The following is a 72,089-nucleotide window of genomic DNA, read 5'->3' on the forward strand; positions in this document are numbered from 1 at the left end:
ATCTGCTGTATTTAGCAACCATAGGAGCAGGAACCAAATGTAGGATCCCAGACCTGGGATAGATTTCTAGTTGTCCTGTCTTGGTTTTTGGCAAACTAAGAATGTATACTCTGGAGAAAGACAGCTTTGGATTTGAATCTCCAGTACCTTGATTTCCAGTAAGTAGTAACCTTGGGCAAGACTTAGAAAATCAAAGCACCTTAGAGATTTTATAAGTTTTAAAAATCTCTCTTTCTATCTCTCTTTCTTTCTCTTCTTCCTCCTTCCTCTTCCCTCCATCCTTCTACCTACCTGTCTACCTATCATGTATCTAGACACACATTAATTGTCTTTCTCTTCACCTTTACATCCACCTGGCCCACCTAGTGATTGTTTTAATGGGACTGGTGGAACAAAGAAGGATCATAACACTTCCTGTTGTTGCTAATTAAGCCTCCAACTTGCAAGGACTATGATGATATTCTTTACTCTTATTGAAACAATCACTGAATTCAAGAAAGCATTATATATTTGGAAGTCATACTGTTGAACAATCATTGCTTAGCATTCACGTGATTGAATAAAGACAGTGTTACCCTTTAGGAAAATATTTAGGGAGACTTTCTTGGGATATAAAATCATATTTTCCTCTTAGAAAAGAACAAAAAAACCATTCCCTCTATTTTTAGGATATGCTCTTCTGAAATCTAGTGCTGATCATCAGATTGAATGCAAATGTTTGAAATCTAGTTCTCTGCAGTTAAAGAAGACACTGCCAAAACAAAAATTATGCTGCAAAACCAATTTGGAAAGAAAAATCAATATGAAAAAGGTTTATACATAGATTTCATTCTTTCAAACATCCTGGGGGGAAAAAGCCCTAAGATCAGTTGTATCTAGCTATATTTAAATGTAATTTTCATTTTATCAAACAACTATGTAATACACATATTATAAAAAGTCAAGTAATAGTACAAATCTTATAAAAATCACCACAAATCCCATTTTCAAGAAAGCCTTCTTTCAATTTTTTATTTTTCCCTCTCTCTTATTTATACCTGTATTACTAACTAACATAGCAGAAAATTTCTTGGTTTTCAATTTTATTTTTTGGTTTTCTATTATAAAGGATTAACATTTAGATCTTTTATTATGCAAATACATATTTAAACACTTACCCTTGCCCTATTCTATCAAAACCATTTTTGGCTAATCAGTATTCAGTGTTTATCTTATTTTAACTAAGGAAATCTTATACACAGAGGAGCTACATGGCTATTATGATTATATATTTTGAGCATTGTTTTTCCCTGAGGTTAACGATTACACACACATACACACACACACAGTTTTCTATTTTACTGGCTGCTGATACTGCTCTTACCTGTGTTTCAAGGCCCCATGTTAAATAGGTTAGACAGCTCTTTACCAGTACAAGAATTTGCAGATGCAAGTTAAAAAAATGAAGAAGGCTACCTTAAAGACTATCTGGAAATATATTCTTATGTTTAATCTTATATTTCACAGTGGTGGCATCAAATTCAATCTTGAGATAAGGTGAGAGCTATCCCTGATCCTGACCGGCTCCCCCCTGCTGCTTAGTAAGGAAAATCAGTGTTTCTTTTTTTTTTTTTTAGTGTTAATGTAGATGGAAAATAATCTTCAACACTGTCCTCCAGTGATCCACCTCCTCAAACCAGATGACTCGTCTATAGAAACTGTAGAACTCTTACTGATACTTTATAGTTTAAATGTAACCTATCTCCCTTTGTGATTCATTTTGCAATTTAGACTTGAGAATGAGACAATAATTTCCTGTAACAATTTAAAAACAGTCATAAATGGAGAGGGATTCAGTATGTGAGTTAGTGGGAGCACAGGACCTCAGCAGCAGTTGATGCAGAAGGAGTCAAAGATCATAGCAGGGATAGTCAATTTTTATTATGCAAAAATCTGAATCTTTTATCGATAGCCTCTCTATTTACCTGCAACCCATGAGCTAGAAGAATGTGCTGCTAGGTAACCCAGACATACTGAATCAGACCTACTGATGTTTGAGAAGCATGGTCCAGGTCAGTAACTGATGTTGAACTTAGTAGAGAGCTAAAGCTATTCAAGTGTTTCTCTTAATCTAGATTAGTCAGAGAAAGGTTGGGACTTGGCATTAAGAGAGAGAAAAGAAAGTTACTGAAACAAAATGGGAAATCTACATGCGAAAGGGAAATGGAAGTGTATGAAACCAGCACAGTTTTGAAATGGAAAGAAGCTCATTATGACTTAAGAGTAGAGTGCAGGTTTAGGCTAAGACTGAAGGTATAGCAAGGGAGAAGTGATGGAGGTCCTCAAATGTTTTACTATGGACTTTAAACTGTAGCCTGTAGGAAATTTGGAATCCTTTGGAATGTGTTAAGAAGCAGAGCTATGCCATTCATGTTATATCTTAGACACATTAATCTGTCTACACTGTGAAGGATTTTTAAACTTGGGAAAGAGACTGGAGAAATACTGTTTGAGAGAGAGTGCCATTGTCCCAAAAATGTTGATGAAAATTTGAATTAAAACAACAGCTTAAGAAAAAAAAGACCAACTCTAGGAGTTGAGAAGATACATTGAGGACAAATTAAGGATGTAGAATGTTAGACTTGTGTGACTTGATGATAGAAGTGATTGGGCAATACAACTGATTGTAGGAAAGGTAAGTCATATGATTCTAGTTTAGTTCCCTGGTTAGTAGAGTAAGCGAAATTATTTCATAGTATAGTAGACTTAATTGTATCCCCCCAAAATATAAGTTCTGCAAAGATACTACAAAAATTTCTGGAACTACCAGGGACATCACAGGGATAGAGAAATGGCATAAAATAAAATGGTTTTGTAGTGCACTCTGTCAACTGGCTACTCAGCATTCAGTCTCTTCTTCCTCCTTCCTAAAGAAGTTCCCATTCTGTTCACCTATTAATCTTCTCCTATATAGCACTTGTGATTCAAGGGATGTTTACCTCCCTAACAACTCTGGGTATAAATTTTGATTAATCAAATGAATGCATGGCACTCACCTGGTGACTCTTTTATTGATCGTGATGTGGATAGATGGCCTAAATTGGCCCAAGTTAAATGAGAGAATTTACATTTCATGTTTGAGAGAGCCAACTCTTGTGCCTTGCCTCCTCCATTCATTCATCAGCCTGTCCCTCTCCCTCTCTCCCAATATGAAAGCGAGGCAGAGTTTTGCATTCTCTGTTGGCAACCAGCTATGACCAGGAGGAAAACTAGTCTGAAGATGAAACCACATATGAATGATAGATCATGGATATGCACACAACCTAGCTTCTTGTTGATAATACTGAGCTAGTGAGTCAAGGAACTCTGAAGTTGGCCCTACTTATGGACTTAGATAATAAACATCCTGTTTGTTTAAGGCAAAAAAAGAAATATATTCAAGTCCTCAATGCTGATACCTGTGACCTTTTTGGAAATCGGGTCTTTGTAGATGCAATTAGTTGAAATAAGGTCATGCTAGATGAGAGTAGGTCCTGATCCAATGGCTGGTGTGCGTAAGAGAAGAAGAGAGGACAGAGAGACACAAAAACATGTGAAGGCAAAGGCAGAGATTGGGGTTAGGCTGCTGTGGGCCAAAGAGTACCAGGAGCCACCAGATGTTAAGAGAGGCAAATCAGAATCCTTCTTCAGAGGCTTGAGAAGGGATCATGGCCCTGCCAACACTTTGATTTCTGATTTCTGGCCACCAGAACTGTGAGAGTTAATTTCTATTGTCTTAAGCCATCCAGTTTGTGGTAATTTGTTATGGCAGCAATAGGAGCTGCTACTCATAATTTTGGAAGGATCTTTTTATAAATGTGTCTCATTAATGTAACAATAAATTGTCTAGAGCTTGTAATTAATACTGCTTTTCCCCCATCTTAGCTAAAAAGGAGAAAGATGAGGTTTTTCTATTTTAAAATAATCTCTCGTTGTGACTGAGGAGGGATGTGGATAGCCTTAGTTTTCTAGTCTCAAGATAGAAGGTTGCAGTGGCTGGAGCATAAAACAAAACAACATGGTATTTGAGGTACAGGCCTAAACGGATAGAAAATGTTTTCTTTTCTACCAAGTGTAAGTTCTCCTCTAAGGTTAATGAAGAGAAAATAAATTAAGTAAAAATAATCAACCTTCTGCAATGTGATAAGATAATCAAGAGCTTCATCTATAAGCTGAATCAAATAATTTTAGAAATATTAAAAGTTTAAAGATTAGCATTTTATAGTTGGTTTGCTTGATTGATCTGTAAAAGTTATTAAAGAAATGGATTTATTACCTCTTATATTCATATATTCCATACACAGTGTGCATTGTTTGATTCTTTAAGTTAAATTTACCTTGTCAATGAAGAGTGACCTCTAGAATATCTTTAAATTGCTGAAATTTGCATAGGCTTGCACTTTTACTTTCTAATTTAAAGCCCCTATGGGTTCCTTCTTTATCTCATCCTGTTCTTACTCATTACAATCTCCCTTCATTTGCTTGCAATATGCAAATAGCCACTTTCTTGTCATTTTTACAGGGAGAGCTGTGCCTCTTAAACACTGTTATTGATTTCTCTTTAAGTCTGTGCAATTCTGTTTAGATGTAATTGTTTATTATCATATAGGGGTTTAATTTTCTTGCTTTTGGGAAGAGACGCCTAGAAGTATTCCCTGGTTAGTGAAAATATTTATATTGAAGGAATAAGATACTAGCACGTAGGCAATGAATTTAGCGTGCCGTTTATGTAATATATGTATGCATAGGCATACACACATTTGAATTTTGAGGTATGTTTATGTTAAGTATGAACACATGCATATTTTAGGTTTATTTAATTATTTTAAATGTGGCGTGAGAATGCCCAGATTTCGATTTCTGCCAAGAGAGTAAAGTAGCTAGGGTTGCTGACTATCACCACTCCCCCATGGAAATCAACCTGGAAAAAACATAGACGTGTGAGAGTAAAACATGGGTTTCAGGAACCACCTTCAAAGCAGAAAACTGTAGGGGTGACTGAAGACCACCTTGTATGTGCTGGGAAGGGGTAGGTGGCTGTGTCCTGGGAGATAGGCCCCTGGGGCAATAGTGGGAACAGGTTGGAAGAACATGTTTAAAATTCTGTTCTTGCCTTCCCCCCTTATGGAACTGGGAAGAGTGTTGCCTGCCCCATCAGAGCAGAATGCAGCAGTAACATCTGTAGTTGCACTAGTGTGACATCCGTGCACATGTCCTGCTGAACCGAAACTTTGTTGAAAATGGGTGCTACTGATCAGTTGTTCTGGGGCATTCACCCCTCTACTCTTCACCTAGCACCCGCCCCCCCCCCCGCCCCCGCCCCCCAGGGCTTGTGGATTATAACCTAGTCTTTCTGCTCCTAACACTGCTTCTTCCAAACAGTTTTAAAGCAAGTGCTGACTGGGCAAGTTGCCAGGAGCTGTGGAAACAGAACATGTGGTCAGAAGTTGTTCCATGGGACATTGGGTTGGATACTCTACCTTGAGGCTTTTCCCTTCTCCTCTGCTTAGACTCACAGGACTGAAAAAGGCAGGGGGCGTCGTGCTTCCCCAACATCTACTATTGGACAGGGTAGCTAAACTTCACAGAGAATAGGAGTGTATAAGCTGTAATAATTGCACATCCGGAAAGGAACAACATCCTTAAAAGAGAGAACATAATCTGGACAATATGTACCTATTGTGATGGAATTAACAATAATGGACACTAAGGAAGATAAGTATTTTTACAGAAATGGGGAAGATGATAAGATTGTGAAAGAATGAGAAACTATAAAAAAGCACATAGAAATAGTACATAAGAAAATATAATAGTTGAAATAAAGGGCACAACAGAGGAACAAGAAAAGAATGGATGTAGCAAAAGAGTGAATTAGTGAGCTGGAAGATAAGGTTGAAGAATTTGCCCCCAGATATAACAATAAAAGTTAAACTGGATAATATATTACGGAGCTATGCAGTATGAAAGATATATGTAGAAATGCCAAGAATATCTGAAGCAATAAAGATAAGTTTTGCTGCATTACAGATAGAAGACTTCATATTGAAAAGACATACTGAATTTCTTAACAGAATAAGCTGCAACTAGACGCTTTATAGAAAATTCGAGAATATCAAAAATAAACAGGGACTTCCCTGGTGGTGTAGTGGTTAAGAAGCCACCTGCCAATGCAGGGCACATGGGTTTGATCCCTGGCCCAGGAAGATCCTACATGCTGCGGAGCAACTAAGCCTATGTGCCACAACTACTGAGCCTGAGCTCTAGAGTCCTCAAGCCACAACTACTGAGCCCATGTGGCACAACTACTAAAGCCCATGTGCCTAGAGCCCATGCTCCACAACAAGAGAAGCCACCACAATGAGAAGGCTGCACACCACAAGGAGGAGTAGCTCTGGCTCACCACAACTAGAGAAAGCCCATGTGTAGTAATGAAGACCCAACAGGGCCTAAATAAATAAATAATAAATACAATAAAAAAACAGAAAATTCCAAATGTTTTCACAGAGGCAGAGAAAGTTAGTCCTGCCACAGAGATTAAAAAAACCAAAAAAGAAGACAAAAATTATCTGCAAAAAGGAAAACAAAAGATTGGTATCAGATTTCTTAAAACATTACTAGGTACTAAAACAATAGAGTAATTTTTTATTGTAGTAAAATATAGATAACATAAAATTTAATATTTTAACAATTTTTAAGTGTATAGTTCAGTGACATTAATGACATTGACATTGTTGGACAACTGCAGAGTATTTTTGAAACAATAAAGGAAAATGGTTTTAACCTAAAATTTTATATCCTACTAAAATTTTTTTGTAAACCTTGATACAAGAGATGGTAAATAAAGGTGGTCAAGTACGAATACATTGGTAAAGGTTATTGTGGTCTTTATATAAAAGCTATAATTTGTGAAATGAAAACAATGCCAGGATGATATTAAATCAGCTTTTTATTTTCCATGCATCATTCAGTGTCTAAGCTGTGGGTTTCTCTTGCTTAGTTATTACTTTTTTCTTAAAAGGCTAAAATACCTAAAGCTATTTGCTCCTTCTGCCTCCACCAGCCCATAATGCCCTTTTTCTTTTTGTTCCTTTCTCTTCATTAGATGCTGAGAACATGAAAAGAGGGACTGTATTTTGGCAAAGAATATAGGTATGGGAAGGCAAGAAATCAGCCGGCACGTGTCTTTGTTTTAGTTTGCTAAGGCTGCCATAACACAATACCATACTCGATGGCTGAAATAACAAATATTTTCTCACAGTTCTGGAGGCTCGAAGCCCAAGATCATAGTGTTGACAGGTTTGTTTTCTCCCGAGGCCTCTCTCCTTGTCTTGCAGGCAGCCACCTTCTCACTGTGTCCTCACGTGGCCTTTTTTCTGCCTGTCTCTCTTCATATAACACCAGTCATATTGGACTACGGTCCTACCCTTATGACCTCGTTTAACCTTAATAACCTCTGTAAAGACCTTATCTACCTTTCGAGTTACATTCTGAGGCCCTGGGGGTTGAGATTTCCAACATATGAAATTTGAGGGAGCACAATTCAGCCCGTAACAGTCCTGTGTTACAAATCTTTGCATGAAGGACTTAAATGCTAATACCAAGATAACAATCCTGAGAGCCAGTGGTCATCAAGTATCAAGCACACGCGCTTCTGAAAGCTTTGTATAGATCATCTCATTTAATCCTCACAACACGGATGTAAAGTAGGTGCTCTTTTTTAATCCTCATTTTACAGTTGAGAAAACAGTATTTAGGTACCTCCCTAAAATCAAACAGGTAGAAAGGAGGGAACCAGGATTCAAACCCAGGCAGCCTGCCTCAGCACTTCTCGTCTCATTCCCGGATCTTGTGATGCTCTCTTCTCTAAGCAGAGGACACTGGCATATGTTTATTTGACTTCACAAGCAGTTTTGTTATGGATGTTCACCGTTAGAGTCAAGATGCTAGTTCAAAGAGCACTGGCTCCAGATTCTTTGCCCACCTGAGCTGAGGGGTTGTTTTGAGAGACCTTAAAGATAAGCTTAATTGAGGAGCACAGCTCTCTGTGCAAGATATTTTATACAAAGCAAAATAAACTCCCTTTGGAGTGTCAACGTAAGAAGAGTTGAGAGCAAGTTTTTCCTGTTTTTTATGTTTAAGAAAATGAAATATGTGCATCAGAACACAAGCTTAGAAGCAGATCAAGGATGAGTGCTTTGAGAACAGAGGTAAATAGTTACTTCCTTACTCCTGCAGCTCCATCTGGTCTAGGAGTTCAGTGATTTTTTTGTAAAACCACAAAGAGTTCGGTGAGGCGCAATGTTAAGGTATATGTCTTGGGAGAAAAGATCTGAGAGAGTTAATTTGTTGTTTAGAGGTAAAGATCAGTTCCTGTAGGTTAGCTGTTCTATTTTGGGCTTGAGGGGAGAAGTGATTAACATTTCTTTCTGTTCTAGCAGGCTGTGGAATAAGGCTCAGGGTATAAACAGAAGGAATTATCACACTTCTTGCAGGCAGAAATCAAAAGCAAATGGGAGCTAATCAAAGCCCAGTAAAGACAATTCAGGCATTATTCTGACCAGTTCAGGAAAAAAAGATGTTGGGATTTAGTTCAGCTTAAGTAGGAAAAACACATTTTGGGAAAAGCTACTTCAATCTTCAAGTACTTTGCAAAAATTGCCTAAATTGTTTAATGTGTTACATGAGGTATCTGAATTAGAATGCCGATGACTGTTTTCTCCCTGAACTTAATCTCAAACCCCAAAATTAGACCTTTGTGAATGTATGTAGTTTTATATTTTCTAAACTTTTCTACTAGCCTGTGTAAGCAAAAGATAACTTCACTGAATTATCTGGCTCATTTCTTTTTCTTTTATTATTTATTTATTTATTATTTATTTATTTATTGGCTGTGTTGGGTCTTCGTAGCTATGCACAGGCTTTCTGTATCTGTGGAGAGCAAGGGCTACTCTTTGTTGTGGTGTGCGGGCTTCTCATTGCAGTGGCTTCTGTTGTTGTGGAGCACAGGCCCTAGGTGCGTGGGCTTCAGTAGTTGTGGTACATGGGCTCAGTAGTTGTGACTCGCAGGCTCTAGAGTACAGGCTTAGTAGTTGTGGTGCACAGGCTTAGTTGCTCCGTGGCATGTGGGATCTTCCTGGACCAGGGCTTGAACCCATGTCCCCTGCATTGGCAGGTGGATTCTTAACCACTGCATCACCAGGGAAACCCTATCTAGCTCATTTCTAAGGAAAGAACTCCATGAAATGATAAGTAGCATGAATGTCTTTAAATATACTTTTTAAGTATCATAGTTTATTTATGAAAACATTGTAATAGAACTAATACAAAGGAAGCATATAATGAAAAATGTACAACTTTTCCACTCTCTCATGTGATACCTCCAGAGGTATCTACAATTATTAATTTTATGTTTAATTTCCTAATTATTTTCTTATGTTTTGTATATGTACACACCTACCTACTTTTTTCAGCTGTATTGAGGTATAACAGGCATACAAAAACTGCATATAATTAATGCATGCAATGTGATGAGTTTGGACATATACATGCATCGGTGTCCCAGCACCACAATCAAGGTAATAAACATATATCTGTAGCCTCCAAAAGTTTGCCTGTGTTCTTTGGTGTTTTCTTTGTTTTATGGTAAGAACACTTAACATGAGATCTAACCCCTTGACAAATTTTAAATGCACGGTTCCTTATTTTAGCTATTGGCACTTTAGAACTTACTTATCTCGTGTAACTGTAATTTTGAACCGAGGGAACAACAACTCTCCATATCCTCGTCCCCTCACCTCCCCGTTACTTATTTATTTCATACATAGTAGTTTGTCTCTCTTAATCCTATACCCCTATCTTGCCCCTCCCCTCTTCCCTCTCCCATCTGGTAACCAATAGTTTGTTCTCTGTGTCTGTGAGTCTCTTTCTGTTGTGTTATATGTGTGTGTGTGTGTGTGTGTATATATTTATTTGTTTTATTTTTTAGATTCCACATATAAGTGACATCATATTTGTCTCTGTCTGACTTATTTCACTAAGCATAAGACTTTCTAGGTCAGCCAACATTGTTGCAAATGGCAGAGTTTCATTACATATATGTATACCACATCTTCTTTATCCATTGATCTGTTGATGGGCACTTGGGTTACTTTGTAGACTTTTTTTTGTAGTTAGCTGGAACTATTTTATTTTAAATTTCTATTTGATATTGGAGCATAGTTGATTAACAAGGTGGTGTTAGTTTCAGGTTTACAGCAAAGTGATTCAGTTATACATATACATGTATCTCTTCTCTTTCAAATTCTTTTCCCATTTAAGTTGTTACAAATATTGAGCAGCATTCCCTGTTCTATACAGTAGGTTCTTGTTGGTATTCTATTTTAAATATAGGATTGTATACATGTCATTCCCAAAATCCCAATTTGACTTTTGATGAGAGCCATTTTGACAGATGTGAGGTAGTATCTCATGGTGGTTTTGATTTGTATTTCTCTGATGATTACTGATATTGAGCATTTTTTTATGTGCCTCTTGGCCATCTGTACATCTTCTTTGGAAAAATGTCTATTCAGATCTTCTGCCCATTCTTCAGTCATGTTGTTTGTTTGTTTTAATATTGAATTGTATGAGCTGTTTATATATTTTATATATTAATCCCTTATTGGTTATATAATTTGCAAATATTTTATCCCTTTCTGTAGGTTGTCTTTTCATTTTGTTTATGGTTTCCTTTGCTGTGCAAAAAGCTTTGAAGTTTAATTAGGTCACATTTACTTATTTTTGCTTTTGTTTCCTTTGCCTTAGAAGACATATTCAAAAAAATATTGCTATGATTTATGTCAAAGAATGTTCTACCTATGCTATCTTCTAGGAGTTTTATGGTTTCAGATCTTACATTTAGGTCTTTAATCCATTTTAGTATATTTTTGTTTATGATGCCTGTAATGTTGTCCTCTCATTCTTTTACATGTAGCTGTCCAGTTTTCCTGGCACCAGTTATTGAAGAGACTGTTTTTTCTCCATTGTTCTCTATTCCTGACTCCTTTGTCATAGATTAATTGAACATAGTGCATGGGTTTACTTCTGGCCTGTCTATCCTGTTGCATTCATCTATGTGTCTGTTTATGTGCCAGTACCATGCAGTTTTGATTATTGTAGCTTTGTAGTATAGTCTGAAGACTTGGAGGGTGAGACCTCCAGCTTTGTTTTTTTTTTTATTATTATTATTTTTCTCAAGATAGTTTTGGCAATTCAAGGTCTTTTGTGGCTTCATATAAATTTTAGGATTATTCTAGTTCTGTGCAAAATGTCCTAGGTATTTTGATAGGAATTGTATAAAATCTATAGATTGCTTTGGGTAGTATGGACATTATAACAATATTAATTCTTCCAATCCCAGAACATGGGATATCTTTCCTTTTTTTTTGTATCATTTTCAAATTCCTTCATTAATATTTTATGATTTTCAGAGTATAGGTCTTTCACCTCCTTAGTTAAGTTTCTTCCTAGGTATTTTACTCTTTTTGATGTGATTGTAAATGGGATTTTTTTAATTTCTCTTTCTAATGGTTTATTATTACTGTATAGAAAAGCAACATATTTCTATATATTATATATAGAAGTATATATAATATTATATATTAATCATATCCAGAAACTTTGCTGAATTCATTTATTCTAATAGTTTTTTTTTGGTGGAGACCTTAAGGTTTTTGATATGTAGTATCATATCATCTGCAAATAGTGACGGTTTTACTTTTTCACTTCCAATTTGAAGGCCTTTTATATTTCTTTCATGTCTTATTGTTGTGGCTAAGACTTCAAATACTATGTTAAATAAAAGGGGTGAGAGTGAGTATCCGTACCTTGTTCCTAATTTTAGAGGAAAAGATTTCAGGTTTTCAATTTTGAGTATGATGTTAACTGTGGATTTGTCATAAATGACTTTAATTATGTTGAGTTATGTTCCTTCTATGCCAGCTTTTTTTTTTTTTTAATTTTTTATTTTTTATTTTTTGGGGGTACACCAGGTTCAATCATCTGTTTTTATACACATATCCCCGTATTCCCTCCCTTCCTTGACTCCCCCCCTCGAGTCCCCCTCTATGCCAGCTTTAATGAGAGTTTTTATCATGAATAGATGTTGAATTTTGTCAAATATTTTTTCTGAGTTTATTGCGATGATCATGTGGTTTTTATCCTTCCTTTTGTTATTGTGGTGTATCACTTTGATTAACTTGCAGGTTGAACCATTCTTGTGTCCCTAAAATAAATTTCACTTGATCATGGTGCATAATCTTTTTTATATAGTGTGGGATTCAGTTTGCTAATATTTGTTGAGGATTGTTGCCTGTATATTCTTCGGAGATATTGGTCTGTAATTTTCTTCTTTGCACTGTCTTTGTCTGGTTTTGATATCAGGGTAATGATAGCCTCATGGAATGAATTTAGGTGTGTTTCTTTCTCTTCAGTTTTTTGGATTAGTTTAGGAAGGGTAGGTATTAGCTCTTCTTTATATGTTTGGTGGAATTCACCTGTGAAACCATCTGGTTCTGGACATGGTTTGCTGGGAGTTTTATTGGTTACAGATTTTATTTCACTACTAGTGATTGGTTTTTTCAGCTTGTCTATTTCTTCTTGATTCAGTCTTGGAGGGTTGTATGTTTCTCAAAATTTATCCATTTCTTCTAGATTGTTCTATTTGTTGGCTTACAACTGTTCGTAGTATTGTCTTATGATTTTTGGTATCTCTGTGATATTGGTTGTTATTTCTCCTCTTTCATTTCTTATTTTGTTTATTTGAGGCCTCTCTGTCTTCTTCTTGATTAGCCTGGTTTAAGTTTTATCAGTTTTGTTTATCTTTTCAAAGAACAAACTCTTGATTTCATTAATCTTTTCTGTTGCTTTTTTTTTGGTCTCTATTTCATTTCCTCTCTGATCTTTATTATTTTCTTCTTTTTACTGACTGTGGGCTTTGTTCTTCTTTTTCTAATTCTTTAGATAGAAAGTTAGGCTGTTTATTTGAGATTTTTCTTGTTTCTAGACATAGGCCTGTAAAGCTATAAACTTCCCTTGTAGAACTGCTTTTGCTGCATCTTGTAGATTTGGGAAAGTTGTGTTTTGCATTTTCATTTGTGTTGTGGTGTTTTCTGATTTCCTCTTTGATTTCTTCATTGACCTATTTTTTTTAAGTTGTATATTGTTATGTCTCCATGTGTTTGTGCTTTTCCCATTTTTCTTCCTGTAATTGATTTCTAATTTTATACCATTGTAGTCAGAAAGAATGCTTGATAAAATTTCTATCCTCCTAAATTTGTTGAGACTTGTTTTTTTTGCCAAGTATATGTTCTATCCTGGTGAATGCTCCCTGTGCACTTGAAAAGAATGTGAAATCTGCTCTTTTGAGAAGGGATGCCTGTAGATATCCATTAAGTCCAACTGGTCTATTGTGTCATTTAAGGTCACTGTTGCTTATTGATATTCTATCTGGATGATCTGTCCACTGATATAAGTGGGGTTATAACATCCCCTATTATTATTGTATTGTTGCAAATTATCTGCTACATATGTTTAGGTGTGACTATATTGAATGCATATAAGTTAATGACTGTAATATCCTCTTCTTGTTTTGGTTCCTTTATGATTATATAATGCCTTCCTTTGTCTTTTTTTTTAAAGCCTTCATTTTAAAGTCTATTTTGTCTGATATGAGTATTGATACCCCCCCACCTTATCATTTCTATTTGCATGAAGTATTTTTTCCATCCCCACTTTCTGTCTGTGTGTGTCTTTAGTTCTTAAGAGAATCTCTAATAATCAGCATATAAATGGGTCTTGCTTTATTATCCAGTCAGCTACCCTGTGTCTTTCAATTGGAGCATTTAATCTATTGACATTTGAAGTAATTATTGGTTGGTATGTTTCTTTCCTTGTGGTTTGATGATTTTCTTTAGTGGTATGCTTGTGTTCTTTCTTGTTTTTGTGTAGCTATTATAGATTTTTGATTTGTGGTTACCATTGCATTTGTATATGTTGACCTATATCTGTTTGTTTTGTCCAGGTAGTCTATTAGATTCAAACACATTCTAAAAGATCTACATATTTTTTACTCCCCCCATACTTTGTGTTTTTGATGTCATATTTTATATCTTCACATTTATCCCCTTATTGATTATTATAGTTTTACTTGATTTTACAATTTTTTGTCTTTTAATATTTGTACTAGCCCATTTAAGTAGTTGATCCTCAGCCTTTACTATATATTTGCCTTTACTAGTATGATTTTTCCTTTCCTATAGATACTTCTTGTTAGAGTCTTTTCTTTTCCACTTAAAGAAGACCCTTTAACATTTATCTTAGGGTCAGTTTAGTATCAATAATCTCTTTTAGTTCTTGCTTGTCTGAGAAGTTCTTTATCTCTCTAATTCTAAATGATAATTCTACTGGGTAGTATATCCTACAAAGCAGGTTTTTGTTTTTGTTTTGTGCTTGTTTGCTTGCTTGCAGCACTTTAAATATATCATGCCTCTACCCTCTGGCCTGTAAAGTTTCTGCAGAAAAATCAGCTGATAGCCTTATAGGGATTCCCTTGTATATAATCCTTAGTTTTTCTCATGTTGCTGTTGGAATTTTCTCTTTAACTTTTGCCATTTTAATTGTGATATGTCTTAGTGTGTGTATATTTAGGTTCATCTCATTTGAGATCCTCTGTGGTTATTCTTCCTGGATATCTGTTTCCTTCTTCAAGATTGTGAACTTTTAATTTCATTACATACATTTTTAACCCCCTTCTCTGTCTTTTCTACTTCTGTAACATATAATGTGAATGTTGGTAAGTTTGATGTTATCCCAAAGGTCCCTTAAAGTGTTCTTATTTTAAAATTTCTTTTTCTTTTTGCTGTTCTGATTGGGTGATTTCCATCATTTCATCTTCTACATGTGTTCTTATGTGCTCTGTATCACCTAGTCTGCTGTTCATTCCTTCCAGTGTTTTTTTCCATTTTAGTCATTGTATTTTTCAGTTCTGATTCTTTTTTATATTTTCTAGTACCTTGTTAAAATTTTCACTCTGTTCATCTACCCTTTTACCTAATTTCAGTTAGCATTCTTATTACCAATTGTTTGAATTCTTTTTCTGGTAAATTATTTCCATTTTATTTGTTTGTTTTTAGGGCTTTTCTCTTGTGTCTTTGAGACAGATTTCTCTTTTTATTATGTTTAGCTTTCTGTCTCTGTGAAGTTAGGCTAAACAGTTATCTATTGCAGTCTTGAATGGGTGTCCTAATATGGAAGCATCCCTATACAGTCTGCATGTTCCCAATGGTTTTGGTAGGAGAGCTAAATGTGACATGAACACAAGTCATATCTTTCTTCAGGATGTTCTGGCAGCTATCACCTTGGTAGAAAGATGGGCTAGGTCTAGAGCCATGTGTGAGCTGGGCCTTCCCCTCTCCTCAGTAGCCATCACTGCCCTATCAGAGGCAGGGTCAGGTCTCAAGTTGCTGGAGGAGAAGCCCTGAGGGTTGAGTCTTATCAGGCTCAATTCCCTTTAAATGTTGCTCTTATCTCTCCCAGTACCAGCACCCTTGCCCCAGAGGAGAATAGTGCTAGAGCAAGAGGGGCTGGTGTGGGTATTTGGCAAAAGTTGGGGCATAGGCTGTAGTGGTCTGGCAACCCTTCATGGTTGGACTGCCTCTGATATGCCACCTGTGCAATTGCCAGTAATGGCTGCCCGCTCCTTGCTCAGGTGCTGCTTAGGGTTTCCATTGCCTCATCATTTCATGATCAAGGTCTTTCCTCATTTGTGGCAGCTCACACTCCAGTGTGAAGCTGCAATGCAAGGCAAGCAATGCTGGAGCATTCACTTAGCTTAGGCTGAGACGTGCGCCTGGATGGTTGTGGAAAGCCAGTCAGCCACCCATGTAGTTTAAATCCACCCTGTCCACCCTGCTTTAGGAGCAAGCAAGCATTTGTACACTATTCACAAGTGGAGGCCAGGCTTCCCACAGTCCTCCTGTTAGTCCCACTGGCCCTCCAACCAGCCAAGGGGGCTCATCTTCCCTTTGTTGGAACCCAGAGCTAGGGTACCCAATATGTGTCTCCTGTTGCTCACTCCTCAGGGAGAGTCTCCACACATGTAATGTCCCTTTTCCTCTGAGTCCCATCCCATGGGCACAGATTTCAATCTGATTGTGTCCCCTCCCTTCCTACCCAATTCCATGTGGATCTTTCTTACAGCCTTGGTTGTACAGGAGTTTTTCTGCTAGTATCCAGTTAGTTTTCTGTGAGAATTGTTTCACCTGTAGATATATTTTTGACGTCTTCATGAGAGGAAGTGAGTTCAGTGTCCTTTTACTGCACCATCTCGATTTGAGTCCCATCTTTTTTAATATATTCTTTGCCATAAACCTTTGTGTGTGATACGTATTACAACAAATTTCTTCTGTTATATTACTTATCCTTTAATTTTACTTGGAATTTTTGTAGTTGTGTACAAGTCTTCAGTTTTTATTCAAACAAATATGTCATCTTTTATTGCTCTGGAGGGTTTTACTTGCTTTGGAAGGTCTTCCATATACTCATATAAAGATACATTGTATTTTATTCCAATGCATTTTGTTACTTTTATTATTAAAATAATAACTCTTTAATCCATATGGAATTTAGTTTTATGTATGTAATGAGTTTGGGATATAACTTTATTTTTTCTCCCAGTGGTTAGTCAATTGTCAGCAGTCCCTTTATTGTATGCCCAGTTTTCCTTATTGATCTGAACACACACACAACTTCCAGACTTGCTTCTCTTCCATTAAACAATTTGTCTATTCTTATTGAAATACTACACCATGTTAACTTTATTGACTTTTCTTACGTTTTTATAGAGAAAGCCTACCTTCCAATTCTTTTTTTGGTATTTGACATTTTGACACTGGAACCAGGCTAATTTCCTAACTTGAAATCCAAGGATCTTTGTAACAAAGCACCTGGACTCCAGTTTGATAGACTTATGAGGTTGTTATTGTTGTTATTGTTATTACTGAGGATCGCAGAAGATTAGGAGCCAAAATGAAAACATTCATCTTTACTTTTAGATGGAGTCTTTGAAACAACTAGTCAGTTCCTACTTCTGTAGTACCATTGGAGAGAGCCCAGAAAGTGAAGTTTAATTAACTAGCTGGTCTTATGAAACAACAAAACATATTTACTGAACACATTACCAATCAGGCACTCAAAATATGTTATTTCATTTAATCCTCCTGGCAATGCTGTGAAATGAACATTTCCATCCCTGTTTTCTGAAAAAGAAAATGGATTGTTAGAAGTTAAGTGACTTGCCCCAGATCTCACTGCTCACAAGTCCTAGAGCCCAGAATTCATACTCAGAATTGTATGAATCCAGGATTTTTTAATGTGATTATTGTATGCTTTTTAATTATTTTTTCTATTCATATCTGGCCCCATTACCCCACTGATATTTTTTAAGGACATATAAGTTTTATAGTATAAACCAAGCTGAAACTGATGATGCTGAGAAGGTTTATAGGTGGACAATCATGGGTATTCTCTTCATTTCACAGTTAACATATAGGGTAGGAGTTGGCCTTATAAATGACCAAATAGTAAGTATTTTCTTATAAAGGACCAGAGAGTAAAGGACCAAAAATAAATATTGTAGGCTGGGCCACGGGGTAGTGTGAAGGCAGACGTAGTTCATACATAACTGTGCGTGACTATGTTCCCAGGAAACTTTATTTACAAAGAGAAGTGGTAGGCATGATTTGGCCCGTGCTATCTAATTGGTGAGGCACTCATATAAAGGACGAACGGTGCCTTTCAAGGGTTGCCTACTTCTTTTCCTTCTGTGATTTCCAGTTCTGTTCAATGAGCAATTCAGTCCAGTCAACATATATTGAACATATGTTATATGTCTTGCTGAACTTCAAACAGATATGATGAAGAAAATGTATTATCTGCTCTCAAGGAGCTCAAATTCATTTTCTTTTCCTATTCTTTCCACCTTAAACCTGTTGCTCACATTCTTTTCACTTGTGATTTATATGCAGGTCTTTTATGTAGTTGCACCGTGTTGGTCTTTTATGAACAGTCACGTTTATTAAGTAATAGTAATAGCTTTTTTGCCTATAGCACCTTTTATACAACCTTTTAAAATATTGCAATATCATGAGACATAAGTGTGTATTAAAGAAAATAACATTTTAGTGAAGACTAAGTAATTAATTGCTATGATTACTTACCTTTGCTCTAGTTTTAATCTTGCCTTGTGAGTGATGATAAAAAAGATTGAATTCTTTCTACTAACAAATTCATCTACAATTCAACCTGGTGGTTTACTGTTATCAAAGTCTTTTTTAAAGTCTTGGTTAATACATATGTATGATCTCTCCAAGGACAATTTTATTTGATTCATCCCTCAACCAGCTCCTGTTGCATATGTAGCTTCAATAAGCTTCAGAGGATAATGAGATGGTGTGGTCCACTGTGTAGAGCAATTACTGGGCTTCAAGAGCTTCCTAATCCTTTCTGAGGTTCTAGGAACACTCTTACTGGGTCTGTGGGCATGGTGACAGTGTGTGCCGTCCTCAAAGTAATCAGGAGATTGGAATTCCATGATGATTTTCTCCCATGTAGGAAGGGTTTGACTCAAAGCCTTTTTAGACTTCCATAGGTGGTCTACCCACAAAGCCTTCTGTGGATCTTTGCTTTTATGTGTTCCTCAAACTATTTCCAAGACCAAAGACAAATAAAAAGGCATCATTTCCATTTAGTATTTCAGCTCCTTGGCTTTTTTGTTAGTCTTTTGATTAAAATAAATAAATCAAAAGGTACAATTTTTTTCTTTTTCCTGAGAGTTTACCTCTTACAGGATTCATAACAAAATATACCACCCAAATTCCCTTTAGCCGTACAACATAAATGGCAGGGCTTCAGCCAGGCAAGGAGTTTGTACCTCTGACCAATGTGAAGTTGACTAATCTGTTATGACTTCTGTTCATTCACATAAAAGAGGCTTTTTTGGTAGGTGTTGATAGAATTGCTTTGTACTTGATTATTCAAATATGGGATCTTTGGACTGCCTAAGAAAGAAGAGAGTTAACAAAAATGGTGAAGAAGAAAGGCAACTGAAAGGGAGCCAGTATTTATTGGTTACAATGCAGGCATTGTAAAAACGTGGATTCTGTGGACAGATGGACCTGAGTTCAAATCTTGGCTTCACCACTAACTCACATGTATATTATGTAATACCTTTACTTCTCTTTGCCTCAGTGCTATATCACCCATAAAATGGGAATAACAATAATACTCACTGCCTGTTGGAAAGGATGCATGGGATGTCTTTAAAATATACCTGGTTCAGAGAAATTGTTAATTTAATATAATCTATTATCATTAGCTATTGACTTTCAGTTATATTCATCATTAATAAAAGTCATCACAGACATACTTATTTTTATTCAATAGATTTTAATAAATTGTTGCTATTTGCTAAAATCTGTGCTGTAGTCATTTTGCTACAACAATAATATAATTCCTGCCCTGTAGAATTTTAAAGTCTAATGAGAGATATAGATGCACAAACACGATATGGCAAAACTGCAAAAATGTTAATTATATGAGTTTGCACAGGGTTTTAAAGCTAGTACACAGGAAAGATGTTTAAAGATGGATAGGAGTTAGGAGAGGCTTACAGGAAGTGGTGACACATAAATTGAGAGCAGGAATGTGGATGGGAGGTAGGTATGCAATTGAATAAGGAAAGAAATATATTTTAAGCAGAAGGAACTATATATGCTGAGAGAACTTTGCTTATTTTGGAAAAGCAAATATTTTAGCTTGACCAGATGCAGAATGGGAGTAGGGGGCTGACACTAGATACATACAGAGAGGAAAGCAGAGAAAAAAAAAAATCAATGTTCTTGATCAGGACTAAGGAGTTTAACAATTATCTTGAGAGCAGTGGAAGTTTCAACCAAGGGAGCCAACCCCTGTTAGGCAGGTATTATACCTATTTTACAAGTGGCAAAATTGAGGTTTAGAGATGATACATAATATTACAAAATTACAGAAAGTTCTAATCTGCCACTTACATTATGGAAGAAGACAAATGAGTGCCAACAGTGTTTCTGGGTCTGTACTAGGTGTTTTATGTTAAATTATCTAATTTAAACCTACCGTTCTCTTTGAGAAGTGTTCACCAAAAAGTAAATAAGCACATTCTTGTAGGAGTACCTCCCGATGTGACTTAGTGTTGGGGGAGGAATGGTGTCTCAGTCTTCTGATGGAAAAATAGAGAAAGCAAAAATGATAGAAATTTGCTGGCACACAGATAACTACCTATGAGGAAGAGTGTCGCTGACCTTTAAACTTACATCGTAGCATTTAGATGGCTCCAAATGATCTGGCTTCACTGGCACCTATATGAAGGACAATTCAAGTGAGAATGGCTCTGGTGCATAGGCAGGCACCTAGGCTTGAGTTCTCACCCATAAACAGGGTGTATTATCACTTTATCATATGGAAGATTCAAATGAAGAGGGCTAGGGCATAGGACCCTCAGGTACATACTCATGAGGGTCCCAAGGGAGTATATAAAACATAGAAAAATTTAATCTATGATAACTTGAGGAATATTGTTATTTATGTATCAAGAGACTTCTCCTGGGAGATAAACAACTGTGATTTTTCACAAACTCACCTAAAAAAAGCATACTTTGATCTACATTTATATAGATTACAGAAACCCCTTTTTTGTGTGTGTTGAGATATCAATTTACAGGTAGACTTCTCTTTTTGGTGCCTTTTAAATCTCTTTGTTTTTGATGATCTACAGTTTTAATCTGATATGTCTGCATGTATTTGCTCCACTTGGAATTTGCTCTGCTAGCTGAGTCTGGAGATTCATATATTCCATCAGTTATGGAAGGTATCAGCTGGTATCTTTTCTCTCCCTATGCTTTCTATTCTTCTTGAACTCAAATTAGATATATCTACTTTCATGTGTCTTTCCTATTTTACATCTCTTTGTCCCTCTGAGATAGTTTGTGACTCTTTTCTATCTATATTACAATTCAGTATTTATCTCTTTAATTCTATCTAATATGTGCATCCTATTTTAATTGATTTTTTAATATTTTTATCCCTAGAACATCTGGCTAATTTTTCTCATATGAGCCTGTTTGTCATTTTTAATATTTTATTCCTCTTGCAAGCTTTGATAACTTACACTTACCCAAACATTTTAAATATACATAGTTTTTATGCTTTCTCTGGTGATTATTTTATCTGGATTTCTGTGAGATCTAACTGTGCTCTTTATTTTTCTGCTCATCCTTCTTGGGGTGGCTTCTTTCCTCATGTGTGTGTGTGTGTGTGTGTGTGTGTGTGTGTGTGTGTGTGTGTGTGTGTTGGTTTGTGATACTGTGAGTTCACATATGCTGAAGATTTAATGGGAACCCCGCAAGGCCTGAAATGAGGATGGGCGTTCCAGAAATAACCTTTGTTTCTGCCAGTTGCCCCCAAGAAACTCCCAACCAAAAACTAACCTGTGTTACTTTTTAATGTTGGGTTTTCCAGAAATAAAACCAAATATGCATCAGCAAAGTTCTGGAATACTGGATTTTGAGGGTAGATTTTAACTTTTCCCAGCCGTTTGGAGGCTAAGATAGACAAGTTTTCTTGTCAACTACTCCCTTTTCTCATAGGTGTTTTCTAGTCTACCTTTGAATGAGGGCGTAGTGCCACCCAGTTCCTGCCCTTTTGATGTAAGCTCTGTTCTCACACGTCACCTTGCTTGGGCACAAGGTCATTTCTACTGTTCTGGGCACAGCCATTAATACCTAAACTTCTTGGTTACTGAGATTGACAAGCTCCCCTAGGGCATCCATGGCATTAGCCTCAGCCTGCCATTCTGATTCCTCTCTCTCTTTTCAATTCTGGCCTCTGGAGAGTATCTTTATGTTCTAGTTAGTTCAGTTATGCATTTGGAAGGATGTTTGTTATGTTTTATCTAACATTTCTAGATGTTTTGCTTTGGGAAGTTCTTGAGAGTTTAGTTTGAAACCATTGCCAGAAACAAACTCAGAGAGTAGGAATTAGAGGCTTTTGATGATCTTCTGTTCTGGAGTCTTTGTGGCATCCACAATAAACACTACTTCTAGATATTTTCCAGCCAGTTCAGATTGTGGGGGTTCTCTTCTTAATGTCTCGGTTTTTACGAATTTCACAGTTCAGAGAGGCTATCGCAAGAATATATAATGGGCACTAGCAAGGTTTTTGTTTTTGTTTTGTTTTGTTTTACAATTACCTAGTTAACCAAAGGTAGTAAAGTCAAGTCTAGAGGCAGAAGGCTGAGCTTTAAGGTAATTATTTCCTTAGAGTGGGGAAGAATGTTAACATGTTTTTATTTGTCTGCATACCTTATCACATTGTTTTCGTGTTCATTTGTATAGATTAATATTTCTTAATAGTAGAACTATTGATGAGGGACTTTGCATATCCACAGAGAAGGGGAAGAGGAAGAGGAAGATGTGAAAAAATAGCCCGAGATTCATGCAGCCAAAGGTGCTCACTCATCCTCTCCCCTTCCAATCAGCAATCGCAAGCTGGACTCAGGAGTGTGGAGAACATAGCAGAACCAGGGTGCTTTCCCCTGCCGCATCAGCATAGTCAATAGTTTATTAATCATATAGTAAATATAATATAAAATAAAATATGTTAAAATGAATATGGAAAGATTGATCGCACTGTAAATATGGATATAAATGTGGTTCATTTTGTAAAACCATAGTATATCCAGGCTGACAAGCATCAAGTGCAATGCAAGTACAAGAAAATCTGAGTAGACCGAACAGTTCTCTGGAACTTTCTCTGCATGAGAGCTGAACGAGTGCAGTTATGTAATACAATTCACTGAATATCTCCTCTGTTTCAACATGGGAGTCAGGGAGTCAGGCTGGGAGTCAGGACCCCCTCTTTTCTTTGTTAACTTTTTGCTAAGGCAGAGGTTCAGGTAGGCAAATAGTAAATTTTGGCTGAATCAAAATTTATGAATCCCTCCCTATTCATGTAACTATAGAATACTCAGTGTTTTCTCTTTCTGTATCTGGATTACATGATTAGCTTCACCAATCTGGAATTAGTCTGATACATTGCACAATTGGAGGGGCACCATTCACATCTGCAAAATCTGTATAGCTGTATGTGATGGTACTGTCTGGATAAGAAGATAAAATTATGTTTCTTATTCACATATTTGCCAGTATAGGGAAATCTTTTTAATCTGTTCCAGAATTCCTCCTGCCATCATTATTCCCAAGTGACTGCTTCTTTCTATCCTTCTGTCTCTTCCTTCCTTCCTTCCTTCCTTTCTATTCTTTTTGGGTTTTGTTTGCCAGAATCAGCCTGGACTTACTGCTTGTCCAACTGTTGTCAGATTCTAGCCTGTACACTGGAGATTCAGCCGCCACCATCTGAGAGCAGATTACAGGCTACCACATGGGCGGCTGCTGCTGAGGCTTGAGGCAGCCACAAGCCTGCAACATCAGCAGGCATGTCTGACCCACTGATGGTGTGGCAGCTACCATGACCGCCGGTTTTCCACAGCCTGGTCGTGCTCAGAGGCAAATCTTTGTTGCTCCACTGGCTTGTTTTGGGACTCAGGTGCATCTTCTGAAGGCAGGGATCCTCCTATCACTCTGATGAGGAGCTCTTCACAGCCTAACATGCGCCAAGGAGAGTCCTTTGCTAATAGCTCAAAGAAAGAGACACTGCAGCTACTCCCCCACTGCTGCTCGTTTAATATCTGCACAATTTGATGCTCTTACTTTTTTTCCTGGAGACACTATGAGGGTACAGTAGCATTGCTATTCAATATCTAGAGGAGAAGCAAGAGGAGACCTCTCTCAGTGTTCGTATAGCTGCTGTTGTCTCTTACCTCTGTTCAAGTTGGATCCTATAAATGCGTATTTTATTTTCAAGTGCACAGTCATTATTCCCAGAGCACTCCTGTGGTGCTAATGTACTTCAGTCAGAATAAAAGTCTCATTTTTGCTACATATTGAAATAAAAATGTATGTCCTTACTGTTCTCATGATGAGTACCTCCTTGAAGATACCAGCTTTCGTTAGACATTATCTCATTTCACCAGAGGTATGCTTTCTAGGAGAGAACAGATGGACCTTTTTCCCTTCTTCTTCAAGATAATTAGCACAACTTGCCTGATCCCAGTGCCCTTAAAAGAGGAGTAAAAAAAAAAAGCAATCAAAAAAGTTTCCTCATATCTTTTACTCAGAACGTTATCTCCTTGCATTTTAGTTTCATAATTAGAGAGAGCAAAGGAAATCAGATCAGCTCCAAAGAGACTTGTAAATAGAATTGCTTGGCGTAAATATGGCTGGCAACTTTTGAATGGCACTTCTTTGGAAAAGAGAGAAAGCTAGCAAAAATAAGAAGAAGAAGAAGGAAAAAAAAAAAAAGACTTGTACCTTACTAAATACCCTGTGGGAGGAAGGTATTATAATAGGTACCCTGCTATCAGTGCTATCAATTCATTCCCTTTACCAGAGAGACACCCTTAGGAGAAAGAAAAGCAGGATGTGAGTGGGTCTAATCTCATTGACTGGACCTCTGGGTAAATAAATGCTTTGAGGAAGGACTGTAATCTACCGAATGCCCTAAGCAGGATGTTCATGATTAAAGAATTACTTACAGCAAATAAACCCATAATCTATGAGACATGGCTCCCTTGAGAATGTCACTGAAGTGATATAACTCTATGGGTATGAAATGGACTTTTTTTTCCTATTTTAAATGTTTCCTGTTATAGGAGAAATCTCACAAAACCTCACTAGGAAAGGTCAGTTCTTATTCTGTGCCAGAGAGTGTGTGTCTCATGTAAAAAGGAAGGGCCTGGGAACTACCCTTGATGTTGGAAATATTTAAAAGAAAACTTATCAGAATTCCAAAGTCTCTGAAGACAAAGTTAGTTGGAATAAATAGACTTGAACTCTCCTCTTTCACATCAATTCTTCTAATAGTTTGTGAGCTATAAGTGTAATGGGATAAGATTTTTTTTCTGATGCAATAAATTAATTATAAAAGTATATGATTGATATGAGTGGGAACCATCCTAATGAGATGATGATGAGAATTGCATGAAGGATAATGCATGATAAGTGTACCATTATAAGGTTGCATTTCTGTTGAGGGATTTAAGTATTTCATACTTGTTATTTATAAGATATTAAAAAGCCCCAAGGTATAAATACAGCTGTAAATTCATGCATTTCCCTTGAATTATCTTGTAGAGTGTATTGTGTGGAATTTTAAAGCAGGTTAATATATATTATGTTGAAGTTAATAGTGATTTGAACACTACTTGATGAATTTCTCCAGGTGCTATGACATACTCAACAGGGGTAACTCTTTCATTTCATATTTAAAGGCTAAAATGAAAAGAATACAAGGACTTTATAGTAAATTTGCAAACCCATTTCCACTATGTAATGTTTGCCTGAATTAGATAATTATTTTAGCTATTTAGTTGTCATAAATGCTTTTTTCAAAATGAGGTATAGATTATATAGATAGACAAGTAATAGATATGTGACCATGTGATCTATGTTCTTTGAGAACACATTGATCTCAATGAATTTGTAATGTTATAAGATTAAAAGATAGCAAAATAACGTTTTGGGGATAATAATAATCTGGGGATCTAAATTTAAATCTGTGGTATGTTTTATAGGGTTTTAGCTTATAGAGTATCTTAAAAATCACTAAAATCTTTATTATACCGTTTGTTGTGAAATACCCATGAACGAGTAATGCTTCTTAGATAAGATCAGATTCTTTTTTACTTCAGAAAAGAAAGCAGTTTTTCTGGTGAGGAATGGCAGCTCACACTGTGGGCTCCACACACTGTTTCATTCAGTAGAGAAGTGAGTTGCAGCAAGATTTCAGGATTAGCCCAAAGATGATGTGTGAATAGTACACGGGACTAAGGTTCGGAGGATCTGAACACTAATCCTCCCTGTGCTGTGGCTGAGGAAGGAGAGTTCTCTGCCATGAAGGAGGGGATCACCGTAAAACCTAGCAGCCTGATTCATCAACCTAACGCAAGATGGTCAGATGACAGCAAACCTACAGAGGGAAACTTCCTCAAGGGTTGACACTGGGACTGAATAATCAGAGTCCCCCACATGCTGTCTTTTCATCCTTAAGGGAACAAAGGGAGGATCTTTCTCTTTGGTGAATAAAAACCACCAAATTCACCAAATTATATTATCAATCATTGATGAGTTAGGGCAAGTAAAATTTTTTCATGATAAGGTCAAGGACAGACTAGGTCACTGCAGTAACAATACATGAACCAAGACAGATTGCTGGAGTGGCTACTGTCGAATATTTGTTTACCTAAAAGACATTCTAGGATGCTGTAACCTCTCAAGGTCCTTCACAGGTCTATTATTCTAAAAATTTTATCTTCCTTTCCATTTTAATACTGTCCTAGGTCTGCTTTTCTTTCCACTTTATTTTCTCTTGCTTTCTTCACTTTATTAGATGCATTTTGATTGCTATCTCCACTTTCTTGGGGGAGATCGATAGCTTGTTAAAAAAAGATAGTGTCACCTGAAAGGGTAGGGCTAATGGTCCTACTCAAAAAATCATTGTGCTAACTGGATTTATATACCATAGGTAGCCTCTTCCTTTCAGAAAAGGCCAAGGATCCAAATGAATGATTTAAAAAAAATTATTTTGGCTGGTGGAGGAGGAAGAGGAGAGGAAACGAGACAATATGGTAGTTTTAAAAAAAAAATAGTGGAAGAGACTTTTTAGGCAGTTAACAAAAACTTGTTATTATTGTTTTTGAGATAAAGAATTGAAACATCTTCAAATAGTTTATTTAATAAAGGAGCATAGTCCTCTAAAATAAGGCACATTGCATGCAAAGAAGTTATTGAAAATGCCTCTTTTTGAACAACTATATTTTCAAGATGTTGCTTTCAGAAATAGGGATATAAAATTAGATGATCTGAGAATAACAGTATATTTTTGCTTTATTACAAAAACAGTAGAAAACTAAGGAAAATAATCAGATAAGCAGAAGCATTTTTCTCCTCAGAAATGACTATTGGAATATCATCCCAGACATTTTCTAGATAGACTGACAGATGTTTGATCAACTACTCTTACTTCATTGTAAATTTTTACTTTTCACTTAATAGAGTGAGAATGTTTTTCCGTATCTTAAAGGTGATTCCACAAATGTAGCTAATTGCGACGCAGTCTTACCTGTGCTACACCAACCTTTATGTACATGTAGCTTCATGACTGCAGAAAGACGAAGACAGAGGTAGGGAAGGAGAGGGGGAAAGAGGGTACATGAAGTAGAGGAGGACAAGGAGATGGGGTATAGACAAGTAGATGGTAGAGAACAGACGCAGAGAAGATCATGAGGGAGCAAATTCTATGGACTTGGGGTTTGGGTCTCCATTTACTAGCTCTCCTAATACAAGCCATCTTCTATTTGTTATCTAATTTCAGAGTGGTTATCGTCTGCTTAATTGCTCAATGTGCAGATTAAGACCCTGGCAAAATTCTCCAGGTTTGGAACCAGAGAGATCGTAATTTATTAGTAACTTTCTGTCTTGGGGTATGTTACCTAGGCACTTGGATTTCTGGTTTCCTCTCTGTAGATTGGAGATTTAGCTTGTAGGGTGCTTGCAAGTTTTAGATTAAATTAGGTAGTATTTTTAGTCTTCAGGAGACTGATAGATCCTGGATAAACACTCAGCAAATATTAGACTAAACCATATGAAATTGCTATTTTTCATATCAGAAAGGTCAAATATTGGCAATTTTATATAGTTCAACCTACCATTGACTGTATCCTTATAAGCAGCTAGGAAGACATAGACCAACACTCAAGACACCTCGCAGGACAGCCCTGTTCCACAACCTGCTCAGACCCTGCTCCTTGCCCATGAGCAAGACCCAGGTTTGCGCTACCTGAACATGATGTGAAGTATGGCCTGCTGATCACCCTGGGGCCCCATGACTCCACCTATGTGTATTTCCTCCCATTGCCAGATGATCGGGCCCCTCACTGAGCTCTGGGTCCATGGCAACTTACGTTGGACCCATTATACCACTAACGGAGCTATGACTATTTTTTTCCCACTTGATGGCTGGATTTCATTTCAGTTGAACTTGATTTAAACTATCATGGCTTAGGGGCACTATGCTTTCAGGGGACAGTCTACCCTCTAAGTGGTAATAATCAGAAACTGGCCATTGTTTAAGTGGAGCCTGGGCTCACGTCATAGCAAACATCTTGCAGTTTCTTTTAATTCAGCATACTGTTTCTGTGTTTTTGCCTATGCCCGTTCCTCTGATAGCAACACTTTTTTTTCCTATTGACTTAACAAACTCGTACTCCTCCTGCAAGAGACAGCTCATACGTCCTGTGCTCCGTAAAGCCTTCTCTGAATTCCATAGGCCAACACACTTGTACTGCCCCCATGTGCCACTGTACCCCCATATACAGCAATCTTGGTAATTACCACACTGTATTTGAGTCTGTCTGCCTACTTCATTGTGAGCTCCTGGAGAGCAGGAACAGTATCTTTACATTGAACTAGTCCCAGTGTTTGGCACTGTAACTGAAACACAGCAGGAACCCCCTAAAATATTTCCTGAAAAAATTAATAAATGAAGGAGCCAACCAGGGCTTCCTAGGTGGTGCAGTGGTTAAGAATCCACCTGCCAATGCAGAGGACACGGGTTCAATCCCTGCTCCAGGAAGATCCCACATGCTGCACGGAGCAACTAAGCCTGTGCGCCAGCCACAACTATTGAACCTGCGCTTTAGAGCCCGTGAGACACAACTGCTGAGCCCCCGCGACGCAACTACTAAAGCCCACGCGCCTACAGCCTGTGCTCCACAACAAGAGAAGCCACAGGCAATAAGGAGCCCACACACCACCATGAAGAGTAGCCCCTACTCACTGCAACTAAAGAAAGCCCCCGCAGAGCAACAAAGACCCAACACAGCTAATAAATAAATAAATTAATTAATTAAAAAAATAAAAGAGCCAACCTCTTTTAAGGGCCCACGAAAAGATCAATCTTTTTTTTTTTTTTTTTGTATTAGCTACCTATTCTTTCGCCTTCCCACCACCCTCTCTCTTTGGCTCCTATTTTTCCTTCTTTTCAATTCAAGGTTAAAAATTCCCAAACTACCTCCCTGTTCAGAAGCTTATGGGTATTTTGAAGATTCTGATTTGCACAGGTATACAGAATGAAAAAATAATTGCACGCAAAAATGAAGTGATTCCTTGGCATCTTTCAACCGACTGCTGTATTATCTCCTTTAACAAGACGACTTAGAGTCTGCATGTTTCCCTGATAAGAATAACTACTGTCATATTTTTTGTTTCAATTTGAACATTTTTAAGGCATTTGCTATTAGCACTAATTAGATGTGTAAGAGCCTTCCTGAGCAAAGTAGATAGTCACAGCTAATTCATAAAAAATTAATGATAGTAGCTAAATTGCCACATAGATTTGCACTTTGAGTAGGGTTAAATTACCAAATAATGTGAATACTATTTAAAATAAATTTAATATTTAATGCAAGTCATAGTTTTATTAAATTCATAATAATTTTGAAATTTTCTCAATATTGTTCCAAATGAGCATCTGTATAAAATCTCTTTAAAGTAAATAAGCTGCTAATATGAAAACACTAGTAGTGGGAATAATAACATTAGCCACTTGTAGGACACGTTGTTATTATTACTAGTCTTATTTTTTTAAATTTCTTTGTCTAAGTGTGATGCACACAGTTCAAATCAAGTTCCTCAGTGTAGATGTTAGACATTTGAAACAGTTCTTTATAACTTTTTTCAGTCATTAGAATATGACTTTTTTGAGTCATTAGAATATTGATAATTTGTTAAATGATTTCTTAGTAGCCTGAAAGCAGTTGGCGTATGTGTGTGCGTTTCTCAAAATTTATGCAGTTTTCTCTTACAGTAGTTTATACACTGAAATAATTAATTATTTACTTATCTTCTGTGGTACATAAATTGAGTTGTGATCCAATTTATTTAAAAGGAAAATTTGAGAGAGAGTTTTAAAGCAAGCGTGACACCCAGAGTTAAGCCGTCCAATGAAACAGCACTCACAGAGAAATGGAGTCCTTACAAACAGGAGTTGAGGACTCACCTGCAGTTATTTTCTGCACTGCAGATGGTTTCCTGATTCAGGAAATGCAAACATTTCAGTAAAGAAGACCCAGAGCCCATTTTATGCATACGGATCCTACTTTTCTGCTGATTTATAAAACTGGGGAATAGGATGGAATGGAACTGAATTCACGCATTTTGTCTACCTGCTGTAAGCTGCTTTTTGTTCCAGTGCTGTATGATGTTCCTGTGCTCCTCTCAGAGTTGGATGCCTACTGGGGGGAAAGAGGGCGCTCTAAGAGTATTCACATTTCCATCTTTTATTCTTACAGGTTTCATAACGATAGCTCCACATTCCACCAGGTTGAAGTTTTTCTTAACACAGGGCTTTGGGGCCAGAGCATCCCATAGGCAGAAGGAAATAGGAAAATTGCTAGAGTGCAATCCACCTGGCCTGAGGGTCAGGTTATCTCTGTATTCACTTTGCTGAGGCCCTGGGCAGTACTTGGAACACAGTAAATAAATTATGCTTAATACTTGTTTGTCAAGTGAGGGAATAAATGAATAAATCACTTTATGGAAATTTGCTTTGGAAATCTAAAGTCTGGTTTGCTTTTTTGTTTGCTATGTTAAGTTTTTGGTACCTTGCCTACTCCCTCGGTACCTCTTTTTAAAAATTTAGCCTTTTTCTGACAAAAAGCAACATGATTTTCTAACCTTGTTTCCTGAACATTTGGTTTTGCTTTAGATTCCTCGGCCCATCTAGCTGTTTTCTAGTTGGCCTCCTGACTTTTATGTCACTGATTTCCCTGCTTTGAGATCAGAAATATTTAAATCCCAGCTGTAGCAACACAAAATAGTGTCCCCTACCTACCCTCTCCCCATCTTCCAAGAGACTGACTTGAAGACGTTGCCAGGCACGACTGATCATTTGTGTTTCAATAATTGGAGGTTCGTTTTGTTTCATTTTTCAGCATTCCCAGAGTATATTCCATTAAGTTAATGTATTTAGGCTTCTTCAGTTTAAGCGTATGGTAGTGGTTGGGGGGAGGGAAAAGATGAGGGCAGATATTTCTGTCTGTGCCCAAGAAAAAAAATGCCCAAGCAAAGACTTCTCCTTGTTGCTCATCTTCAGCCTTGACCATACTTCCCTACTTCCTGTCCATACCTGTACCTATTGCTCTCAGCATAATACTATTCTTTCTTCTCCTCCCTTCAAAATAAAAAATAGAAAAACTCAGTAAACACTAACTCTCACTCTAATTACGGGCACTCCTTTAGTAGAAAATATGAATTTCTAAGACATGACAGTTAACAGTTGTTACTTATAATATTAAGCCAAGTAATACATTTCATAAACCTATCAGAAGGGAGTAAGTTGAGTTGTCAGCTATCTATTCAGCATCCCTGGCACTACCTTCTGTGATATCCTCTGCTTCTGTGCTACAGGCTTTGATGGTTTGCAGTGACTTCTGTGATGTTGCTCCTCTCAGCCTTCCAGCAGTTGTGTAAAACTTTAACTCTCTGTAGTTTATACAAAGGTCATCACAATTGGGCTCCATACAGTATTGCCTAACTGTATTCTAATATGTGTTTATACTAGGAGCAGTTCCAGGGAGCCAGAACATCAAATATAAGAATGTGGGATTGGTTCAGTGATTTGAAGGTAGTAATTGACATCATTGCTTTGCTATTAGAAAAATTAAACTCTGGTAGTCAGTGGTATTGCAGTAGCAAAACCAATTACTTATCATCTGTAGCTGCTGGAATGAAGGGCTTATGAAAGGAAAGACTGTGGAAGACCAATTTTTTTTTCTTTTGCAATAGAATATTAGGGTGGAATTATAAAGTGGAATATCTTCTTCTGACTGTACTGTAAAGCTTATATACAGCCCTCAGATAATGACACAATCAGAGAATTAGAGCTAATTCGACTGTCCTAAAAACACCTTTTATTTTATCTAACTAGGAGGGTTGAGATTTTTGAAAATTAAATCCTAAGTTTGATCATGTAAGTAGCTGAGTTACAATGGTAATTGAATTCATAGCCTTATCTGGTCTCTTATTTAAAAAATCAGGGCATTTATCAGAATAGAGAGTAGAATTCTGAGAATTAAATAACATGTTCAATAAGTTTATATGGACATATAATGTTTTTGCCCCAACAAGTTTGTATGAATATTTTTTTGTGCTTGGGTTACTTGGGTTGGTATGATGCATTGTATTTAATTTCTTTGAATGCTGCGGATCCCCCAGAAGTGTCTGAATGCCTGAGGCTTTGTAAATTAAGGGACATTTGTGTGAATAAAGTGATTCGATGGTTTTAACTAAAGCCAGATTTAGGTAGATCTCAGAACAGAACAAGATTTTGCAACCTGTCCAGGTTGCTGTTAAATCTCCCATTTGGGCAATATCACATAATAGATCTGATAATGTCTGAACTGGTTTCTGGATACTGTATGGTGCATTTGGTAAATATTAGTAAAATTACAGCTCAAGGCAGCACCCTAGAGTTTTGGAGAAAAGTCCTGCTTTCTTATACAGAAAAATATTCTCCTTTTGAGAATTAGTTCCTGCCCTGCTACCAAACCCTTGTATGGACTGAATTCCTGACAGTGAGATGCATGCAACCTGAGCTGCTCATAATGTAATGGATGGATCTAAGTCATAAAATACGGCAGGCAGGGCAGCTTTCAGTCATCAAGTGGAAGTGACTTTTGTGAGATTTGACTCAAGTTGGACATGAAGACACAAGCAAGCATCATGTACATGTGGCTCAGGCTTCCATGACATATATTCCTACTCCATTAACATCTCTCCTTCAACTCATACTTTATGGCCTCGTGAGTAATTCCCTATCGCCAGCTGAATGTGAAAGGGAAAAAAAAACGGCCTGGTTTAGAGATGATTGTGCATGATTGTGCATATACTAATATAAGCCTGAAGTGGATGATTGCACTAGTAAAACTTCACGTAGGGGTGGCATTGAAGAGCAGAGGGGGAGGGAATTCCATCAAATGGGCAGAATTTTGTGCCATGCTTTACACAAAAGAAGCTATGGCTAGAGATATAGATATAAATGAATTTGTGGGCAGCGATAAACATTTGGCAGAAACACTATTGGAAAACTGGTGAAGACTTATGTCAGTGGACCTCTCAAAATGGCAATGAATGGAGATATCTGTATCCTATACAAATATTCACCAAAAGGCATCCTGTCCCAATGCGATTTTCAATAGATGAAAAAAATGGCAAGCTCTATATATTTTCAGTGGATTTATGAACATTGTGACTGACTGTAGTGGTAGAGATGGAGGTTTATGTACAGGATCAACAGACACAGGTTACCCTAGATCAGGATTTTCTAGCTACCACCACAGTTGCTTTCCCAATCTCAGAAACCAATGCTGAACCCCTAATTCAGCATTATTCCTCAGGACAGGATAGAACCAGCCACTTGGGGACAAGATAATTGGATCTCTGCAGTCATAAAAATGGCAACATTTTGTCCTCATGGGAATAGATTCTTATTCTGGGTATAGATTTGTTTTCTCTATTCCAGTCACTTCCGCTCACACTTATTTGAATTGTTTACAATCACAGTGTCCCAAACAACACTGCTTTTGACCATTGTACTCATTTAGCAGCAAAATAAGGGAGACAGGGTGATTATATCCCTAGAATTCACTCACTGACTCAATGAGACCTTAACCAGTAGCCCAGTGGAAACAGTGAAATAGTGTCATGAAAGCTCACTTGTGGCAATTTTTGAGTAACAGCATGAAGAGCTGAAGTACTGTGCTACAAGTGAGGTGTGTTCTCTGATTCTCTGAATAACATGCGATGCCAAAAACTTAGCCTCTGTGCACTGGTGCCAAATTGAGTCTCAGAGACAGAGTTTTGGCTGAGGTAGAAAAGAATAGCTTTATTGCTTTGCCAGGCAAAGGGAGACACAGTGGACTCATACCCTCAAAAACTGTGTGTTCTAACCTGGGAGGATTTGGTGAGCAGTTTCATAGCAATGGTTCCAGGGCTGGGTTGCTGATATCATTTGGGTACGTGCAGGGCCTGCACTGCACTCCTTTAACCTGGCCTCAGGTAATCTCTTGATGAGCTTCTCTGATTTCTTTAATCTGGCCTCAGGTGGTCTTCTCTGGAATGAAGAATGCAAACATCTTTCATTTGTTGGGGGCTTTAGTTCTGTAAAGAACTCAAAGATATTGCTGTGTGTATCCCTTGAGGTGGAACCGGGACCCAGACCCAGGGCTGCACTATTGTTTCTTGAATGCTCCTCCCTTGTCTCTGCATCCCCTCCCCCTTCCCTGATTTGCAACTGTTCCAATCTGCCCTTTGGGACTCAGGGAAGGTCATGGAGGCTGTATTCTGTTCCTTGCAAATAAGGCACAGGAAACAAACAAACAAACCAACATGATCTGGGAACAAAGGATGAAAGTAAGTGGAGGTATCTTCTTCTCTCTTTATTGCCCCTAAAAACTCAAACAAAATTTTTGCTTTCTGTCCCCACAATTTTGAGTTTGCTTGTTTAGAGGATCTAGTAACAATGCTGTTTCCATCAGGATACAGGACAACCATTCCACTGAATTAGAGCCTGAGATTGCCATCTAGTCATTGAGTCCTTTCTGACACTGAATGCACAAGCAAAGCAGTAGACTGTGCTACTGACTTGAATGATTGACCCAACAAGGCATGGAGGAAATGATCTGGAAGTCAGGAGGTTGCTTAGAATACTTTATAGTACTTTGTGTCCAATAGTAGCATTTAATGAAAGGCTACAACCAGTTATAGGCAGAACCACTAATAGATGTTTCGTGAATGACAGTTTGGGTCACCCTAAGTAGTAATCACCTGAGGTCCAAGCTCAAGGCAAAGGAAACATGGAGTGGGCAGAGGAGGCAGGAATTATGGCCTTATGACCACTTGCAGAAATGGACATGGTGGTAATTATTAATATTTTCCTTGTTTGTTTCATTATATATGTATTTTTAATATATCATCAATTTCCCCTCCCCATGTTGTTTATTATAATCTGTGTTATCTATGTTAACAGTGATTAATTCTATAAATTTAATACTAAGTTACAGGATAACAAAGGGAGATCTTGACTATGCTATAAAAAGAATTTTACCCAAAGATGGATACAGGAACATAATAGAATTTACATCTCGAGCTTTTGGGAAAATGTGGGGCAGGTCATCAGGTGATCAAGGAATAGTTCCATCCTGCTAGATGAAAGAAGGGCGTTCTTTCTGTTGTTATTCGAAAGTTTAATTATGTCTGAAGGGGTCACTGTGGATGTTGAGTGAGCCAAAGTGCATTGCAGAAGAGATGCTGGAAACTACACTTCCCAGAATCTGCTTCCTTATAAACTCATATATTCTCATCTGTTAATAAGAGGCACTAGTGAGAATTAGAAGATAGAAGAAGAAAGGCGCTAGGGGGAGTAGGAGATAGGTGATTGGGAAAGACCACAGGTGTCAGATTCAAAGTAACTGTATTATACTCAGCATACATAGAATGACTTCTGTTTTCCTTACTGAAGCCTGACTGATTAAGTAAGAAAACAAAAAAATTCCCTCCTCTGGGTAAGAATAAAATGATCATTCTTCATCAGTTTTCCTCCAGTCCAAACCCTGGAGGCATTTAAATTTGTGACCCTGGAATGCATAACAAGTTATCATGGGTGATTAAAAATGGCTTAAGCTAGTTAAAGTGGCTTTGGAAACAGAACATACACATTAAGGGAAAATAAAAATAGTAAGTACCATGATCTAAGAATGAGATGAAGGTACAGAGGAAATCTTCCCAAAATTTCAAGAAGGTAGCGCCAATCTCTCCGTCTCACATCAGAGCCTTTACAGGAAGCTTCTCCACTGCCTGGAGATGGCTTCATTCAAAGGCCAGTCCTTTTGCAATCTTAGGGTCTCAGCTTCAAAGTCATTTCTTCCTAGATTAACCACCCAATCTTAATTGTTTTCTTATTCTTTTTTGGAGCACCCAGTTTCTTTGCCTTCACTGTGTTAATTACTATGTGGAATGACTTCTTTATCGCCATATCTATGAGCTTAGCATGTTATCTCCTCTATTAGACTGCACACTCCGAAAGGGCTAAGGTCATCCATGTGTTTTTTTGTAAACTGCTTCATATCCAGTGCCTAGAAATCAGTAGGTGTTCAATAAACATTTGTTGAATGAATAAGTGAATGAAAAAGTTTTTAGTGAAGTAGAGACAGTAAGGGATGGGTGAAAACCAAAAACCTTCTCAAAAAAGAAAGATATTGGTATTTGAGTCAGTGATATCTGTCAATAAGGTGAAATAACGATAAGGGTTTGTTCCTTCATGCTCTGGGGTCTGAGAAAGCAGAATGGTGACATTCTACTGTTTACTAAAAGATAGACTGTCCAGGGACTAGTCCGTATAGTCTTCAATTTCTCTTATGTTGTTATCCCAACTGATTGTATTCATAAGCCTTCATTTTTACATAGTATCTAGAAAGTGAAAGTATTTTATATAATGTTTGTAAAAGTTCTTAGGTACAATTGAAATAAATATATCTGATGCCGGCTACACATGGAATTATTTAGCAACAATTTATTTTTTTTCAGAAGGTTTTTTAAATAGGAATTTTTGCTTAATGAACAACAAAAAAAGAGTAAAACAATATTTTGATAATTTCAAGACATACTGTAAACACTGTGAAAAGACCTGCCTCCTTGTTTGAAGCTACACAGATCAAATGCATTGACTTCTGTCTGGAACTGCATTAATCTCTTTCTATAGTGAAGAAATTTGAGCACTCTAATATTTTTCTTCTTTAGAAACTAACACTAAGATACAAAGCATTTTTCGGGAGCTTGAATTACTTCTCACTCAGAGAGGAGAGAGCCATGTCTACTTCTGCATGTAATATATAAAGCTGCAGTTTATGTAATCCAAAATATAATGTGAAAGGACTCTTTGACATTGTAGACCCAAAGCAAATTGCATAGTTCTCACAAACAGGGCTTGTGCTTAAATTATGTGCATCATTACATTACTTATAATAAACTGCATGCATTTAATATTTAGAGAGAGAAACTTCTACTTTCTTGTTCCCTACTAATGGACTCTGCCAAGAAGATGAAATTTTATTTTGATTAGCTCAAACTCAAGAATATTTAAGATAAGAAGTCCTCTGTGTTACTGGATTCTAGTGGCCCTCTCTGTTTAAATCTGGACATTTCTTTTTAAAATAATGTGATAGTATTTCTGTTACCTTAAAAAATGATAGTACAGATTAGTTAAATGAGTTATTACATATTCGGTTAACTTAGTTTTAAGTCTAGATTAAAACTAATTAAATAATTTAAAAATTGCCATTTTAATTCTCCTTTAGTATACTGAACCATAGGTTACCTTACTGATGCTATTCTAGCCCCTTAGGAAGTTTTACATTTTCATCATGAGAGCAGAGAGCAACACTGGCAAGATTGTATCAGGAAGAAAGTGAGGTTATTTGGAGCAGCCTCAAACCACTTTTAATTAACTCCCTACCTTAAGGCCACTTCCAGTGAATCAGTCAACTACTGACACATTTTGTCATGTAACAAACAACTGCAAACCCTTGCAAGTCATTTACCCATAAGCATTCATTTCTCTCGCATCTAAGTGTGCTGGGGCAGCTCCCCCAGGCTGCATTTGGCTGCCCAGCTCTCGAGGAGCTCTGCTTCTAGCCTGTTTAGTTTGGGGCCCAAGAAGGGAGAGCAACTGTCCAAAGGAAGCTGCTTTTACAGCAATGACAGGCCACCAGGAGGTAACCTGGAAACAGACAAGGCATCTCAATGCCTAGGTTTGGAACCAGCACACTGTTACTTATGCCCAAGTTCCTTTGACTAAAGCAAGTCTTTGGCTGAGCTCAAGGGTCACTGAAATACAATTTATACTTTTGTGGGAGGAAATGCAAAGTTGCCCGGAAAAGAGGATGTGAAAAAGCAGCACTAGTTCAGTCTATCACTGCCAGCAACCACTGACTTTCATTATCTTCAACCATCTGTTAGGCCTTAGGTATTGATATATAGCATCTAAGATGATTTTCTCTGCTAAAATCATGGCAACCCAAAATCCTTTGGATATGATGGCAGAAATAGCAGCAGTGACGACATAAACTTCTCTCTACAGAAAAAAAAAAATAGTTCAAAGGTTAAAATTAATACTGACTTACCCCCAGATTTTAAAATTAGTTAATAAAAATGCCTAACATAGAATTAACTCATATCTCAGTGGGTGTTAAATTGGAGATAGGAGAGCCCAGAAGAAATAATCCTCAGTTTTATTCCCTTAGCCTGAAATGATCATTTGCCAGCAAGGTCCTATAAAAAGAAATATTTACTGTTGGGCATTTAAGATTTTATTACATGGGAATCTCTGAAGTATAAATAGCATTTTCATTATTTCATTTCAAGGCATTTCATACTGAATTTTACCTGTTTTTAGTTGTATTTGTTTATAGTTTCATAGCTAAATAATCAGGTATGTTTTTGAGGATAATTCTAATGGCACATTAGACATAGAATTTTTCAGGATATTACTAATGATATAAAACTTTTAAACTGTTATGTAAGGAAACACACCTACTCAGTTTCTCAGATGGCTTGTGAATGAATGGTACTCATTTGTCTGAGAGTGTGTGGGTTAGCTTCAGAAACTTTCCTCAGTGCATTTCTCTTCAGTCCTCTGAAATATTCTCATCCTCTTTTCCCTCTTCTCCTACGGTTGCCAACTATCTAAAATGAAACACCATGCTGCTCTTTGCCCATCACAGGGGATCATGACAAAAGTGACCAGACATTTGTTGAACCAATAAAACAATGCGTTAACAGACCCAGAGTATAAACTCATTTTAAAGGCCAAATTCTGTTCATTTTCTAAATTTTCTTCTGTGAACATTTTGCACGTTATTGTTCAAAATGCAATATAAGAAACCGACAAAGAACATTAGCTTACTTATAAATTGCTAGTATGTGATATTCAATGCACATTTTTTTTCAGCTCTGAGAGAACTGGTGTTATATAGCTGTTAGCTTTTAGTGCTTTTAGCACTAACCATCTTTTCAGCTTGGCCATACTCCTAGTACTGCTATCACCAGTCTCTGTGAGAGACGACATATGTATTTTTACACAATGCATAGACTCTTCTACATTTTTTTTCTGGTGGAAATTCTAGAGTAAAACAGTTGTTAATAAGGTCAAAGTTTTGGTCTTGCTGCTATTATTAATTTGTTCAGCCTGTCAATGCTGATACTCAGCTGGTCTACACCAGTATAACCATGCTGCCTATGAAAATTCGAAAAGGCTTATGTAGCAGTTGCTAAATAGGAGCTGTCATGATGAGCCCTACTGAGAACCCTACTTCCCTCAGGGAACCCCTCAGTTCTGAGAAAATGGCAGCTACAGGGCCCACCTTGGGCACTCCAGCGGCTTCCGGGACTCTTTCCTGCTCTAACCATATCAGGCATCTATGCTGACCGGTCAACTCCCAAGTCATACCTGTTTTTAAATATTTTTAATATCATCATTATAGCCATGGGGAGAAAATGTTTCATAATAAATGTGACCTTAAAAAGGGAAATAGGAAGAGAGACACTCAGTTGTGGGAAGCGGTAAGGTGGTAGTGCGAAATCCCAGTGGATAGGAGCTCTACTGTTGAAATCAGACAGTGTCCGCTTCCTACCCGGGTTCGGTCACATAATAGTGGTATGTTCTTGGTAAGAATTCAGCCACACACTGAGCCTCAAGTTTCGCATCTTTAAAAGGAGCATGCTAAAACCCATTTTGCCTAGGATAATATTTGAAGAAACACAAGGTAATGTTTAAAAGGGCCTGACCCCATTGTAAACAATTAAGACATGCTATCTGTAATCATCACTGTGTTCAATGTAAATGAGCAAGTAGAATTGCACCCTCATACCCCTGATGCCTCTCCTTCAGTCAGCACTCTGAGCACAGCTGCTGTAACAAGCACCGAGAGGGGGGCTTCTATTTGGCTCTGAAGAACTTGGCATCTAAGGTTGATGGGAGACAAGGAAAACTGTATTTACTTCTCCTAACTTGCTACAGGGTATTGGCAGTCTGGTTGTCTGTGGGCAAACTTAATATCTTGATTAGCTCTCCTGAGAATGCCTCTGGAAGCTGCTACATGAAGTGGGAGGTGGAAGACTGGCTAATACCTATGGTGGCTTCAAAATAGTCTGCAGAGATCTGGTTCCTCAGAACTGTAAGATGTTTGTTACCTTGACAACCACAGGCAGCACAAGGCTGAGTTTTGAGTGACTTTAGATTCCTTTGCAATTCCTTAGGGGGATGAATGATTTGTATGTCTAATCAATAAATGGCAAAGACATGTTATTTAACAAGATTAATGAAGCTCGCATAAAGCATTTTGTATGCTAGGCCCAATGGCATGGCTTCCTTAGAAACGTAGTTAATGTTTCTGGAATGTTGGCCCCAGGGAGGACCAAACGCTTCTTTAATACCAGGTGAAGTTCCAGGTTGGTGGCATAAGTATATTTTCAGTTCCTTCTGATATATAATCTCAGAATTTGGATTAATCCTGAATGATGAGAAAGACTTTTTTTTCCTTTTTTTCTCTCTTTTTCTTTTAATTGTTGATGATTTGGATAAGACTTGGATGACTTCTAGCCCTAGTACCTCCCCTTCATAAGTCAATTCTGACCCTCTGCTTTTACATTAGACTCACAAACAATGAAAGCAAGGTTTTTGATATCTTTGCTCTGAGGAAATTCTGGACTATCATTTTCCTTGCCCTGACGTTCCTGACTTTCTGCTCTTTTCCTCTCATGGTCTGGTTTTATCTCCCTCTCTCAGGCTCACACGTATTCTTTTTAATCTGACTGTGATGAACACACATCTCAGTCTGTAAACACAGACATGTCCTCTCTTCGTTTATCTATAATTGAAATTATTTTCTTGGATGTTCTATTCGTTAGTTATTGCTGTGCAACAAATTACCCAAAACCTTAACAGTCAAACAAGTGACACTGATGATCTCACACAGTGTCTGAGGATCAGGAACCTGGGAGTGCCTGAGCTGGGTGGTTCTGCCTCAGGGTCTCCCATGAGGTTTCAGTCAAGCTGTCGTCTCTAACACTTGACCAGGACTGGAAGATTCTCTTCTAAGGTTATTCGTCAGGCTGTTGACAGGAGTTACTTCCTCATCATCCCATAGGCCTCTCCGCAGGGCTGTTCTTCACCATGGCAGCTGGGTTCCCCCTAGAGTGAGCAACGAGAGTGACAGCAAGCTCTCTTTCATAGCCTGATCTCAGAAGTGACATTACCATCACTTGAGCTTCATTCTGTTGGTCACGCAGACCAATCCTGACACAGTGTGGAAGAAGGCTACGCAAATGATGGGGGTGGATCGTGGGGAGGCCACACATATCTTCCCTCCCCATTTTGCTAGATATAGAAACTTAGTTACCGTCAATGGAAAGTTCCCCCCAAGCCCCATTCCTGGAGCTGTATGCAAATCTTTACATAGCAACAAGGCGAGGGTTTTTGTTTGTTTGTTTGTTTGTTTTTTGAGAGGGTGGGGTTAAGGGGCAGGTATGTCTGGTCTTTGGTATTATTATCTATCCACCCTGACAATTGATGACAAACTATTATAGGCATTGCTAACCCATCTCCCACTTAACATTCAGCAGGGGTGTGATCTTTTTGTGCCCCCAAAGAGTTACTCATCTTGCTTTATATGTGTTAGGACACTGCTAAGCACTCCTCATTCCAGACAGAGGTGGAGAGGCTCTAGACTTGCACTGTCCAGTATGGTAGCTACTAGCCATGCATGACTATTGAGTGCTGGAAGTGTAAAATACACAGCTCTTTTGAAGACTTTACCTGAAAAAAGTAAACTGTCTCGTTAATAGTTCTATGTTGATTACATGTTGAAACAATATTTTAGTTACGTTGAGTAAAATAAAATGTTAAAATTAATTTCAGGTTTTTAGTTTATTTTTTTAATGGGCTACTGGAAAACGTAAAATTACTTATATGTCTGGCACTTGTGGCTCACCTTACATTTCTACTGGACAGTGCTCTTCTAGATCTTGGCTGTAAGATGGCAATGTTAAGGAAATACCTTCCTATCCAATACAAGAGCCTGAGTTGTCCCTTCAAGGTAATATTTGGTGAAAGAGCATAAGAAGGATCAGATTCGAGAAAGAAAAATTAGAAGCAAACATCGTAGAGTCTGAGGACAATGGTGTGTGTAGCAGATGCTACCAACACCTTGCCCATGTGCCTCAGCACTCATCATCCCACAAACACTGACTGCTTCTTCCTGAAAACACACGAACACTTCCTGAAGAGTGTTCTCATAGCAGGGATATCCTCAGCTTACAAGTATGGAGGATGGAGGGGCTGTGTATTAAATGTCCTTGAGAACAGCCTCCAACCAAGATGAATGGAACTGATGAATACATGTCCCAGTTTCTTTGCACCTCTTGTGGGATTGCACTGCAGTGGGTTCTGCATCTTCTGCCAGGGTCGTCCCAGATAAGGACTCCCAGTCGCCTGTAGCAGTAACCAGCCCACTGACATACCTTGTTAAGGTTTTCTTCTCTTTCTGCTCCCTACTGGTAATTCCTGGGATCATTTCCCAGACAAACTTCTTTTGCTCAATCCTGTTTGTACGGTCTGCTTCCAGAGAAATCTAACCTAAGATAGAATGTGTATGTGTATTATATGTATGTGTCTTCACGTAAGAGTATACAGGCACGAAGACAGCCTAAACTGTTTCCCTTTAGTACCAGTGTTCACTGATAAACTTGACATCATAATTCTCTGTGAATGTTTTCTTAGTGTACTTGCTGTCTTGTCCTCTGGTTCTGCATTCCTGTCTCACTATTCTGTCCCTGCGAATGCCCTACCTCCTCCCCTCAAAACCACATCCTCTGGATGGCTCTGTTCACAAAGCCCTTAGAGTTGCCAAGTTGGGCAAGGTTCTAGAAAGATGGGCCATATGTGACAGCCTAAAAGTTTTCATTCTGACATTTGTTGAAAGGAAAATCAGCTTTCTTCCTCTGATGGTAGCTTGAAAATGACACTTTACCTTCCAGCATCCTCATATTGTGACAAGTTGATAAGCACTCTATTTTCACCCTCCAATTTTCTCCATCATAAATAGGTTTCCATTTGTAACCCATGTGCGCAGTTTCACCTAGAAGCAGGGAAGAAGGCACACTGCCCTATTTCAGCTCAGCAGGGCCAGAGCATTGGAGAAAATGAAAGGTCAGAGTTACCTACCGCAAGTGTGTCTGAATGACGGTGCTGACAAAATCAGAATGTGCTTTCCTGGGGAACGCAGCCCTTGTGACATACAAGTCAGGCTGCCTCAGCGTCTAGGTTGCATTAAAGCCAGCACAGTAATAATAACAATAGAGAATTTACCACTTCTTGTAGATATAGCGCTTTCTCGGTTGTGAAACACTCTCCCAAATGTCTTCTTTGATTCTTTCAACAATATTGTGAGGGAAGGAAGAGTTATCATGAATATTCTGGTGATTTCTTTGGCACTGAAATCATACCCATCCATATTCTTGCAATAGCTAATTTGTATAACCCAGCTTTATGGCTTTAAGGACTGGTGGAGCGAGTAAAACTGTGTGCAAGCATCTGATATGTGAACACTCGGTATTTGCAGCATTGATTTCCAACAGAGATTTGACCTACTTAGCTCATTCTACTCCCATCCCTAACCATTTTTTTTTATCTTGGTTCCATCCATAAACTATACAGATATGACCCACTTGCTTAATTTCTTAATCAATACATTAATTCTTCCCACTAGCATAGAGCTCGATTTGGAAAGTACCCTAGGTAATAGGCTCCTTGGTTTCATCCCAAGACTGCTTCCTGGGTATTGCCAAGAGTTGACATTCTTTGTGAATATGGCATAGATTTTCAGGGGAAGCCGAAAACTGATAGACAAATGTTTTGTTACCATGTTGTTGTTTCACCCACTTCTTTGGAAACACTACAGAAAAATAAAAACAGATGTATTGGGAAAGCGGTACTGTCAGAAGGCTAAGTTCTATGGTAGAAAAATGCTAAATAGATGATTGAATAAATGGATAGAAGTGAAGAAGACCTTCGTATGTCACATGAGGTGGGAATTAGTGTGCCATTAAATGATGCTCTGTTACCAAGGGAGGTGAGCTCATGACAGTTACCAGAGAATCCAGGTGTTGCTCAGCGTTCCTGGTGGACATACGTGGCTTCCATGTATACAGAGGACGTAGTGCTATACTAGAGTGTAAGCTGCAGAAGGACCAGACTTTGCATATCTTGTTTCCCACTGTATCACCAGCTCCCGCACAGTGTTTGGCACACAGCACGCGCACAGTTTTTAAAAATAAAATGAGTACTTAAATGCTCACACGAACTTGGCATCTAGTCTATAGTAATTGCATGTCCTTTCTGGAGCCACTGGTATCCTAGAAAGAAAAATATAGGCTTGTTTTAAGGAAGAAAGTTGAACAGCCCCTTTAAATTTTCTCAAGCCTCCACTAACGAAGCAAAGGAAAATTCAGTTACATTTTGTATTTCCCAGTCGAGAATGCTCTGGCCACAGGGCTGAATGATATTTTTAAAATGCAGGGGAAATAATCCACCAGTTTAATCTGTACAATGTTTAGCCCAAATATCCTCTCCATTAACAATATGGTGCAAGAGAGAGTCTGGGGGTCATTAGAGGACCTGAAAACGCCTTGCAATGTGTTTGTACAAGATTAGCCCTTCCTCGAAAAGATGCATTCACTCCCAATATGGCCTGTGTCGGGGTGGCTGGCCTTAGTGTGTGGAACTTTTCCAGTCCATCAAGGCAAGCGTGCCCAGAGCTATTTTCTAGGTTTGAAATAAAAGAGCAAGCTGTGGTAAGCCTGAAACCTTTGTTACTATTTCTGTTCCCCTCTTCTCTCTCTCTTTCCTGCTTGCATCTTCACCCACCTGTTTTCTTCCTTGCTCAGTAAACAGAGCTGCCCATATGGCAAGTCGTGATAATCTTCCTCTCCCCACTCCCCGTCCATGCATTTGGCTTTGGTTTTAACACCAGCGAGTTTCAAGTATTGAAACAGAGGCAGCCATTCTTCTCCATCCACTACAGGCTCCGCTCAGAGCTATTTCCTCAAAGATCTGAATGAATCCAAAATCTATCCAGTGCTCCCCTAGTGTGGCTTGTATACTTTTCTTCTCCAGTCCTGTCTCTGGCAAGTCGACTTTATTTTCCCATCAATGCACATCTTTGATTCTGGTACTAAAAAGTCTGTGTTTTAACTGAAAATATTCACAGGTGTTTTGATTTTAATTTGACACTATATTTTATAACCGAGTTTAAAGAGAAGGGAAAAGAAATATACCCAAAAGCTATCCAGTCAGTATGGGACATGTGACGCTGCAGAGTCCCCCACACAAACGTCTTAAAACACAAACGTGTAGCTCACGCTACATGCCTATCCCCAGTTGGCAGGGAGCTCCGCCCATCAGAGTCATTCAGCATTCCAGGCTGGCAAATGGGCCACCGTTTCAGATGTGGGTCCTCCAGCCAGCGTCTCCAGTGTTGCTGGCCTCAGGCCAGGGAAAGCTTGGCCTCTAGAGCAGCACTTTTCAACCTTTAATTTGAACGCGCTCACCCAGGGATCTTGTGAAAATGCCAGTTTTGATTCAGTACATGTGGGCGGGGTCTGAGACGCTATGTTTCTACGAAGAGCTCAGGCGCTGCTGCTGCTGATTCACCTCCCATTTCTTAGTCGCAGAACTGTAACCAGGAATGAAGTCTTCTGGACCAAAAAGGCCGTTTCATTAGGCACATGGATCCTCCCAGCCACAAGGGAGCTGAGACGTACAAGCCAGTCACATGCCCAGAGGAGAGAACTGAGACTATTTGGTGAACATCCAGAAACATTAACATGGTTATTTACATAGCACGGAAGTAAAGGGAATACTTTTTTTTTCACCGTTTGTAAGCTAAACTGGTCAATGTGTTAAAATGTGAATCAAAAAAATTGGGCAGGGATGGTCAATACCTGGCTGTATATCAGAATCAGTCTTTTTTTAAACACAAATATATGATAATTCTAGCATAGGTGTGGGATAGGACTTGGGTGTTTGTAATGTTGCTTCTCATAAACGGCTCAGGTAATTCTGGAGGCAGGATTGGAAGACACTGAAACACGAAGCATTTTTTGAAGGTGTAAAAGCACAAAGTGAGGAATGCTTTTGATCACTGACCCCCATCACACATCGATGACGCACACCAGAAATGCTGTTGTATTTTAATTACAATTGAATGTAAATATGACAACATTGAATGCTCCTGTGACAACAGCAACATTTCTTTAATTTTTCCCCAGTTAAGAAAATCTTACTTTGTTTTTTCTTTTTAAATTATTGTTAGTGCAGAAGGGAAAGCTTTCCATTTCGGGAGTCCCCTATAGCACATTATTCAAATTGCTCCCATATGAAAATGTATTACCCAGAATGCTGGTTTATTTAAGGAAAGCTGGAAAACAGGGAAGGAGGGGGGGGGAGGAGGGAGGGAGGAAGAAAGAAAGGAAAGAAGGAGTAAAGGAAGGAAAGAGATGAAAGAAGGAAGGGAGGAAGGAAGAAAGGGAGGAAAGGAAGGAGCTGACATATGGCCCAGAACCACAGCAGTTGAGGGAAGACTTTGAGCATAAACAGTGGGATCAGCTAATAAGGAACCCAATCTCAGATTCAAGTTTCAATGATTTATGAATATCTTAAATTGAATCTCCCTGTGCAAGTTACTTAGCCTCTCTAAAACTCAGTTTTCTAATATTTAAAATGAAGAATATATCTACCTCACAGACTGCTGTTAATTAAGCTAAGTGAGAAAAAAAGTCCAGATCTCTTAGCACGGAGGCTAACACATTGTTATCCATCAAAACTGTATAGTATATACAAAGGATTTACCATCGTCCCTTGGTATCCCTGAGGGATTGGCTCCGAAATCTGAAGATGCTCAAGTCCCTTATATAAAATGCTGTGGAACCATGAATGCAGTCGGCATCCATACCCACTGGTTTCCCATCTTTGGATTCAATCCATTGCAGATTGAAATTTCGCGGTTGAAAACCTGCAGTCGGTTGATATCCGAATATATAGTCTGTATATAGACTGTATATATATAAATCCACATATAGGAAAAAAGATACAGAGGGCCAACTGCATATTTCCTTTCAATAGTCTGTGTCATTGAACTGTGGTAATGTTTGGGGAGAAGGGTTGCTATTAACATGTACAAAATTAATGAAATGTAGGTTAGATTTGTTGGGTTCCCAACACGGGGACTTGAGTGAAGGTCACACAAGATAAATATGGTGTAAAGGGGGAAATTATGTCATGAAGAGATCTGCTTCATCTCTGCAACACAGTGGTTAGGAAAACAGGCTCTTAAATCTCAAAGATAAACATCTGTCACTTCCTAGTTATGTGGCCAAAGTCAAGGAACTTACTTTATCTAAGTAAGGGTTTCTTCTTGCATAAAGTGGGTGTGGAAATATGACTACCATAGAGATGTTATGTTGTTGTTATTTCCAGTGTTAGCTGAGGGAAAAAAAAAAAAAGAGAGAGAGAGGCTTAAAGAATTTCTGTATAATATCACATAGGTTTTGAGTGAACTTGTGACCAAGGGAGGCTTAAAGTTCCCCTCAGCTTGATTAAACTTCAGATGGGCTTCTTTTTGATTCTAAGTCCCTGACTTCCCTTTGCTTTAGAACATTTATGTTAGAAAACTTCACATTGTAAATTCTCTTGGTAGAGCAACTCATGGCAGACCAGTACCTCTGTCAAAACAGTTAGAAAACTGGATACTGTTTTTAAAAATCTGATTGGAAAGGTCAAATTGCTGCTGAGGCAAATGGCGAAGCAGCGGTCCTCAAAAGGGGAGCAGAAGACACGTTCCCCTCAGGGTACCTGCCAGTTGTGGTCCTGGGATGGTGACCGTCTGGGAAACAGGCAAAGGACCAGAACCAAGGCAGATAAGCAGATGAGATCTTGTCAGTCATGTGAATAATTTTCATCGGGGATGGCCAAATAAGACTGGGGGGACAAGTATCTCGGAGAGTTCAGAGATGGGGAAAAGTGAACACTACATTGTAGACATCTTCTCTTTGAGGCATATATGGAATTCTTAATACGGATATGGTAAGAGGCTAAAAAGTAAAAACAAAAAGCTGCTACAAAGGAGAGTCAAGGTTTCAACATACTCAGGTAGCTGAGGAAGCAGTCATTGGCATTCAGGTTCTGCCAAGGAGGGAGCCCTAATAAACACTCGAGGCTGTCAGTTGGAACCCCTGCAGAGCTGTATCCTAAGCATGGGGGAAAACTAAAGGCATCTCAGCCTAACAAACACTGAACCAATTCGGAATCAGAGTGTACTTGATAGGATTGCGGCGATCTGCCTTCCGCTCAAGCTGCCTCCCAGAAGACAGGTGAATTATTTATGGAGAAAGAGAATGTAGCCCAGAGATTACAATTTTTATATACATAATTTCTGATGTTTAGGCAAAAATCACTAGACACGTCACATGAGAGGAGGGAAACAGACAATGGAAACTGCTGTGGACTGAATTGTGTTCCACCAAATTCATATGTTGAAACCCTGGCCCCCAATGTGACTGTATTTGGATATTGGGCCAAAGGAGCTCATTAAGGTTAATTGAGGTCATGAGGGTGGACCCCTGATCCCATAGAATTGGTGTTCTTATAGAAAGTGGTACTGAAGAGCTCACTCTCTCGTAGCCATGTGAGGGCACTGTGAGAAGGGGCCATCTATAAGCTGGGAAGAGAGCTTTCACCAGGAATCTCGTCAGTGGACCCCTTGACCTTAGACTGCCCTCCAGGACTGTGAGAAATACTTTTTTGTTTTTGAACTAACCAGTCTGTGGTATTTTGTTATAGCAGCTTGAGCAGACTGATGCAGAAGCATACCCACAAATAATCCAGTTACACTTTTCAAAAAAAATTTTTTTCTTTTATTTTAAGCTCTTTATTGAAGTATAATTGCTTCACACTGTTGTGCCCGTTTCTGCTGTACAACAAAGAGAATCAGCTGTATTTATACATATATCCCCATATCCTCTCCCTCCCACAAATCCTTCCCACCCTCCATATCCCACCCGTCTAAGTCCTCACCCGCCCTTGAGTCGATCTCCATGTTTTATGCAGCAGCTTCCTACTAGCTATCTGTTTTACATTTGGTAGTGTATATATGTCAGTGCTACTCTCTCACTTCGTCCCAGCTTCCCCTTCACCCTCAACCCTGTGTCCTCAAGTCCGTTCTCTACATCAGCATCTTTATTCTTGCCCTGTCACTGGGTTCATCAGTACTATTTTTTTAGGTTCCATATATATGAGTTAGCATACGGTATTTTTTTTTTCTCTTTCTGGCTTACTTCGCTCTGTATGACAGACTCTAGGTCCATCCACCTCACTACAAATAACTCAATTTCATTGCTTTTTATGGCTGAGTAATATTCCATTGTATATATGTGCCACGTCTTCTTTATCCATTCATCTGTTGATGGACATTTAGGTTGCTTCCATGTCCTGGCTATTGTAAATAGCGCTGCAACGAACATTGTGGTACATGTTTCTTTTTGGATTATGGTTTTCTTGACTCACAGTTGAGTAACAACAACAGACTATAGAGTACCTCTGTTCAGATTCCCAGAGGTCTTTGTATGGCATCTTTCTCTCTGGTATTACATCTCACAAATTCCAGCTGCTTCAGCCTAGCCAAACTCTGATATCAGGCTCTTCATTGAGATGCCAGTATTCTCCTCGAGTTTCTCCTCTCTGCACTGCAGTCTAGAAATGCCTTCAAGAACAAAGCTGGAAACTGATAGGGACAACTTCATTCGTTTTCCTTTTCTTGGGAATCACAGCTCCACACTATTTGTTTCAATGTCTAAAAGCAGTTGTTTCATTTATTTGACCAGTTTTTAAGTTGTTCACTGTGGCAATGAAACTTCTGTACTCCTTCATGGTCAGAAGATGAATTCTCCCTATGCATGGTTGACTTTTATCAAACCAGAAATAGTCATTTAAAATAAATATGACAAAACACATCTAAAAAATGCCTCCAGCAAAAACCATTAGGTTTAATATGGTTATCATTTCACAGTATATTCAAATATAGAATTATTATGTTGTACACTGAAATTAATACAGTATGTATATTGCATGTAAATTTTAAAAATCACTTTGATGGTAAAATATTTCATGACAGAGATTGAGAAGGAGAGAAGGACAAAGATTCCTTCTGTAATTGCTTTAACTCAGTATCATTTGAAGGTTATTGCTGGTCCAATAAGGCAAGAAAAATAAGTAAATTCAAACACCTCGTAATAATGCTAAGGAAAGAGATACAAGACCTCCACACAGAAAATGACAAAACCATTCTGACAGAGAACCAAATTAAGACCTTCATAAACAGATGGAATATACTATATTCATAAATTAGAAAACTCAGAATTTTAAAAAATACCAATTTTTCCTAAATTAATGTGTGATGGGTTCAATGTATTTCTAACTATAACTAACAATTAATTGACAGGAATGGCAGAGAATATCTAGATGAAGGGAACAAACTGGAAGATTTACCTCATCAAACATTCAGATTTATTATAAATTTTCAGCAATTGTGACAATGTGATATTTGGCACAAGGATAGGCAAAGAAACCACATAACAGAATGGAAAGTTTAGAAGCAGACCCACATATATACAGTCTCCTCCAATGCAGGTGGAGAAAATATAGTTGTTTCCCTTTCATAAATCTGAGTATCTGGACATACATACATATGATTACTCAGAAGTTCCCCAGTTAGGTATATACTTGACAGCAGTGTATCCAAAGTGCCCCCAAACACATATACAAAAATGTTTGTACTAATGTTATTCAAAGTAGCAAAAATCCAGAAGTAGACCAAATGGTTGTTGATTGTAGAATGTATAAAAATTGCAATATATTCACACAAAAGAAATATTAAATTCATGAAGAGGAATAAACTGCTGATATAGGAACGAGTATAACTCATAGATACGTGCTAAGCAAAACAAGCCAGTTACAAAATAATACATAATAAATGATAACATTTGTATGTAGTTCAGAAATAGGCAAAACTAATATATGGTTCTGGAAATCAGAGTCACAGTTACTTTTGGCATGGGGTGGCCAGTGAGGAGAGGTATGAGTAAGGCTTATGGATGCTGGTGATGTTCTATACCTTCATTTAAGTGGTAGTTATATAAAAGTGTTCACGGTCCTAAAAATTTATCTGCATCTCTACTTGTAATTCTTATACTTTTCTGTATGTATATTTTAATTTCTCTGTGTATATTAGACTACAATAAAGTTTATGCAAGCACAAATATTACCCCAAAGATAGTATAATAGAATAAATAAGACCTATACATAGAACCCTATGCTATTCAACAGCACATGTAAGCTATTAGAAAATTACAACTACATGACTATGTTATAGTTGAGAATAGAAGATTGGTTCTACCTTGGTGGAGGTGGATGGAATTGGGGACTGAATAAAGACTTTTAGGAGAAGACGAAATGTGAGATGAAACTGAAAAGAAAAGCTGATGATTGACAGTCAGAAATGAGGAGCAGTAGGTCATTCTAGCAGGAAAAATATCATCTCCTCAAAATTGGTTATATATCTAAGAAAAGCTGACAGCAGTTTTATTTATTTGGATTATAATCAATAATGTGAAATTAGGTTGGAAAGGAATATTAGGGCCAGATTTTTGAATGACTTCAAATAACAGAGTGAGGCATTTGGATTTCTGTAGACACTGGGGAGCCATTTAGCATTTATGAGCAGAAGAAAGTCATGATCAAAATTATGTTCCAGAAAAATAAAGCCATTGACCTCAAGATTATTGAAAGGAGAAGAGAACTGATGTAGCAAGAAAACATCAATGGATATTATGAAAATCTAATTCATTTTCATTTAGCAAATGGTTATTAAAGGTCTACTGACTGACTCGGGCAAAAATTAGTGAACACCTAAATTAGATCACTCAGGTAGGAGGATGATAAGTGTCATACATGACATCTTTATTAGAGAACAACTTGAAAAATTGTTGAGTACGACTAATAAAAACTTACGCTAGTATATGAGTTAATAATACATTCAGCTGCCATAAACTGAAATCCCAGCTAATAGTAACCTAAATATATAGGAGTTTTCCTCACATGATAAGATTGTAGGTAGATATTGCTTCTGAGCAGTACCATCACACCCAGGTTTGTTAAATTTCCTCCAATGTTCTGAGGTTGTTGGAGTCCATCCTTTTGTACAGTCACAAAATACCTGTCATATCTTTAACCTAGCTCCTTGATCAAGGAAGGTAAGTGGAGAGAATTCTGTGAGATTTTTATAAGAAAGTAAACGCTTTCTCAGAAATGCTTATTGGATTTCCTCTAAGTTTTCATTGCTGTAACTGATCACATATATAATCCCAGCTAACATGCAGACCTCGAAAGTGGAGAATGAGAGCAGGATCACATAATACACTGCCCCTCACAAAATGATGATCCTCGTATGCAACAAATGCAAAAATTAATAAATGGGGCTATACCAAGCTAAAAACAAACAAACAAAAAGCAATTCCTGCAAAGAAACAACAAAAATAAAACCACAAAAGAAAAATCAACAAAATGAAAAGGAAGCTTATGGTATGGGAGAAAATATTTGCAAACCATATACCCTATGAGGGGTTAATACCTAATTCATACAACCTCAACAACAAAATATGAAATTTAAAAATGGGCAGAGGATCTGCAAAGACACTTTCCTGAAGAAGACACACAAATGGCCAACAGGTACACGAAAGGGTGCTCAGTATCACTAATCATTAGGGAAATAGGTCAAAACCAGAATGAGGTAACACCTCACATCTATTAGAATGACTATTATCAAAAAGACAAGAGATAGCAAATGCTGGCAGGCAAGAATGTGGAGCGAAGGGAACCCTTGTACGCTGTTGGTGGGAATGTAAACTGGTACAGCTACTATGGAAAACAGTGTGGAGGTTCCTCAAAAAATTAAAAATGGAACAATTGTATGATCCAGCAATCCCGCTTCTGGGTATATATCCAAAGGAAATGGTAACAGAATCTCAAAGATATATATCTACACTCTGATGTTCATTACAATATCTGTCAGTGGATGAATTGAAGAAAATGTGATATATAAACCCAATGGACTTTTATTCAACCATGAAAAGAAGGAAATCCTACTCTTTGCTACCACATGGATGAATCTGGAGAGCATTATGCTAAGTGAAATAAGAGAGAGACAAATACTGTATGATGTCACTTATATGTAGAATCTAAAAAAGCCAAACTCAGAGAAACAAAGTGGTGGTTACCAGGGGCTGAAAGATGGAGGAAATGGGGAGATATTAGTCAAATGGTACAAACTTCCAGTTATAAGATGAAAAAGTTCTGAGGATTGAGTGTATAGCATCATAATTATAGTTAATAATACTTCAAAGTTGCTAAAAGAGTAGATCTTCAGTGTTCTCATCACAAAAAAGAAATGGTAATTGTATGATATGATGAAGGTGTTAGTTAACTCTATGGTGGTAATCATTTTGAAGTATATAAGTGTATCAAATCAACATGTACACCTTAAACTTACAGAATGTTTTATGTCAATTATATATCAATAAAGCTAGAAAAAAATATGATCCTGTTATCAAAGAAAAAATGGAAAACTGATAATGGTCCTAATAATTTTTCACAGTTGCAACACACAAAAATATATATATAAGAGATGGTATTTGCTCTTAAAGAGTATATGTGACAGGGACTTCCTTGGTGGCCCAGTGGTTAAGAATCCACTTGCCAATGCAGGGGACATGGGTTTGATCCCTGGGCCAGGAAGATCCCACATGCCCTGGAGCAACTGAGCCCATGCGCCACAATTACTGAGCCCGCTCACGCCACAACTACTGAAGCACACGAGCCTAGAGCCCATGCTCCACAACAAGAGAAGCCACTGCAATGAGAACCCCATGCACCACAATGAAGAGCAGCCCCCACTTGCTGCAACTACAGAAAGCCCACGTACAGCAATGAAGACACAATGCAGCCCAAAATAAAATAAATATATATACATAAAATAAAGTAAAATTATAAAAGAATTGTATATATGATAGCTTTAGGAACTTTGCCCGTGTCCATAAGAAATAACTGCATTTAATATGAAATTGAGGATTTCCACCTAATCTATGGGATATATTTTCCATTTGTTTGCTTAATTTTAATTAAATTGGTCCTTCCTTGCTTGTTCCAAAAATTTTCTTTTATCGCATATAATGCAAAGTTTAATATAAAATTGGACAATAAAATCATTACAAAAAATAGAAAGAAGAGAAATAGATGTGACCTGATGAGATCATTCTGTGGCATGTGTTCTGCATTTTATGGCAATTTAGCCAAAAATAGGGTTGGTAAAAAATTTTAATTTTGGGTTTTTTCTGAGGAATAAACTTCCTATCACTGAAAACATCAAGGATTGATATGAACTTTTCAGTTTTTTGTGAGAAATATTAATACCAGTAAGCTGAGGTAAGTTATGACGTAAATAAGAGTAGCTTCCTATAGACTAAGGAAATGTTTCAGGCTAAGTTTTCAGTGTAATTAATTTTGCATTCTTTACCTCAGGCATCATTTCCTAAACCTGATTACTTTACTTTTGCATTAATGGTCTTAAGGTTTTAATATAGCTATGTCCTTAATTGCCATGTTTCTGAGCCTTCTTAAGTGCATTTTTCCTTAATGTAGGGACCAAGCCTGCCTGGTTGCCCACCATATTTCCATTGCACATGGAAGGCACTCAATAAACATTTATTGAATGTATGTAGGATAAAAATAAGAATAAGGGATAGTGCTTTTTCCCCAGTAGTGATTCTAAAAGATACATTAATATTCCACTTAAGGAAATTTAAAGTATTAACCCTCTCTAAGATTTTCAGGTCACATTTAATCTTAAATCGTTTGTGTCTCTTTTTCATCTGATATTCCAAATCACCCAGCACAGTATCTGCTACATCTTGGGTCATTCAGTGGATAATTGATGTTCTCATGAACAGAAGCATTTCTGAGGACAGTTAAAATATTATTACACTGGTACATTATTTCAGATTCCTTCAATGTCAGAAGAGAGTTTATTGAGCTAGAGAAATAAAAGATGAACATATCCATGAGGCTACTTTTTCTAAGCAGTTGATGCTCCAGGCAGCCTTTGGAAAATGCTGGACCACAGCTACTTCATAGTTGTGTTCTGAAATCAGTGCCTAATTAGTGTTGGATGGTTGATTATTAAGGGATCCATGTGCTTCAGAAATCAGCTGAACAAGATGTTGCATTCGGCATTCTAGTGCCAATGTTGAGGAGGCTGACTTTCATCCTTGTCTGGACGTATAGCATTCACCCTCCACAGAGACAGCCCACAAGAATATTTGCAATCAGGCCAAGAGTTTCTCCACAACAGAGCTTTGAATCTGCTAACATATTTGGAAAATAAACAAATCGAAATCCCAGATTTCTGTATAGCACTTTGTGGAAAGGACCGTTTGGGCATAAACAACTTTAATGGTGGGTGGTCACCTCTCAATTACCTTGACCATGGGTGAGCTCGGTTACAGTGCCTGGATGACATAACGGTGCATGCCTAAGTTTCATACACTCTTCAGTGTATTGTATTATACACTTGAGTTTAATAAATTTCACCAATCTTTTTATTGGAGTAGTAAAGGGAGGGGTGGTTAATGGAGAGAGAATTGCTAACTGTAATTCTGAAATTTTGAGCCCAGATGTAAGTATGCTTTTGACAGGCATAGAAAACTAAGAAAGGAAAGTTTAATCCACTTCAGGATTGCTAATCTGCAGTTCCGTATGGAATTCTTGTTCAAGAACTGTTTTAAACCTGAATTAAACAGGAGTAGAAGAATGTGTGCATCAGATCCTAAGCAAAGCATTTAGTGAAAAGTAGTCATTAAAACAGAGTTGTGGGAAGACAGGGGAGAGATCTAGGTCAGTTCACCTAATCCTGACTGTCCCAGCTTGGTCCTGCTTGCCTCTTAATCTCCCACTCATTTCATGTCTTCATTTGTCTTCAGACCTCTGACTTCATATTCCATTTCCAATCCTGAACTTGTATCCCTTTACCTGGCAGCCAATTTAACATTTCTGGCCTTCTAGACCTTGTTTCAACATTACGTGCTCCTTATGAGTGTCTGATCCAGGCCGTCTAAGGGGAACATGGACAGGTAATATCTATTTTTTACCTTTTAGGAGGAAGAAAGTACAGTGTTTAATAATACCCTTACAGGCAGGCCATATTTACTCCAAAATAACACTTTATTAGGTCTATAAACTATGCAATTAATCAAGATCTACTTTTGTTTTTGGTATGCAAATGCACATACCTAAAAGAAGAGATTGCTTAGAGCACTGGCTATGAATCAGTGCCTCTATGATACACTTTGGAATGTACCAAGAAACTGAGTGGGAAGTGCTTTTGAAATAATGTAAGTTATACTTGCTAATATGTATCGAATACTTACTATGTATCAGGCATTGCCCTACACTCTTATAGGAAATGTTAAAGCAGTAAAAATATCTAGAACATTGAATTTCTGATAGATCCCTAGTCTCAAATATAGGATTAATAATGAATAACTATGACTTGAATTTATACATTTTGACATTATAAAACATTTCTAAAATTTGGGGTTCCATAACATGGTATTTTGGCTTTTTCTATCTACCTCAGATAAAATTTATAGGAGGCAAAGGATTTTCAGTTGAGTTTCTTGATTAGAAAGTGGCATTCAGTAGTGTTCAGAGTGGCTCTTTCAAGTAGTGAAGATAATATAAATCTCCCAAACACATTAAATAGTAAAGAACTTGTTTGAATGCGATTTAGATCCAATTCCTTTTCACATGTTTCTCTCCTGTGAAATGTCCTTTCTCTGTTCTCCATCTAGAAACTTCTGTTTTTGAGACCTAGCAGCTAAGGTGACAATAATGCTTGAAGTACTCTCCAGCACTTATAGACTAGAAAATCTGTTCTTAAATTTGAACTTGTCAGATTCACCTTCAGAGCTTGTTAAAAGAGGTGGCTGGCCTCACCCCTGGAGCTGCTGATTCAGTTAGCCCGAGGTGGGTCACAAACCCACACTGTTAACAAATTCCTAGGTCTTGTTAAGCTAATGTGGATATCACAGTTTGAGAATCCTTGAACCATGACAACGTAAAGAAAGGAAAAAGGCAAAGAATATCCTCTAGGTCTATTGACTGGACTCCTTCAGTTGAATAACACACAGTTGTGTGTGTGTTAAATTGCTTGGTTGCATTATTGAGATAAATATTTTATATTCCCATCACTAGTCTCTTCCCTGAATTCCACACTTATATATTAAATGACCTATTTTATGTCTCCACTTGAATGTCTAATAAGCACCTTAAACTTGACATATTCAAAATGAAACTCATGATTTCAACCATCCCTCTGGTTCTAGACTGAGTATTGCTCTGATCTTACCTAACAGATCTTAAAAGCAAGGCCCAAAGGATCATATATTTTATCAGTAACATAAATGTGTCCCAGGAAAAAAGGCTCAAGAACATTTATAGAGACATAAAAATATCCAGGCCCAAAGAAGAAAAATTTCTATTTGGTATCCAGTTAGAAATTACCAGGCTTTCAAAGGAGCAGGAAAACACAAAATATAATCATGAAAATAATCAGTCAAAACCGACTCTGAACTATCTCATACGTTAGAATTGGTAGACAGTGTTTTAAAACGCTCTTTATAATTGTATTCCATATGTTAACAAAGGTAGACAGAGATACGGAAGGTATTTAAAAACTCACACTTCTAGAAATGAAACTACAGTGTGTGAGAAACACACTGAGCGGGATTAACAGAAGATTTCCCATGGTAGAAGAAAAGAGTAGTTAACTTGAAGACATGGCACTAAAAATTATTGAAAATGAAACAGAAAGAAAATAGACTAAAAAAAATGAGCAGAATGTGAGTGAGCTACAGGACAATTTCAGAGGCCTAACACACATGCACTGGGATTCCACAAATGAATGAAGGAGAACCGAAAATACCTTTGAATAATGTGGGAGAGAGAATTCTAACAGCAACTCCAAGATTTCCCAGGCCCTGGTGTACTCACCCTGAAAAAGCCCCAGGGAAATGATATGGTAGATTTTACTCTCTTGATTAGGTTGTATTATATGACACAGTTAACCATAAAATGGGGTGATTATTCAGGTGGATCTGACCTAATCACAGAGGACTATGAAAGAAACTTTCTCCAGCTGCAAAAGAGAAAGATTTGAAGCACAAGAAAGATTCAACATAACACTGCTGGCTTGAAGATGGAAGAGGCCATGTGGCACAGAATACAGGTAGCTTCTAGGAGCTGAAAGCATTCCCTGGCTGACAGCCAGCAAGTAAATGAGAACATGGTCCTAAAACCACCAAGAACTAAACTCTGCCAACAAAAAGAATAATTTGGAAAGAAGATTTTATCCCCAGAGCCTCCAGAAGAGAACTCAGGCCAATGATTTAATTTCAAGAATGTAGAGGAACTGAAACTCTCATACACTGCTACTGGGAATGTTAAAAGATTGTAGCACTTTGAAAACAGTATTTTAACTCCTAAAAGGCTAAATGTATACCTATCATTTGATCCAGCCATCCTATTCTTAAGTATCGACCCAAGATAATTGAAAGTAGATGTTATAAAAAGATTTGCTATGCTCTGGAAGCTTTATTTGCAATAGTCATGAGCTATAAACAACACAAATTCCCATCAATTGGTGAACAGATAAACAAACAACAAACTCTATTATATCCATAGAATGGAACAAAACTCAGAATCAAAAGTAAAGAAAAACTGATACGTGCTACAACCTGGGTCAATCTTGAAACAATTACGCTGTGTGAAAGAAGGCAGACACAAAAAAGTGCATATTGTATGATTTCATTTGTATAAAACTCAAGAAAATGCAATTCTAATCCATAATGACAGAAATTGGAGTAGAACAGCTACCAGCAGGAGAAAGTAGTTGCAAATGTGCATATGAAGACTTGGGAATGATGAATTTACTTGTTGTATCGATTGTGATGATAGTTTAATAGGTGTAAACATATATTAAAATATATCAAATTGTGTACTTTGAATATATGCAGCCCAATATCTTCAGTCATACCTTAATAAAGCTGTTTTTTTTTTAAAGTAAACTCATGTATATTTTTTAAAGTAAATACATATATTCCATAGATGGAAAGATGCTTTTGCATGATATGGAGACAAACCCTACCTTGCAAATGTATAGCAACAGACATTACCTTTCAGAACCTAGAACCTAGGGGTGTACAAAGGTGTGCTTCGGTACTTAAAATAGTGGGATGCATGTGAGTTTTTCCTGGAACATAAAATGTATTCAGAATTTGAAGAAAGTTTTTATGTTTATGGTAATAAAAACCTATATTATCCCCATGAACTTATCAAACAGAATATGAGGTTTCAGAGAAATACTAAGATTGTTTTAGAGTGTTTCTTCAATTCACATAACTTCATCAATTCTCTTGGTCTTTATTTAGAGAACAGTTTCATAGAAGAGTTTAGTAATCCTCTCATTTGAACATCCTATAGCTGTATTGAAGGAAAGTATAAATATGCTTTTGTTCAAAATGTAGGTACTAAGTTCTGTTTGAACACATCCACTGGGTTCAGCTATTTTTTTTCTTATAATGGTACCGGGAGAGGCAATTACACAATATTACATTTAAAACAAAGTGCACTTTCTCCTCCTCTTCCTCTTGTCCTTCCTTTTCCTCCTCTTGTCCTTCCTTTTCCTCCTCTTGTCCTTCCTCCACTTTCTTTTGTAAATGTGGAATCATGTTTCCCTTAAATTCAAAAGAAAATTTAGTGTTCAGAAAAATGGAGCAAGAGACAAAGAGAGGATATAATTTTTTTAATTGAAGTATAGTTGACTTACAATATTGTGTTAGTTTCAAGTATACAACAGTGATTCAGTTATATATATATATATATATATACACACATATTTATATATTTCAGATTATTTTCCATTACAGGTTATTATAAGATATTGAATATAGTTCTCTGTGTTACACAGTAAATCCTCTTTCCTTACCTATTTTATGTATAATAGTTTGTATCTGTTAATCTCATACTCCTGATTTATCCCTCCTGCCCTCCCTTTCTCCTATGGTAACCCTAAGTTTGTTTCCTATGTCTGAGTGTCTGTTTCTGTTTCATATTTAGATTCATTTGTATTATTTTTTAGATTCTGTATATAAGTAATATCATATAATGTTTGTTTTTGGCTTACTTCACTTAGTATGATATTCTCTAGGTCCATCCATGTTGCTGCAAATGGCAATATTTCTTTCTTATGGCTGAGCAATATTACATTGTGTGTGTGTGTGTGTGTGTGTGTGTGTGTGTGTGTGTGTGTGTACCATATCTTCTGAAACCACTCATCTGTTGATGAGCTCTTGGGTTGTTTCCATGTCTTGGTTATTGTATATAGCACTACTATGAACATTGGGGTGCATGTATCTTTTGAAAGTAGAGTTTTCATCTTTTCAGGATATATGCCCAGGTGTGGAATTGCTGGATCATATAGTAACTTTAGTTTTTTAAGGAACTTCCATACTGTTTTCCATACTGTCTATACCAGCAACAGCGTATAAGGGTTCCCTTCTCTCCACACTGAGAGGATGTAATTTTAATATATGTATGTAAAAATTGCAGATTACCAATATACTTTAAGCAGACTTCAAACCTGCTGGGACTCAAATGACATAGATCAGTGGGTAAAGGGAGAACACCAGGACTGGGTGAAGCCAGGGAGAGAAGACATTGACCACCAAGGGGAGGTTATCATTGGTATCATATGGCCTTGAGGACCATCATAACCCTTGATTTGAATTGGACTGGTGTCTCCCTTGTATTGACTTCATGTATATATTGGTTGAAGATGTGAAAGACAATTTCCAGCCTTTTGGGGGTTGGACATTGCCAAGAGCACCAGTTAATCATGTTGGAGTTGAGAGCACAGCTCCAGGGGGCAGTAAAACCTGAAGCTGATGCCCAGTATGAAAGCTGAGACAATATAGGCAAATATTATGGCTCCAGTGGCCTCTGAATTCTTGGAATCTCATCCATGCATTAGGTCTTTTGCAACAAAACTAATCCTCAACTCTACTCACTTTGGGGCTGAAATTTTCTGCCTTGATCTGCATTTGTTAAATAACTTAGATAGCCTAAGTTTGGCCCCTCAATAAAGTCATCATGGCAGGAAATGTAATGACTACTATCAGTTGACAGTTTGAAGAAGAATAATGCAGGAGAGATGGAAAGATTCTTTCTTTTCCCAATCAATTGTTCTTTAGTCTTCAAATATCCTTTTCTTGGAGGAAAGTGGGAAATTATAAGAAAGGGAAACACCGAGGAAAGCAATCAAGTAAATATTTCAAGAATACACATTTATTTCGTATTATCACACATCAAAAGAACGATGTACCACTTAGTCACTTTTTCTTGAGAAAGAGACCATTAATAAAATTAATAAAAATGAGAGTTAACACCAAAGACTTAGCCATGAATTAGCCACTAGATAGAGACGTGTTTAAATTGCACATTACTTTTAAAGTCATTAACCACCCCAAACTTAATAAAGTGAAATCTTCACACTGTTAAAGAGAGTAACAGATGTTGTTTTTAATGTTTCATGAAAAATATTTATCTGCTGCTGTAATGAAATCCTGTTTCCCTGACCCTCTTTTTTCCTCTAGTTAGGTTTGTTATGTTACATTAAAAAGCTCTTTTGCAAGATGATCAGTACCTTGTTTTTCACAGTTACTCAGGCTCAATCTTAAATAAATGTGATTTTTCATGGCACTCTCCATAACGCATATCTGTGAGAGTAAAATGGAGAAACGGCATTTTTTTTCTTTAGCCAACATGGCAGATGAAGATCTGTAACCACAGAAAAGCATGTCTCATTAGTGCAGCTTTAAGCTATGAGAGAGACTGAGTTGGCAACTGTGCTTTCTCTTGGATGCTCTTTTCTTTTTCTTTGGATTATTTAAAGGAGACTAATTTCTTGAAGGCCTGGGCAACAGGGTCACAAGCAGTAAGCAAAGCCTGTATCAAGAGAAGGATGATATCTCAATGGTGGGGAAAAACACCCTCATAGCCGGGAGGGAAGCAGTCAGAGCTTAAACGGCTGCAGTCTGGAAGCTTCTCCTCAGGACCCGTTTACGGCTGGCGCACTGTTCTCTCAGGCAGCGTAACGTGCCAAACAAGTGGCGGGTGGGAAGGTTTTGTAAAAAACTGTCTACATGACTTAAGTGACTGTGGAGGTACAAAGGCAAATGCGGAGAGAATGAACTCCCCCCGAAATAAAAGATGAAAATGTTAATAATCCCCTCACAGCTAAGAGACAGAGCTGGTCTCTATCCATGCAGGGCTGAAGTGAATAGTGTATGTTACTTTGTTAAGTCAGTGCAGATACAGCTCCTTCTGACTTCAAAATGTGTTACCACTTCCTCAGTTTTGTGTAATAACACAGAGGATATACCTTGATTTCACCTTCTACCTCCTTATTCTTTTTATTTCTAGCTCTAAAAAAGAAAAATAGCAATTGGGGGAAAAATAAGAGAAAAGCATAAAATGTCAATTTAGTCTCCCTGGAACATCTGCTCCCATAAGAAAGGGATGCTGTTTCCTTCTTTTAGATATATCCTTGAAGATTGAAATATTAAACAACCAAAGTCAGCTCTTACCAGTTATATTGTGATGAAGTACCAAAAGTAGTCTTATCCTTGACCATAGATGAAAAGATCATTGCCTTTCAAGAAACTGCAAAGATGACCTAGAAGGTGGTATGGAATATGAAGATATTATAGTTAAAATGGTGACTAACAATTTAATTCTACAAATATTTACAGAATACAGCATTCATTATAGACCAGGCACTATGCCAAGTACTTCAGGGAGGAAACACAGAGATGGCCCAAGCACAGGCTCTGACTCAAGAAAGCTTAAAGTTTAAAAGGAAACAAGCACACAAACTGTAATAGGCAGTGACATTAAAAAAAAAATTCTTTTAGAGTTGTTCAAAGTTGTTCAGATATGGAGCTCTGCAGTTTAGAGAGACCAATTGGTCACTCACAGTGGGCTTTGTGGATTGAATAGGGTTTCTTCTGGGGAGGGTGAATATAGGTGACCCAGGTTGGGAGAGCAAATGAGCCATAGCATCAAGTGTGGAGGATGAGGATACTTGGGATAGCAAACTGTTCACCAAAGTGTGGAGTAAGCTGCTTGGAATGTCAAATGTGAGAGTTGTTGACAAGAAAATTACTGTCTGCACAGCAAAGGAAACTGTAAGCAAGACAAAAAGACAACCCTCAGAATGGGAGAAAATATTTGCAAACGAATCAACAGACAAAGGATTAATCTCCAAAATATATAAACACTTCACCCAGCTCAATATCAAAAAAACAAACAACGCAATCAAAAAATGGGCAGAAGACCTAAACAGGCATTTCTCCAAAGAAGACATATGGATGGCCAACAGGCACATGGAAAGCTCCTCACCGTCACTAATTATTAGAGAAATGCAAATCAAAACTACAATGAGGTATCACCTCACACCAGTTAGAATGGGCATCATCGGAAAATCTACAAACAGTAAATGCTGGAGAGGGTGTGGAGAAAAGGGAATGCTCTTGCACTGCTGGTGGGAATGTGAATTGATACAGCCACTATGGAGAACAGTATGGAGGTTCCTTGAAAAACTAAAAATAGAGTTACCATGTGACCCAGCAATCCTGCTACTGGGCATATACCCAGATAACACCATAATTCAGAAAGACACATGTACTCCAATGTTCATTGCAGTGCTATTTACAATAGCCAGGACATGGAAGCAACCTAAATGTCCATCAACAGATGAATGGATAAAGAAGATGTGGTACATATACACAATGGAATATTTCTCTGCTGTAAAAAGCAATGAAACTGGAGCATTTGTAGAGACATGGATGGACCTAGAGACTGTCCTACAGAGTAAAGTGAGTCAGAAAGAGAAAAACAAATATCATATATTAACACATATATGCACAGTATAGAAAAATGGTACAAATCAACTGGTTTGCAAGGCAGAAATAGAGACCTAGATGTAGAGAACAAACATATGGACACCAAGTGGGGAAAGCGGGGAAGGTTGCGGGGGGAATGAATTGGGAGATTGGGATACCAAATTGTACACTCTAAATATATGCAGTTTATTGTATGTTAACTGTATCTCAATAAAAGTTCTTAAAAAAAAAAGAAAATTCCTGTCATGTATTTCTTCTACATACAACATTCATGGCTACTGTGTGTGTTTGTTTTAAACTCTTTCCAGAAAAGAGCAACATATATAACGAAAAAAATGAGCAAGTCATATATGTGGATGAAATATCCCTAAGTGATTACATTCTTATCACTAGCATCTAGTTCAAGAAATATTACCAGCATGTAGAGGTTCGCCCATCCATAGTGTCTTTTAATCATCTATCTCCAATGGTAGTCATTTTCCTTATTTCTACAATTTTATCACCATAGATTAGTTTTGCTTGGTGTAGTACTTAGTATAAAGGAAATAATATAGTACACACGTGTGTTTGAATGAACACACGTTGAACAAAAAGTTGTTCAACGTAACTGTGGTTTGTTCTTTTTTATTATTGAATAGTATTCAATTGTATGGAGTTATAGGGATGTCTATTGTTGACGTACATTTGAGCATTTGAGTTTTTTGTTTGCTTTTAATCTTAACTTTCCAATCAAGTAAATGGATTGAAAACAACTCAATTTCAAAATGGGTAAACAAATACAGTCACTGATTAACTTAAATATGTACGCAATCATCTACTTACTATATTCAAGTATGAATATTGATTAGTAATTCCCCTTATTAGATATGAGTATCAACTCCAGTAAGAAGAGTGGGGAGTAAATTGGGTCACTTCTGTGTTCTCCTTGATTCTTTCAAGTTGGTTTCATGGACCAGCCTGTGGTAAATTTCTTTCGAGTTCTGTGCTATCATCCCTGATTGGCAGGGTCCTCAGACATACTACACATGTATTGTGTGGCAAAAGGTTTTTGTCCCACTGCAGAGCATTGGGCACATCTACCAACTATATTATGTTTAAAAAAAAAAAAGAAAGAAGAAAGAAAAGAAAGAAATTCCTTGCATTAATTGTGTTTTGTTTTCCAATTCCACAGTAAGTCTAACTGTTGAAAACTCTCACTCTCTCTGATGCAAGAAGTGTTATCTTCCTCTTGAGGAAGCTCTGTGTTTTGAGCAGGAAAAACTAACTTTCAGGGATGCCATCTGGAAGGTGTCTCACTCAGGAAACTTATACAAATTCTCCCTCTATTGTCCTCAGAAGGATCGTCCATCCCTGGATCTGTGACTCTCACTGTGTCTTGCACTGTTAATGTTTATCTAGAGGAAAATAGAATTTCTTAGGATCATAGGCAGAGCTTCCCATCTCAGGTCCCAATTCTGATCATTACCTCCTTCAGTCCCTGATCTGCCTCTATATGCTTTTGAGGAGGATAAAAAGAAAGGACCAAGAAAACGGGGAAGGTAGAAGGTAGGGCTTTCATAGTGCATCGTGTATACATTCAGAAATTCAACAAGAGAGTGAGGACTGCTGGGCAAGATACTCCAAATACCACTTGTACCTGTAGAGTGAGATCATTTAATTTTTTTTTTGCAATTTTGGAGAACAAAAAAAGTAAAGGTTGGCAGAGTGAGAAAATTTCCCCTTTTAATCTTTCTTGCTATTGTACAGCTATGAATTTCTGGGAAGCATTAAAGTTTTATTTCATACCATCCATTCAAGCCACAGTTGCAGGGTGTGTGAACATACTCAGTGGATTATATGACTGCTTTGTAAAGAGATGTATTAATCACTTGAGTGGTAATACAGGTACTTTGGAACTGACATAGCACTAACAGTATCTCCATAAGATACAGATACAGGACAAATATCTTAAGGAGAAATAGTGTAATTTTCAAGACATAGCAGGATGTTTTTGAAATGGAATTTTATTGTAATATTCAGCTTATTACAGAAAAGCACTTTTCCTGAGTAAAGTATCTCTCATTATAACACAATAATACCAGTGTTAGAGAGGGTATATTTTATTATTTCTAAACAATGGAGAAAGTGTTGAAATTTAATATAATAAATGATAATTAGAATAGAGTGTTTTTATGCATTTAGCATCACTTGAAATGTTCGCTATTGAGCTGCCAAGTTTAATTCCACAAATGTTTATTGAGTGCTATCTGACAATTGACACACATTGAGAATAGGAAGCTAATTAAATTAGAGAGAGGTAACCAAGATGGCAGAGAAGGAAGAAACTGAACTCACCTCCTCCCGTGGACATACAAAATTATAACTAGTTATGGAGCAACTATCTGTGCAAATGACCTGAAGACTAGCAGAAAGAACTAAAGACATAAGAAGGATCCACAATGAGATGTATAGGAGGGGTGGAGATAAGGTGTAATCATGACCCACTCCCTTGGTCAGTTTCATGCTAGAACAATCCTGCTCCTAAGCCAAAGAAGAGATGTTTATGTTGTCGTTTGTTTGTTTTTGTCAAGCATTTATGTGTAAACCTTCTGAAAGCTTGAGTTGGATGGATCTGGAAGACAGGATGAGTTTTTTAGCAAGTGGAGATTGGGAGGGAGAGGCAGTCCAAAGAGAAACATTATCTCATTAATTCTCACAGAATTCCTAAGTGTTAGGCATTATTCACCATGTTGCACAGAAGACGTATGTAAATTTTGGGACTGATGTTTGGTATAGCTCTCTTGTATGTAAAAGCCGGTTCACTTTTCCACCCTATAAAACTGCGACCTAAAATTGGTCTGGAGTCTACTTATTTTGAAACCACACATTTTTTAATATGATACCTCACAGTTTCAAAGCAATGTCACATTAGTTACCTTATTTTAAACTCATAGTAATGTCATAAAGCAGAGTGTAGTCTTTATTCTCATTTTAATTTGAAGGAATAGAGGCTGAGAGTGATAAAGAAACTAGCCCAAGATCACTTCAGAGTAAAATCTAAGTCATCCTGACTCCCTAGTTATACTATTTCTGAACTCTCTATTTCTCAGTCTCATAGTTACTGTGATAAAAGGGAGAATCACTGTGGTATGTTTATTTTTACCTGGAGTTTATGATCCCTTCTTTTAAAATAAGAGTACAGTTAGTAAAATTTGAAAAACCAGAGTTTTAACTGGATCAGTTCAGAGAAGAATAGAGAACATGTTGGCACACGAACTGAAACGTTAGACTGCGTGAAAAGATACACATGTCTTGTGGGGGAGGCTGATTGTCACATAAAGTTTTACTCTTGTAAGCAGGGAGGCAGAACTTTTTCAAGCAGCTTTGTGAACCATCTCCTATAAAACAAGCTGGACAGAATATACACACGTCTCCAGGAAACATAAATGCTGTTTGGGTCCTCTCAAAGCACTGCTGTTCGTTGGTGCTTCTATCAGTTTAGGTAGGACTTGGCCGGTTAATCATGTGAAAAAAAATCAGAGTCCATGGGAGCTCATATTTAAAGGAGGGATGCTTTTAGAGAACATGCAGTCCACTAGCCAAATTTATTACAGAGGACCACATTATATGCATGAGAAAAATTCCATACATTCTGCAGTCCTGTCAGATGTATCTGAGGAATTATGCAGAATACTATAAAGCTGGGTCAATCACCTATGTTCTGAGACTGACAGTTATCAGGGAGGGCTAATGAGTTGATCCAAAAGATGTTTAAAAACCATAGTTAAATTAGTTTAAATGAGGTTGTAATTCTCATTTTCATCATGGATTTTATTTTCCTCTGTCAAGATGTAATAATACTGAATAGACTTTAAATGATTTAAGGCTGCATAATAGTTTCCCTCTTCATATCTCATTAATTACTTAACATTATAGTAATGGCTAACTTGATAATGGAAATACAAAGATAGACTACAATGATGGACTATAAACCTCGCTTTTTGCTGAAATAAATTTGAATAGAACACAGTATTGAAGATGCTTCAATAATTAAGATCCAAGAAAGAGGGCATTTTTCAAAAAAGTAAATTCAGTGCTTTTTTGCATGGATGAGGTAATGAGATCTGGAAAGCATCACAGAATCTTTTTCTCTCCAATCAACAATTTTCTGGCATTACCTTTCCATTGTTGTAAGAGGAATACAGTACTTCCTGTATTTTATCATGTGGGGTGCCACGCTGTCTCTTTCTTAGAGACATGTGCATGAATATACCAGAAGAGAGAAAAAGTAGCAAATGGGACATGTGCTTTTACCACAAAGTTATATTAAGTTTAAATACAGGAGCTGCCATAGAACTCTAATTCCCAAATCCAACTGTGTGTCAGAACAGTCTTAGCAACTTTCAAAAGGCAGGTTTTGGGTCCCAACTTTTCCAACTGAAGCAGAACACCAGGGTTGGGTTGCCCGTGAACCTATATTTTTAATACTTTCCATGGTGATACTGATGCACAGCTAAATTTGAGAACCATTGTGATAAGATATTCATATGAAACATTAAGTGTGTGTACATATTTAACCCTGAAAACATGCATAAAGTTTCTTTTAAGTTGTAAAGTATATAGAATAATGATTTTTATAACTCTCAACCCAGCATCACCATGTTAAACGCTGCAAAGTATTACACACCTAGCATAATGCTTCTCAATAGTGCCTTGAGTTGGTTCAGTTTATGGGTGGTAGTCAGCAAGAGAGTTTCCAAACAGAAACTTAATGAACTCTTCTACACTGCATTGAAATGAAGAACGATGACTTCCGGAAATTAGGAACTTATGTCATCAGCTCAGCAGTAGCCCAAGGAACTCCTTTCAAAGTTTTTCACATATCTGCATATAATTATAGCAATCACCATTGATTACAGTCAAAGTTTTCCTAGATACTCTTAAATATTTGCACAAATTATTTGGTATATGCCTCACAAAAGAACAATGAGGTATGTATTATTAAAGCCACTTCACAGTCTAGGAAACTGAGGATTCCACAGGGACATCCGACTCTACTATATTTTTGAACCGGCAAGATTTAAAACACACACACACACACACACACACACACACACACATAGTAGCTTCATAGGCAGCAATGATAACAAAATGTTGTCTTCATAAATATAGATAAAGCCACTAAGAGGGAAACATGGCAGACCCGCCTTCCTCACTGTCCGGAGTGCAAGGGATCCTACCCCCACACTCCCTCCTGTGTCTCTGATGTGCTTGATCCCGTGAAGGTAGCCTGCTTACTTTGGGACTACATCAATCAGCTACTGGAGAGCCAGTGGGCGTTAGAGACCTTCTATTAAGTTTTCTTATGAGTCACTAGTGAAGCATGGTAGTTTTCTGCCTCTGGCACTCTACAGAAAACAAACAAACAAACAAACAAAACACAAACTAAAGAAAACATGCCATTTGCCCTTGTCACATAGATTAATCAAGAAAGGCATAACCTTTGTATCCTGAGCTGGTCTCTGATAAGGGGAAAAGGACATTAGGATAGATACAGGCAGGAATCACTTCAATCATCTTTAACAGTCCTGGGACATAAGGCAAGAGACTTACAGCTTTCATTGAAAACATGTACGGCTTTTTTTTTTTTCCTGTTGAAATTTCTGTAATTATTACCCGTGCTTCTTCTGTCATACCCTGTTGTGAACAACTTCAAAGACAAGAAGCAAGTTCTTTAGATCAAAGGGAAAAAAAAAATTGACTGGGGGAAAATGGATTGTCTTTCCACTAAACACACACATATTCTGTTGTTATGGCAACATAAGATCTAAGAATGACACACCAAATAATATAGTACCAAGGCACATTGCTATCATCAAATGTCACAATAAATGTACTTTGGCTTCTGAATATGACATACCAGGTTGTTTCCTGTTCTTCTCAGTTCTTTCACTTGAGGCAAAAGCAACTTACTCTAATGGGGACCTAATATCATCCATCACCCATCTTTAGTGGATCTTTCTTGCATGAAGAGATCTCAGTAGTTCCACTGAAGAGATATGCAGTGGGATAAAAACTGGGTTAGCTCCTAAGGAAAAAACTGCTTTGAAATTACATCATATCCATATGGCAGTATGTCCAACTGACGGATTCATTTGCATGCACATTATTTGTGTCTGTGTATGTAAATAATAACTTTGAGTTGGCTGACTATGTATAGACAAGCCAAAATCATATTGATTGAGATGACACAGACAGGAATAGCATATCCTCCCACATACTTTAAATATATATATATATTTATGTAATAAAGCAGTGGAAAAAATTTTACCATTTTTGGTTGCTGCTACTTTTTACATAGTAGCTTTATTCCTTATAGTTTCTCTAATATCCTGATATGCATATATATGTATATTAATATATATACATATATTAATGTTTCATTATTGGTAGGTATTGATTTGCATCCATATTGTGTGACTCTGCCAGTGGAAAGACCGAAAAAAAAGAAAGGGTGGGTTGTAAGTCAACAGCAATTTTCAGTAAAAGACTATCAAGAGATCACAACAGTGAAAAGGTCAGACATCTAGAAGATCTTAGAGATGATAGGAAAAGATCACACATTTTAAAGAAGCATGTGAAGTACTGAGCACTAAACTGGAAGGCTGAAATTGGCTCCAGGGACTGTTCTTCTTTCATGTGGAGCAGAAGCAGACTAAAAAGGAAGGGCTGTCATGAAGTGGAACCTGTCCTTGGGTATATGTCATCCTATGCCCTACTGCCCTTCTGCCTCTGGTATTTCACCTTGATTCTGCACCTGGGGATGGGGATGCGGTTTTAGACCAAGAATTTGTCTCTAAGATGTGTTAATATAGATTTCTGAATCATGCCAGTCCCTTTCCCAAGAGTCTTCTACATTTATTCTTAGGAGCTCATTTAAACAGGAAAAAAAAAATCCATAAAATAGCTATTCAGTTGGTGTCAGCTAATTCCACTGCTCTGGTCCCTATTTATTTGAAAAATGTGCCATCACACAGTATATTTGTGATAGGACTGAATTAAGGGTGATAATACTGAACATACTAATTTAAAATATATGCTAGAGCTCTTAGCTTAGTCAAACACATTTAAATGTTTCTCTTCTCAATATTATTCTCACCAACTAGCCATTTCAAGAAATAATTTAACACTGAGTGGTGAGCTGTACGCTGATAAAGGAGGCCTATCATCCCCAAAGCATTTACTATCAGTTTACTTAGACTATCTTAAAATGCCAAAGAAAATGAAATTCCAACCCAGTAATTTAGCCATTGTGCTAAATGTATTTTCTGATGAGATCTCTGTGTATTACCAAAGACCAAATTAAAAAGTCGGTGAAAATGGATTGGAAAATAGAAGGATTGCATAAGAAAGACAAAGGCAGTAAGCACAGTGAACATGGACTTCTGTGCATGTTGAAACAATACTCAGGATTTTATTTTTATTTAGAAGTCCAGAGCAGCACACAACATGTGTGACCTACCCACGAAAACCAGGTGGGAGACGGGTCATAAAACCATCTTGAAAACACCTACAAGCATCCCTTCAAATGGAGTTTACCTATCACTG

This window comes from Hippopotamus amphibius, chromosome 2 (genome assembly GCF_030028045.1).
Source record: "Hippopotamus amphibius kiboko isolate mHipAmp2 chromosome 2, mHipAmp2.hap2, whole genome shotgun sequence".
Classification (NCBI taxonomy): Eukaryota; Metazoa; Chordata; class Mammalia; order Artiodactyla; family Hippopotamidae; genus Hippopotamus; species Hippopotamus amphibius.